General features: G+C 40.2%; 7 protein-coding genes across 13 annotated transcripts; 3 read left to right on the top strand and 4 right to left on the bottom strand.

The window, feature by feature from the left end:
* Nucleotides 1-1,204: 1,204 nt before the first annotated feature.
* On the bottom strand, nt 1,205-3,673 carry LOC129767681 (probable tyrosyl-DNA phosphodiesterase). 2 transcript variants are annotated; one of them, XM_055768810.1, is made up of 5 exons: nt 3,478-3,673; nt 3,309-3,389; nt 2,087-3,248; nt 1,439-2,024; nt 1,205-1,374 (listed from the first exon to the last, which is right to left on the bottom strand). In XM_055768810.1, the coding sequence occupies exons 1-5, from the start codon at nt 3,506-3,508 to the stop codon at nt 1,246-1,248; spliced, it is 1,989 nt and encodes a 662-aa protein (XP_055624785.1). In that variant the 5' UTR covers nt 3,509-3,673; the 3' UTR covers nt 1,205-1,245. The 2 variants fall into 2 exon arrangements, with proteins under 2 accessions (XP_055624785.1, XP_055624786.1); XM_055768811.1 differs by having other exon boundaries at nt 2,087-3,245; nt 3,478-3,670.
* A 3,210-nt stretch (nt 3,674-6,883) lies between these two features.
* LOC129768166 (inactive peptidyl-prolyl cis-trans isomerase shutdown) lies at nt 6,884-8,568 on the bottom strand. Its single transcript, XM_055769624.1, has 2 exons — nt 8,398-8,568; nt 6,884-8,331 (listed from the first exon to the last, which is right to left on the bottom strand). The coding sequence occupies exons 1-2, from the start codon at nt 8,433-8,435 to the stop codon at nt 7,053-7,055; spliced, it is 1,317 nt and encodes a 438-aa protein (XP_055625599.1). The 5' UTR covers nt 8,436-8,568; the 3' UTR covers nt 6,884-7,052.
* Nucleotides 8,569-16,936: 8,368 nt separating this feature from the next.
* Nucleotides 16,937-26,823, top strand: LOC129764845 (uncharacterized). 4 transcript variants are annotated; one of them, XR_008741260.1, is made up of 4 exons: nt 16,937-17,214; nt 17,275-24,037; nt 24,103-24,186; nt 24,272-26,823. XR_008741260.1 is itself a non-coding variant. In XM_055764372.1 (2 exons), the coding sequence occupies exons 1-2, from the start codon at nt 17,189-17,191 to the stop codon at nt 19,367-19,369; spliced, it is 2,121 nt and encodes a 706-aa protein (XP_055620347.1). In that variant the 5' UTR covers nt 16,937-17,188; the 3' UTR covers nt 19,370-26,823. The 4 variants fall into 4 exon arrangements, 1 of the variants encoding a protein (XP_055620347.1); XR_008741259.1 differs by having other exon boundaries at nt 24,103-26,823; XR_008741261.1 differs by having other exon boundaries at nt 17,275-24,480; nt 24,554-26,823.
* Nucleotides 19,328-26,549, bottom strand: LOC129764848 (UPF0598 protein CG30010). 2 transcript variants are annotated; one of them, XM_055764374.1, is made up of 4 exons: nt 26,176-26,307; nt 25,928-26,094; nt 19,769-19,976; nt 19,328-19,707 (listed from the first exon to the last, which is right to left on the bottom strand). In XM_055764374.1, exons 2-4 carry the CDS (start codon nt 26,087-26,089, stop codon nt 19,409-19,411), a joined length of 669 nt encoding a protein of 222 aa, XP_055620349.1. In that variant the 5' UTR covers nt 26,090-26,094; nt 26,176-26,307; the 3' UTR covers nt 19,328-19,408. The 2 variants fall into 2 exon arrangements, with proteins under 2 accessions (XP_055620349.1, XP_055620351.1); XM_055764376.1 differs by lacking the exon at nt 25,928-26,094 and having other exon boundaries at nt 26,176-26,549.
* Nucleotides 26,824-27,459: 636 nt separating the features above from the next.
* Nucleotides 27,460-44,380, top strand: LOC129764849 (protein TEX261). 2 transcript variants are annotated; one of them, XM_055764377.1, is made up of 5 exons: nt 27,464-27,539; nt 27,615-27,728; nt 27,809-28,110; nt 28,182-28,293; nt 44,112-44,380. In XM_055764377.1, the coding sequence occupies exons 2-5, from the start codon at nt 27,659-27,661 to the stop codon at nt 44,222-44,224; spliced, it is 597 nt and encodes a 198-aa protein (XP_055620352.1). In that variant the 5' UTR covers nt 27,464-27,539; nt 27,615-27,658; the 3' UTR covers nt 44,225-44,380. The 2 variants fall into 2 exon arrangements, with proteins under 2 accessions (XP_055620353.1, XP_055620352.1); XM_055764378.1 differs by having other exon boundaries at nt 27,460-27,751.
* Nucleotides 44,274-45,636, bottom strand: LOC129764847 (ribose-5-phosphate isomerase). The gene is made up of 2 exons (XM_055764373.1): nt 44,847-45,636; nt 44,274-44,781 (listed from the first exon to the last, which is right to left on the bottom strand). Exons 1-2 carry the CDS (start codon nt 45,279-45,281, stop codon nt 44,392-44,394), a joined length of 825 nt encoding a protein of 274 aa, XP_055620348.1. The 5' UTR covers nt 45,282-45,636; the 3' UTR covers nt 44,274-44,391.
* A 4,935-nt stretch (nt 45,637-50,571) lies between these two features.
* On the top strand, nt 50,572-52,909 carry LOC129767785 (THO complex subunit 5 homolog). Its single transcript, XM_055768970.1, has 3 exons — nt 50,572-50,777; nt 50,853-52,562; nt 52,618-52,909. Exons 1-3 carry the CDS (start codon nt 50,667-50,669, stop codon nt 52,855-52,857), a joined length of 2,061 nt encoding a protein of 686 aa, XP_055624945.1. The 5' UTR covers nt 50,572-50,666; the 3' UTR covers nt 52,858-52,909.
* The last annotated feature ends 250 nt before the right edge of the window (nt 52,910-53,159 follow it).

Genomic DNA, 53,159 nt, shown 5'->3' with positions numbered 1-53,159 from the left:
AGAAATATTCCCTATCAATTGATGCAAACATCTCTCCGATCCAGTAAGAAATGTTCGAGTTATAAGCATTCGAAATCTTGCATTTTTTCCTGCATGTTGTGTGTTTAGGTTTTCATTTTACCCCCCGTATATTCCGGTTAGACGTAGTCCCACGTCAAAACTTGCTGTACCAGATGGCATGGATGTCCTCGGACTCGGACCTCGGCCAGTGGAGAGGAAACCGTGGCGTTGAAGATGCCGAAGTGTTGTTATTCCCCTTCATCGTGAAGGGGAAGGAACAAGGATCTTCTTGACTGATCCCTTGTTCAGACGCTAGATCTTGAAAAAAAGTTCGGCATCTTTTAGGTAGCAGAAAAGTGCTGCTACTCTTGCTGAATCGTCCCTCAAGATGACAGGATTAGTTGTTCTCTCATTCCTTTTACATCATCAAACCTGACAATCATGCCCTTGGCTTTTCTGAGGAACTGCCCTCTCTCTGCGAACCACCTTTCGGTCCAAAAGGTGCGGAAAGAGTTGGTGGTCCACAACTACATGGTGGTCCAATGTACATCCTGATGGCCTGTACCCATGGATGTTTGGACCTGGTCGCACCGATGGCTTGTAGTTGCCTCGAAGATGCCGGCCACTTCGGCCGAGAAAACCTGGTAGATGTCCGCGAGTTTCTTGCTGGAAATCAGACTATTATTACTATCCCCAAATCCAACTCCTGATGGTCCTTTTGAGCCGTCCGAGTGTCTGATCTCGTGGAGACGGTATTCTTCTGCTATGATGGATCGAAAGTGGATCGAAAGTTGTTCCTAATAGCGTTCTCGACGAGAACAGTTGGGAACCTCCAGTCGCTCGCGCCAAACCAGAATTGTTTTGCCACCGGTGGGAGGTTGGAATGCGCCTTATACCACTCATAAACACGTGTTTTCGACATATCACAATCACCAAATGTATTCTGCACCATTTTCAACGTTTCGGTACAAGAAACTTCGTTTACAAAGTCTCGGTATTTATTTGACAGAATGTAAAACTCAGACGGAAATTCATTATTTACTTTTTCCAAATTTGTTTATTTTTACAGGTTTGAAGAGTCCATTACTGTCCTATAACAAACCCCGAAAAACTCTTGGATGATTGAACTTTATCCGAATGAATTATGATTGAAAACAAAAAACAATACGATTTAACTTTTCGATTTTTTATTGATCAAAGCACAATATTCAGTTATAAAAACAGCGGATCACAAAAGTTACAAAATTATCCTCTGAGATAATCCATGAAGAATGGGGTATCTTCGGGAGCATAAGGAATGATTAGTTCGTCATAGGGCATTGGGAACTGGGGATGTTGTTGTCCGATTGTCATCGGGAAAAGCTTATCGCCAATCTGAAGCAAACGAATTGTAAATTTCACTTCAAACAATTATTGTGTTGAATAACAAGAATCTTACCACAAATTTGGGCAAAAATAGCACACCCGCCTCGTAGCTATTGATCCTCAAGGGAGCTTCGAATTTCGCCGATTTATTGTAAACACCCCATGCAGCCTTGGATAGATTCGCGGAGGTTAGCAAAAACCAGTACAACCCTCGATGAGACCACCGACAGTACGTCTTGATGTGTGGCACAGCTTTCGTTCTGTTGCGCGCTTCACTTCTCCACTGGTGCAGATAAGATCTGAGCCATAGTTGCTTATCGTGAGTCGCCTTCATGTATGGCAGACAACCCCCTCCTAGCAGGTGGTCGTGACTGTTGCGGACATTAGAAAAACTTGGAAATATCATTTTGAATCCTGGCACTTTCCGTAACCCGATCGGAGCGGAGTCCTTCCTGAAACTGGCCATTAGTTCAGAAAGGATCCAAGAGCTGGGAGTTGGACCTAGACTTCCTATACTGGAACTTTGTGCAACAAGGGGGCAGCCATCGTCTATTGGGGCAGAATGTTTCCCCAACAAGTAACCAAGACGAGGATGTCCCCAAAGTGGACCCTTAGGTGTATTCAAATGGCCTCCAGGAACTGATGCTACCAGGAAGACACTTCAAAAACATTATAACTAATTTGAGCGTGAACTTAATTCAGAACATGATATGATACTCACTTGACTGCTTTGAAATCCGTACTTCTTATCCTTGTCACCCAGGGAAGCAACTGAGACAATTTGTAGGCGTTTAGATAAGTTATGAGACTTTCCCGAAAGCCGGTTCCACTCTCACCAAACCCTGTATCGGCATCCTCAGGAACAGGTGGTAATTTCGGACTAACCCACAGTCCCTGCGTACGATTGTGCCAATCGTCTTCGTACAAGTTAGCAGTAGAAATAACCACTCGCATCGATCCGTCCGTATAGCCATACAGTCCCATCTTGGTGTGATGTACACCAAAGGGTGTCGCGATATGAACCTTCACAGCCGTCACGTTCGGTTTCTTAGAGGACACCATTTTCAGCTCAGGTGTCTCATCACCATACAGTATCAGCAAGGGACGATCTTCATACCCCGCGAAATAATAGTGTCCGAGAAGCCATCCAATATCGACCATGAAATTCATTTGGACGGAACACTCCAATTCACCGAGACTGGCATCAAGTAGTTCCTGGAAAGTGATGGATAGCGGTTCCCGATGAGTCACTTTCGCATCGGTAATGGTAGTCAGAAAGTAATTGTAAGGCGCAGCTGCCTCTAGCTTTTTTGCCATTTGACCTTTTGGCGCCACGACGGGATAGTAATCATGAATATTCCGTGGGATAACTTTCTTGAGCGAAATCCCCGTCGGATTAGGGGGCACCTTCGGCTCATGTTTGGACTGTAAACTAGTTGACTGTTGCGGTTCGTTCTTTTTCTGTTCTTCTCGTTGTTTAGCGATTCTCGCTCTACGTTCCGCAAATAGATCAGCGACAGCATTCCCTTTACTGCTCGATGATTGACTACCTGTTGCGGCGTTCGAATTATCATTCGTGCTGATACTTGGTTTTGGTGATGCTTTCACTGCTGCATCATTGGATGATGACGAACTGAAATTATCTCTTGACGAACTGGGTTTCAATGTTCCCATACTCGGCATGCTCTCGTTAGAAGTCGACTGCCGGCCCTGCGCTGCATTATTCTTAGCTATTTTTGCCGGAGTAGAATTATTGTTCAAAAGCTCGGGATAGATTTGTGACAGGATTTTCAGTTGCTCTACAACTACCTCTCGACTCATGTGCAACTCATCTGGGATGCGATATTTGTCTTTGACTTCGGCTTCCGCCAGTATTGATTCTACTGCAAGAAACGAAATTATTGAGAAAGTAAAACAGTTGAAATGTAACAAACAAGCCGTACAGTGCGGATGAGAGAACTCCTTAAAATGAACCGGATTTTTGCGATAGCAGTTTGATCCGTATTGGCATACTTTATCTGGAACTGTGCATGTGAAAGAGAATAAAGTATCAGTAACAACCACTGTGACCTTGGAAAACGCATTGAGCACCATCATTAACACTTCCGTTACCTTTATCCATTGTCTTCCTTTTAGAGTCCATAACAAGTCGCAGGTCTTCTCGATGGAAACATAAACGCTAATTGGTCATAAATAGTAGCGTAAAAGAAAGCTCGATCCCGGTTCGATTCCGTTGAAAACATCACCTGCTACAAATCAAAACAAAAACAGTAGATGCCCACTAATGCGATTTGTTTGCGTCTTTCTCCATCGCAGTGCTGTTCAAAAGAATTTGTCAAAATAATTGTTATGCACGAACAGCATTTGCGTTTGTCAATTCTGGGTCTTGTTGCATAATCAGTTTAATATTGGTTAAAAGTTATAAGCCACAAGTCTAGAAACTGCAAGTGATATTTTGCGTTGCATAATAGGGCCCTATTCTAGAAGACGAAACGAGAAGACGAGTGCTCGACTCATTTGTTTTCATATTCCAGAAGCCGAGCTCGACTTGAAACAGACGAGTAGCTCGTCTAATTCGACCGTTCGGCGCGGGCGCTGATGAATCAGTCGAGTCGTCGTCTAATTTGTTTAGGGTGGGTCATTTCCATTTTAGGTTGTTCGAAAAATTTCTCCACTTTTTCCCAAAAATCCCTTTTTTCAAAAATTTTTAATTTTCAAACCATTGAATCGATTTAGACATATTAAATTGAAGCCAATGAACTAGTCTTTTATTAATATTGAACTCACAAAAAAATTGATTTTATTTTTGTAATTATTGATTGTAGTCGTTTTTTTTATTGTTTTCGTGGCTTTGGACTAGAGGGTGCTATATATTTTTTATATTTTTTCTTGAAAGCTGAGGATTTCTTAACATATCTCAATATCAGAGAGGCTTATTTCGTTTTTGGGATGTAATTTTTTAAAGTTAACCGATGGCTCGAAAAAATGAATTTCCCCATTTTTTCCATTACTTTTTTTATAACTTTTGAACTACTGAACCGATTCAGATGACTTTTGTTGGATTGGATTTTCGTTTTTGTAATTATTGATTGGGTAAGTTTTTCATAGTTTTCACGGTTAAAGATAGAGAGCGCTTTTTTATATTTTTTTGGAAAGCTGAGGTTACATAATATTAGGCTGTCAAAAAAGTCCTGCGGTATTTTTTTTTTGAATTTTCATTTGTTCATACAATTAGTTACAATCATCTGTTTTAAGTCAAATATGCGCTGTTTTGTTCGATGACTTGTTCCCAACGAGATGCCAACTTCATAATACCCCTGTTATAGAAACTCGCTTCCTTATTGACAAAAAACTCGGATAGCCAATTTTCACAGGCCTCTCGTGTGACTAACTTATGACTACCTAGCTCGTTCGCCATGGTCAGGTGGTAGTCACTTGATGCAAGGTCCGGACTATACGGCGGATGCAAAAGAACCTCCCATCCGAGCTCCCGGAGCTTCTGGCGCGTCACCAAAGAAGTGTGTGGCCTGGCGTTGTCCTGATGGAAGACAATGCGGCCTCTGTTTATCAAAGATGGCCTCTTCTTCATGAGTGCTACCTTCAAGCGGTCCAGTTGTTTGCAGTACAGGTCCGAATTGAGCGTTTGGCCATAGGGAAGCAGCTCATAATAGATTATTCCTTGACAATCCCACCAAACACACAGCAGAACCTTCCTGGCCGTTAATGAGGGCTTGGCCACCGTCTGAGCCGCTTCAGCGGGCTTCGACCACGACCGTTTGCGCTTCACGTTGTCGTAAGTGACCCACTTTTCATCGCCAGTCACCATCCGCTTCAGAAACGGGTCGATTTTGTTGCGATTCAGCAGCGATTCACATGCGTCGATACAGTCAAAGATGTTTTTTTGCGTCAACGTGTGTGGCACCCATACATCGAGCTTCTTTGTGAATCCAAGCTTTTTCAAATGGTTAATAACGGTTTGATGACTTATCCCCAGCTCTTGGCCGATGCTACGGCTGCTACTATGCCAGTCTTTCTCGGCTAATTCAGCGATTTTGTCGCAATTTTCGACGACAGGCCTTCCGGAGCGTGGCGCATCTTCGACGACCTCTACACCAGAACGAAAACGTTGAAACCATCGTTGTGCGGTAGAAATGGAAACTGTATCGGGTCCATAAACTGCACAAATTTTATTGGCAGCTTGAGATGCATTTTTGCCTTTGTCATAGTAGTACTGTAAAATATGTCGGATTTTCGCTTAATTTTGCTCCATATTTGCGACACTATAACTCACGAACGACTTAACCAAACAAAACACTGTCAAGGACTATATTATAGCGCAAAAATACCTTTCCAACAAGCTATAGTATGACTCGATACAATGAATACAACTAGAACTACGCGCTTACAACGACACCTCGACGAAATACCGCAGGACTTTTTTGACAGCCTAATATATCCGAAAATCAAAGAGATATTAGTTTTCGTTTTTGAGTTATTATTTTGCAAAGTTAACAGGTTTTATGTCTTCGTTCAATATTCCTATGTGACTAGACGAGACCTATGCAACTAGAATCCATTATCTTACGGTGGGTGATATTTTTTTAAATAAGGTTAACTTATTAGCTTCAATTTAATATGTCGATCACCTAAATCGGCTCAGAAGTTCAAATATTATGATTTTTTGCAAAAAGTCATTTTTGGAGAAAGGGAAAAAATGGTTTTTCGGACCACCGGTAAACTTTGAAAGGGCATATCCCAATAACGAAAAGAAAGCCTGTATGATATGGAGATATGTGTGCGTGGGTGCCAGCCCACGAGTTTAGATCAGTTTCCGATTAAATATTCCAGGAGTTTGTGTCTTCAATAGATTCCACAAGAAGACGGATGATCGGTGGGCGTAAAAGTTTTCTAGAGGACACCCATTAGGTTCTATTGCCGATGACTCACGTGATCAAAGCGGCTCAGTACATAAATGTATCTTACACAGCAATTTAGTGCGACACGTAGCAGGTCTGAACTAAATATTTTAACAAAATGTTTTATCATTTTAACAAAATATACTGGGTTTCATCTGCAATCTCAAAGTCGATATCAGCAGACGATGGACGCCGATATCAGGACCAAGGCGCCTAGAAGTATATCCTAAGGTGGATCAACTTGCTAAAAACATTTTTTAGCCATCTTGGTCTACTGTGTTTTGTTTGTAAAAAAAACACAATACGCTAGTGCCGAAGCTCGCTCCCGATCAGTCTGTCTCTTCCACGCTTCAAGCAAATAATTCCCCTTCTACTTTCTTCCGTACTGTTTTCATATACCGCTCCCCTAACCAACTTAGTGACGAAACGGCCTCACCTTAGGATATACTTCTAGGCGCCTTGATCAGGACTAGACTTCTATGAAGACAATTCACTCGGTGAAGCATGTATGGAGCCGTAGGAGGTATGTAACCGTCAATGGTTCTCAAGTGACTGTCTTGGTGAATGATAAAAGATAAAAAAAGGTCAAATTATTAGGAATATATTTCAAAATCATCTGAGGTGAAAGTTCATCTTTCCATAAAAAAAATTACATGGTCGATCTATTAGTTAAATAATGTTACTGTTTAATGTGTTCACATTGATTACACAGGCGGACACTGGAATATATCTCCTGTACGCTCACGTCGCACATAGTATTCCCCTCGCACACTATTCTACTGTCGGTTTCTTTTCCAACCTGTAGAAGCCTTTGTTGTTGTCCTTGTAAAGGCTCAGCTTCAAATTAAACTCATCTGTCAGTTGTTGTACGGATATAATCTCTTTGCTGGTCAATCCTTCCGGAAGCGTTAATTGCTTACTCTTATCATCCTCCATGAAAGCCTGCAATGTGGTCCGCATAGTATCGGTGAATCTTATCTGTTCATCCGTGCGTTGTTCATCCTTCCGTTCTTTCAACCCGAATGCCCGAGCACAAATGGATTTCTCTTCCTGGCGATGCTTCTCCCAGCGTTCATTGAGTATTTTCATTTCTTTAATGATGTCTTTGTTGGTCGGTTCCAGCTGCTGTGCCTTCAAGAGACTACTTCTAGCCCTTCCATAATCCCCAAGACTCATCAGAGCACGCCCTTCATGGAATAGTGCTCGGGACATTTTGTCTATATTCCCAAGACGACGAATCTCGTTTATCATCGAGCAGGCACGGCGAGGATTGTCTTTTTTATTGTAGCATACTGCAAGGCTAGTATACAGTTGAATCAGGGTCTCGGTCTGCTCGTCTTCTTCCTCTTTGTTCTTAATATTACATCGCTCCAGGGAAGATACAGCTTTGTGGTAATCTCCTATGGCATTTGTAATCATATTCCTTTTGAAAAAATCCTTGGCGTGGTTCCTGATATCAGTAACTTTCTGCTTGACAAACGCGTAAGACATTTGCTCTTCCTGTGAGAGATTATCCAACGCCTCTGCATCGCCAGGATCCGTGTACCCAACCAATCTTATAATAAACAATGCATCTGCTTTCGGTTTAATACGGGGCTTACATCCCAGCTCTCCGAACAGCACCTGATATCCAATCACAAATTGTGCCTCTTCGCTGGGTTTCATAGATTTTACCGCTTCCTCTAAACCGACCAAAACTTCTGCTTTTCCAATGGTGAATATCTTTACTTCTCCACGCATGGAAGTTGAATCGAATGCGTAGGCTTCCCCCTCAAAATATGCATTGTAATCAACTGTTACCCGAGCACGATCTGGGACCGTATCGCTACCCACGCCCTCCTTTGTTATTTTCTTGTAAACATCGTCCGAAACTAAAAACATTTGTGCCCGTAACTCATCGAAACTTTTATCCCATGGATTCATAATCTTCCGATGAGCATCCTCGTCCTCATCTGCGCTTCCATAGTCATCTTCCATGAAAAATTCCTCACCATGGTCGTTGTATTTGGTGCTCATCTGGAAGTGAGCTCCTTCTTCGCTGAGCAGATCGCTGGAAGTAAATACCATGCAATGAATGCGCGCTGCAATGCAGGTGATGGATTAAAATCGCACGTACCTTATTTTTAGCGCTTCCTTCAGTACCATTCCATCCATTTTATAACAAATAAGGAAGTAAAACCAATCCAAGCTAAATGTATCCAAATATCGTTAAATCAATGAACTGTATTGTTTAGCGTGTGTTTCCGAGAAATGTATATTCTGATGAACAATCTTTTTCCGCGGCTTATACACGGTGAAAGCAAGATATTAAGTATTAGGCAAATTATACCCAAAACCGAGATGCAGAGCTATTCCTACACTGAGGAATTATTTTTATAGTTTCGACCCTGAAATGCTCAGTAGCTGAGACTTCATTTGAACGGTTTGAACCAGAGTTCTGGCAACCCTATACCAACCAACACAAACTGAGCATAGGCAGCATAAAGCAGGGCTCGCTCTCAGGCCACATACATGTTTAACGTTTGATCTCGATTTACTTTGGCAAACGATGTTTGGATACCCATCCGGAAGCTTTATTTGGCGATTTGCAATTAAATTTTTTGCTGCATAATCACACGGAGCACTTCATTTTTAATTTTAGGTTATGATTTCTATGCTGGTCACAAAACTCTGTCCGAAGGTCAAATATTTGAAACTTTTTGACAGATAATGATTGGTTTGATATTTGTACAAATACTACCTTGTTTGCCACTCTTCAATTTTCAACAGTGACAAATATTGTCAAATCGAACATGAAAAAAAAATCGACTGAAATATTTAAGGTAACCTAACCACGTACCGACAGTTTCAAAGAACAGGCCGAAAAAATATTTTAGGAATCCAATATTTGAATATTTGCTTATAGTTTTGTGGATCGAATATATTCAATCAGTACACGCCCAGCAAACATTAAATCGTATAATTTTGCACATGATAAGTCACATATAATTTCGTATCAAATCACAATCGCATAAAATATCAATCAAAATATCGATCATATATATCTAAAATCGCATAAAATGCAAAAACACGATTTTCCATGTCATCGATGGATTGAGTGGTAACGTTGTCGTATCAAATCGCATATCAGTCCAAAAAGCATCGCATATCGTTATATACGGCTTTATATGCGTACAAAATATGGCATATACGTATATCGCCTCCACTTTTGTGTGTATATGCTAGTTATCTGCATCATATATCATACAAATGTGTCTTGGTTGTATGTATATCGCCTCCAATTATAGCTATTCATACGACTTAATGTTTGCTGGGCGTTGATCAAGTTTTATCTGCCAAAAAGAGTCAAATTTTTGGCTTCGGTTCAACAGTGTAAAAACACCCTAAAATTTTTTACAAAATTTTACAATACATGATATTAATGGGATACCCAATTTGCATTATGAAATCCAATAGAGTCAAATCAAATCGGGTAGTGCGAATGTAGGAATCCTGTCACGCAATTGGACATTGACGATATTGAGATTCGTATACATTTCTTCGAAAATTATGATTATGGTTGTGGATGGAAAGAACACGCTTTTGAAGTTAAAAATTATCAATGAAAAAACAAGTTTATCACAAGTTTTGAGCGTTAATCACTATTATTCTTGTTAACTTTCGTTCGAATGGCTTGATTCGAACAAAACCGAAAAATATTTTCCTGTTTTCGTACGAATCCATCCGAACGTGACCTTTTTCGAACGTAAAAATGTCGAAGTAATTAGATCCAAGATTTCTCGAATCACTCAAATTTCATGCTATTAAATAATTATTCCCTTCATTAGTAATTTCGAAGAACTAAAAAATTAAACTTACGGTATCTTACTGCCATGTGAAAATCCGCTATAAGATTTTATCGACATCTACAACCAGTGTGGATTCGGATAAATCTTTTGCAAGTTCGTTTTGACGTAGGACTATGTCTTTCAATTCTATACCGGTAAAATCAAAGTTTCGAAAACGAAAGCGTTACGCCGGAGGCCGAGATTTGAGCGTTAATAGCTCCTAAACAACTGGACGAAATGATATGATTAACACTTCATTCGAAAGATAAAATATCTACGCGTTATATACTTGTTACTTTTTCATCCAAAAACTTGTTTCAATAGCCTTAAAATTGCTTTCAAAACAGACTATTCATATCACCAGTCGGTATAGAAGCGAGCGCCGCTCGGAAACCCACTCAGTTATAATTGAACAGCGATTGGAGCATGTTGTCGCTGTTGTGGTGAAGCTAACTTCGTTTATCATTAAAGCGCTGATGAACGATGTCACCAAGAGCCTGTTTGTGCACCTTAGGCCAGAAGGGAATCCATCAGGAGGAGAGTGATGCCACGGTTCCGCTTAAAACATCGGAACAGCCGCCACACACACATACACGCGCGGAACTCTCGTTGCTATCATCGTTGCTGAAAAATAATCTGCCAGTTCCTCTGGGAATTGAAAAATGCATTCATGCGAAAGAGTTTATTTTAATGTTTTCTATCCATGAAACACTGCAACCAAATACATTTGGTTTTGTGATTTTTCAATCAATCGCAATTAACAGGAAAGCTTCTGAATATTATTCTTCCCCATCAGTAGAAAATTTTCGTATCCAATATTGGATGCATAACACGAAAAACGGAAAATGTTTCACATCGCGAAAATCATGTAATTTTCGAGCGATTATTTGCTTCCTACTCATATGATGCTGCGACCAAATACATTTCGTTTTGGATTTTTCAATCAAGTGCGATCAACGTAAGACCACGTCTTGCGGCAATTTATTAGAGGTGCAATGAATCTTAAGGAATTCCCGCTCTACGCGCACTGGCAAACGATGTTTACTCAAAAATTTCTCAAACGAGAAATGGGTGTTGTGAGAAAGGATTAGCGAACGCTGAAACGACAAACAGGAGAAAAGGATGTTTGAAGGTTGAAGTAAATTGGCAGAAAACATCTTCATTTTATCTTTCGATGTGACGCGTTTTGTGTGGCTTAGCACACAAATTGGTATCTTCGAACAGGCCGACTAAATTAGTAACTATGCGATTAATGCGATTGATTAGTAACTATCAATCGTATTTATTCAACATGCACAAAATGTTATGGCTGCGGTATGATATTGAATGTAATGCAAAGTGTCTGGATCAAAAAGCGTTCGGATTCAAATACATTACTGTATACTTACTTCGATGTTATTCTTTTCTCTCTCAGGCTAAGCTACGAACATAATAAAAGGGGTGGGATTTACATTTCATACTGTTATGGTTTATAGTATGAAGCTTCCTTTGCTTTCGTTCATTTCTTACTCTACTCTCGCACCGTGAAGACTCGTTTCATCGGGACCAAGAAGCCACATCGATACCATCTCTTTGCTCAGAAGTCGACCGAAATGCTGATCCGCAAGCTACCTTTGCAGCGTTGGTTCGTGGAATTACCCAGGACTTTAAACCGACTGGCGCTTCCAAAGTTCCGCGGTTATGGCACTGCAGGAGGCCTATTCGAAGATACCAATTTGTGCTGTCTACGCAAAACGCGTCACATCCAGCTAGCCCATCGTATCCGAGGAGAGCGTGCTATTACCTTATATAACCCATTAGAGTTTAGGAAAGTTTTTGCAGGCCGAACTGAGAAAATGGTGGTGGTGTCGATGATAATTCGATACGGATGGGTGCCATTGACTATGGATTTGATAATGAAAAATGCGAAATTTGTGATAGTTTGTGATATAAAATTATTTGTGTACGAATGCCGCAATCGATAGTCGATTCTAATTTGCGGTGGATATTTTCTCGGAGGACTCGATTCCTCATTTGAGCATTAATAACCTCTTTCTGGCAAAACGAAGTTGTATGATAATCACATTATTCGAATGATAAAATTCTGAAGTTTTCTGTCAATATCCTTTCAACTTCCAACATCTCTTTCTCCCGTTTGTCGCTTTTCAATTCCATTTCTCTTCTGCAGTCGGACCTAACGGAGCATATAGAGAAAGCCGAGGTATCGATGGGTTCCATTGACTATGGATTTTATAGTGAAGAACACGATATGATATGGTGTAGTGGATACTATATTACATATCAATATTTGTTTACGAATGCTGCAATCGATCGTCGTTATTGGGAAGTTGGAGATGTTGGGAAGGAGGCCTTATTTTTACTGTGTAATTTCTAGGAGGAATCCATTCCTTCTCAAGTGTTAATAATCCTGCTCCGGATCAATGATTATTCCAGTCGTCGGGGCTTGGGGAGTGGGTACTATTTGCGCTGCGCATTTCCGAGGAGGAATCGACGCCCCCTTTGAGCGTTAATAATTCTTTTCCGGCTAAACGAAGTGGTATGTCTAAGAGATAAAATGTCTGAGATTCATATGCTTGTTACTTATTTTTTCCTAAGTCAACGTTAGTCGTACATCCACTTTGCGGTTATATCAAAGATATAACCCATAACTTTGATATAACCGTATATATAGTTTTTTGTTATGGTCCCGAGTGGATGCACTGTGGCACTCGTAATAGAAAACTAGAAAATAGCTTGATTTTTTATTAGTGTCTAACGATAGTGGATCAGAAAGGAAATAAATAAAAATCTCATCATTTTATTAGTATGAATAGAAACCTATTTTTACTTTTTCAAACCACCTACATAGCATGCCGTTTCAATGAATTTTATCCACTTTTATCACACACTTCACACTAAACGGAATGCTCGAAAGAAATCATGTGAACAAAAACAAAGAAAATTAATTGACAGATACTTGAATGAACACCGAGTCGGTAGTAATTCATCCTTTCGCTCAACTATAAATGAACCTCTCACCCGCCTTCAAGAATAGAGTAGGTGACTACGACCTGACTATGAACATCCCAGCCGTATGGCACCCGCCATGTTTTTGGTGCCAACATCTTACACGTCAGAAGTATTTGTTTTCTTCAAAACAGCGATCCGCATTGACGGCAGTGAGCTTCGTTTACTAGTTTAGGGGAGCGTCAAAGAACAGCTGATTTTCAGTCGGAGTGAACGTTTTCAAAATTAAAATTATGAATGAAAATTAGCTGTTCCATATCAAATTAGTATTCTGTTTAATTAACCCTCCTGTACTCGCGTGCAAAATCATAACACGTATACTCGCGCACGGTGTCACAGACCGAAAATTGAACTTCTCTGTAATGTTGCCATTGTGTATTTTTCAGGTTTTATTGGCATTTATTTGAAGAAGAGGGTATGATTAAATGAAAAAACTTCAAAAAATATGTTTTCATCGTCTTTATTATGTTTTAATAGTCATATAATTCAGCCTCCTCAAAATAGAGTAATTTTTGATACTCCAACACAAATAACGAATTTCGAATTTTTCACTGTTATTAATTAAAAGTAAGCAACTGAATATAATTCATGGAATTATAAAGAGCTATAAAATAACATAAAAACGTATCAATCGATTGTGGTTTCATTGGAGTAAGAATAAGAACATAGCATAACTGAATGCTCGAAACAAACATATTTTTTCACACTTTATGCAGTTGTTGTGTGTTTTTCGGGTCTTTTATCGAAGAGAAGAATGTATGACAACCTTCTAGATAATTACTAGATGATAAAGGTTCTAGAATATAAAGTTTTCATATTTCTAATATTCTTTGTCTTTGTTTACTCGGTAAACTAAGAATTAATGCCTTTTTATAGATAGGGCATAAAAAGATGATATAAAAGGATTTCTAGGAACTTCCTTTTCTTTCTCTTGTTTTTTTGTTGATATTTTTCACTATAAAAAAAAATCCCCGAACCTGTAACTGTTAAAAATTACCATAAACTACCGATCTGTTTATAGTTTACTGTTTACAATTCTTCCACAAGTGAAATTCTATCACAAGTGTGTATATGTATGACCATTATATTTAGCGAATAACTATACGAAAGTCAAACATATATTTTGCACTTGAACGTATGAATCTAACGACGAATATATCGACGAATAGTTAATATATGGACCCGTTCAATCCAGTTACAAAAGGGACCGAATTAAATAAGAATAGTCCTGTAATGATATTATGCATTATATTCAATAAATATTCCACGCTACTAACATTATTTTATTCATTTCTTTCAACAATATTCTAGAATATGAAAAAAGGCACTTGTCCAGAAAAGTTACTCCTATACTCGCGTCGGTGTGTCAGACCGAAAGTGTTAAAGAAGTGGCACACGTCCCCTTTGTACCAACACATGCGATACGCTAAACGATGACGAATAACGAAGCTAGAGAGAATCGCAAAGTCGTAGTGTTGATATTTTCTGAGAAATGAACGAATTATTGATTTCTCGGTCTGACAGACCAATGCGCGAGTATAGGAGTAACTTTTCTGGACAAGTGCCTTTTTTCATATTCTAGAATATTGTTGAAAGAAATGAATAAAATAATGTTAGTAGCGTGGAATATTTATTGAATATAATGCATAATATCATTACAGGACTATTCTTATTTGATTTCAGTCCCTTTTGTAACTGGATTGAACGGGTCCATATATTAACTATTCGTCGTTAGATTCATACGTTCAAGTGCAAAATATATGTTTGACTTTCGTATAGTTATTCGCTAATTATAATGGTCATACATATACACACTTGTGATAGAATTTCACTTGTGGAAGAATTGTAAACAGTAAACTATAAACAGATCGGTAGTTTATGGTAATTTTTAACAGTTACAGGTTCGGGGATTTTTTTTATAGTGAAAAATATCAACAAAAAAACAAGAGAAAGAAAAGGAAGTTCCTAGAAATCCTTTTATATCATCTTTTTATGCTCTATCTATAAAAAGGCATTAATTCTTAGTTTACCGAGTAAACAAAGACAAAAAATATTAGAAATATGAAAACTTTATATTCTAGAACCTTTATCATCTAGTAATTATCTAGAAGGTTGTCATACATTCTTCTCTTCGATAAAAGACCCGAAAAACACACAACAACTGCATAAAGTGTGAAAAAATATGTTTGTTTCGAGCATAGGAGTGTTAAAAACATTTTTGTTTGCAGGTGGGGAAAAAGTCTCATACGAAAATTGTTTATGAAGACAACTTTATATTATAGAGAAAAAAATCAACACCAATGTTGGAATTGTATGACCATATGGATGAATGAAAGTCAGAAATACGTGTTTCTAATAATTAAATAACATAATGTGAAAACTTTCATTCAAATTTTAAAATTTGAAAACCGGCTCCGTGTCTTCTAATATGGTAGAGATTACACTAACGATTTTGGGACCCAAATTATGGCTCTAATTTGAAGTCGCCACCAGACGTCGACGTCATCGCGAATTACCAATTTACCACCATCTGACATATCGTGATGTCGATGATGAACTTTTACAGCAGAGGGATAGTGAGATAGGCGGTGACGGTAGGTAGAGTTAGATACCGATAATCGTGTTATACACCTAGAACATCCCACGTCATTCACGGTGTAGAATAAAGGGGACTGTAACCACCAACTTATGAAAATTTATGATTTAATATAACTAAAATAAAGAGCTTGGAATGAATATACCTTCGAAAAACTGCAGCAGCTCTGCTGGAAGCTTGAGAATTTCGAGAGTAAAGGCTGATTTAGACAATGCCAGTCAGCGCTCTAGTTGAAGTTTCCAGTGAATAGAGAACAGACACTCTGTTCAAGTTAGAGGCCAATTACTTGTTCGATACTGGCACAAGTAACTTGGACAGAGTGTCTGTTCTCTGTTCACTGAATACCTCAACGAGAGCGCTGACTGGCATCGTCTAAATCAGCCTTAAGTTCAGAGAGTGATATTGTTTCCGTTTGTTGTTCTGCCATCTTTAATCACGAATTGTTGTCAACACGGACAAACACACTGAGAGTCTATTTTAAGCAAAAATTAGTTGTATATAGAAACCATTTATATTCCATAACATCGCATATAAAAATAATTTACATTGTCATTGAATTTAGTGGATATCAATTAGCATCATTCGGGTATAATTATGTGCTGCACATAAATTGAGTCAAAATACTGGAGAATCGCCTTTATCTGGTTACCGCACATTAAATCTATATGAAAATTAATTTCAGTGTACGATTTGAGGATTCTGCCATTCTCTCGACTCAGGCACACATTTATTGATGTTGAAAATTGTTGACATTATTGGCAACACTGATATTTTCACAGTTTTTGCAGTTCCTTTTTGTGTCAACAAATCAACAGCTGATGTGACTTGATAAAAGTTGGTCTGGAATTAGTGATCCCCGATTTTTGAAATTAATCGTTCATCCACTAATCGAATACTTTTAAGCAGTTTCTTATTCGATACGATTAATCGATCCAAATAATCGATTAATCGATTAATCGTCACACTGAGAGAAATAATTAGTTAGACTAATATTTCTCATTTGTTAGAAAGCCATCTGGAATCAAAAAAGTGTTCATTACGTCTGAAAATCAATTATTACCTTTTACGCTCCCCTAAACTCGTAAACGAAGCTCATCTCGCATCGACGGCATTGAGCTTCTTTTAGGAGTTTAGGAGAGCGTCAAAGATAATTATTGATTTTCAGGATAAAACTGCAGCGGCTGTACGGTTTTTTTTGCTCTGGGTTTGAATCGATTAATCGATGTAAATTATTCGTTCGCTTCGATTATTGGTTGTGCAGTATTCGTTCGATTAATAATCGATTTCTGTAGGAAGTATTCGATTAATCGATTAATCGAACGATTATCGGGGATCACTATCTGGAATCAACCCATGATTCTGCCGTTTATTCAAAGGCAGGTATAATATGGTCGGAATCATTTGGCTTTCATAGCATAATCCTTTCAGTAAACAGTGGAACTCTCAGAATAGGGAAAGATCAAAATTCAGATTCCACGATGGACGCCTACATGCGTCTGAACTGGTAAGATGCACAAAATAGCAACCCGAAAGGAGTATCCCAACCGTCAAATCTTCCCTCTAGGTCCAAACAAAATCGCCGTAGCGAGCAGCGCTTACTCGAACAATTTGCAATTGACTTCTCTCGCTATGAGGAGGACATATTCAATCTGCACATAAACGAAATAGATCCCATTCATCAACTGGGCGATGTATATGACGATGACCAGACTCCACTGCAGTACCCAATTGATCCCCGTACAGGCCTCGAAATGCGTCGCTTAGTGATCGATACCACTAAGCCGTTCCGGATGTTCGAACAGTTTCCCACCGGTTCGAAGTTGGGTCGTGCCGAACATCAGCATTGTCTAACTGTGCTGAATAGGCTAAACTTGCGGTTGGGATTTGATTCGCCAGAAGAGAAAGAAGCCCTTGGAAAGTATAAGACCCTGATGAAGAAATTAGGAAAGGAACAGTGTTTATTCGATAGTTTCGTGAAAAAATATTTTAATACTCACCTAGTCGGTAGAAAGAAGATCATCGATCACGAACTGAACCAGCTAGTCATCGCTATTTGGAAAAGCAAAGTACAGAGAATGCTGCAAGGGATTTCGGATAGCAAGTTCTACCTGTCCACTGCCGTGATGTGGATGAAGTATGGAGTAAATGAACAAAATGTTACATTTGAACTCGCCTCGGAAAATGTGTTGGAATTGGGAGTGGTTAAAAATATTTTCACCGAAAATTTACTCCACTGTAACACTTTGAAGCGCAACAAACGGATACTGGATCAATTTTGCAGTGATGAGGCTCACTTTGTAAGCGTAGATGATGCCCTCCAAATAGAGACGATTTTGAGACAGGATGAAAGTATAAGATTTGTAATAAGTTCGGGAGCACTTAACTATTTGTTGAACAGTGCCACTAATCTGCAACAGCGTTGGATGATACCAATCCAAATCAGAACCATTGGAGATCGAAATGTTATAATATTTGGGAAGAAATTGCAACCAACAAAAATGTTGTCCCACGATAGAAATATTAAAGCTCATAAATATCTGGTAAGGAGTTTCATGACGATAACTAAGAAGGTACGGGAAAACAACGCAAAGGAATCGAAGCCGGTGACCACACCGGAATACATTCCGGTTCATTTCGATGAGTATTTGCACTCATTGCAAAAAAGAAGACAGTCTATGCCCCAATCTGAACAGAATGTGCGCCTTGGGCTGTGGAAACTTTCTGATGGGGACAATCAGTGTAAATTCCTCGTGAGATCTCGAATGGACTGTTATGAATCTCTACGCAAAATGAAATTCTACATAAATATATCCATCAAGTTGGAATACCAAGCGGAATTTGGTGCCGAACAGATGACTAGCAGTGAATTGTTGCGAGAATGGATACGTCAATTTTTGAGGCCCAATTCGAAAACTCTTCGACTTCGCATCGATGCCCTTACCCATGCTATACTTTCTCACCACTATCTGGAACTGAAGGATATTGAAGAAGAACTTAAACGGAAGTACAACATCGAGCCCATGAATCTGTTCACTAATCTGTGGCAAACACTCAAACTGCTGCTGAACTTTCCACCCGGTGAGCATCTTATGCAACATGACATCAAAAACCCCGAAACCGTGATGATTCTTACGCGTGACCCCAAGGCGCTCAATGCTAGTTCCAGCATAGATCTAAATGATATCTACAACAATGTAGAATATGAACAGTGCGCCCTGGAAGAGTATGAATGGGTACCCATCGACAGAACTGTAATAACGAAAATGCACAGAGAGCACACTCTGCTTCCGTGTACTTTCCCACATTGGCACAACGTTCAGCGCATTGTACGCAGAGAAAAAATTGAACCCAAACGACCACCACCACCGCCAAAGGTGGAAGGAAAACCCAAAAAGAAGAAATCAAAAGGTAATCGGGTCCGACGCAAACAGAAACTACGCGAGAAAAAGATCCAACAACAAAAGCAACAGGCAATCGTATCACAATTGCAGCAATCTCTGGATCAGTTTGCACCATACGAAGGCCCAGTAAGGACTAGCAAAACTAATGTGGTCCCATCTCCAATGAGTGCGACGAAACCAGCATCCCCTTCAACGAATTTGACGAAAAAAGAAACGTTTGATTATCAATCATATGTTAACCAGGCGAACATAAACTAGGAACTGTGATTTAAAAATGTAAATACAACAACGTGAATATCACTCCAAGCTATCCCGTCTCGTACTTATGTAAGTACTTTTCCACCAGCCTTTATCCAGCTCATTTTCGATGGAGTTCCAGGTAAAATGGGTTGGGGGCCGTTCCTCGCCGTTGAGAAATGTGAAGTTTTTACTCAACTCGATAGCCAGTCTGGATCTAATAAGCCCAATTGAACCGTATTGCTCGGGGGCTGGGTGGTAGACACGTCCACTCGTGGGAAACATACAGATCCGATTGGGTTCCCAGGGCACGCTCAAAAGGTCTCCAGCGTGTGCGTACGCGAGTCGTTCGATACCCTCTGTCAAGATAAAACATTGAAAATACTGATGTTTATTGAAAAGTGATTGGATTAAGCTTACCGGAGTCTTTATAAATATCCGTGAAAACTATTGGAACGTCGTCGCAGCGAATGTAGTTTCGTTCACGTCCACATAACGAAACAAAAGGGAAGTCCTCGCGGTACCGATCGCCGTTGTTCAGTCGGATGCGTTTGAAAAAGAACTCTAGAAATTTTTTCTCCTTGAAGCACGAGGTGAAGTTCTTTATCCGAGCGTCGTCCAGGAATAGCTGAAAAGTAAACAAATCTGTATGAAAATTTAATGGATATTTATGGTATATAATATGTACTTTGTTATTCTAGAATTCAGAATAATCTTCTATACAGGCAAATTTTTTTATGTGCGAGCAAAACTTCAGCAGTAGCTTTTTTTGAAAATGAATTAGAAATTCGCGATACTTTTTGAACAGATCTGGTACAGCCGTTCCATGCAAACCGTTATGGTGGTTCTCCGATTTTCATCAAAATTGGTAATTTTGTTCCTTATCGCAAAATATTAGATCCGTATTTTTTATTTTTTCATTTGGGTGACCATTTCAATATTAGTGTCATCCGAAAAATCTTTTTTTTTCCACTTTTTCAAAAAATCATAACTTTTGAACTACTGGACCGATTCAGATGATCGAAATATCAAATCAAGCCAGTTATATAATCTTTTATGTAAAAATATTATACTTGCGCAAAAGACAAAAAATAATTTTAAAAATCATAATTCAAAAACGAAAAAAACATATCTGATTTTTGAACATGTTATGTGAAAAATTCTCAGCTTTCAAGGAAAAAAAAAAAAAAAAATAGCGCCCTTGGTCCCGAGACCATGAAAACTATAAAAAATAAATATAATCAATAACCACGAAAACAAAATTAAAATTTTTTTTATTTTTATTTTTATTTTTTTACAAGTACAGTATTTTTTTTTCAAAAAAGGCCATCTGGCTTCAATTTGACATGTCGATCATCCAGTAGTTCAAAAGTTATAAATTTTTGAAAAAAGTCATTTTTGGAAAAAAGAGGATAAATTACATTTTTCGAACCACCCTGAAGTAGAAGTGGGCACCCTAATGAAAAAATACGGGTTTAATATGGGTCTAAGGAACAAAACTACCACTTTCCATTAAAATTGGAAAACCACTATCGGTTCGGTATGGAATAACTGTGTAGCAAAACCTGTCTTTGTGCGAGTTTTGTTATGTGATCGCACAAAAAAATGCATCAAAATTTTTTTTTGCGTGGTATTTGAAAACAATGGAGTCATCGATCATTTATTTTGTTTTTTCTATCTTTGAAATGTATTTCATCGCTCTACATAGGGACTGTGTCAGCAAATTTTCATTCTCATGTTGTTTTGTTTGTTTTATGGTGTCAGTAGGAGCTTATTGAAAGGAGCAAAGAGTTGATTTTATGATCTGCGCAAGTGAGTAGGCCGCTTATCAAAGCGGAAAAAGGAAATCGAATGATGATCATGAATGGAATCATTAGGATTTGGGTTATTTTCTTAAGGAAACCTTGAGGTCCCCGTCCACCGTATAAAAAATGTTCTCAAATTGTGTAGCGAACACTATTTTTTAAAGCTACTGGTGAAGTTTAGTACGATTTTTTATGCGATTTTTTTTGTGCGGATCCTATTACCCGCACCAAAACAGGTTTGCCTGTGTATATAAATGGAGTTCTGTCTGTCCGTCTTTCTGTCTGTCTGATTCATATGAACTTGGAAATTACTGAACTGATCGGTGTAAAAATTTTTTTGTAGGGGTTTTTGGGGCCGGGGAAGGTTCTTATGATGGTTCGAGACTTCTCCCCCCTCTCTTTTTGCATAACTCGAGAACTAATCAAGCAAATGAAACCAAATTTGGCATGTAAAGGTTTCAGGGGGTAAGAAAATTGGAAAAGGTCAATACGGTGAACGATATAATGAGATGTTATAGACAATAGATTTTGGAGTTTGGGTCCCAAACTCGATGTTTACAAAAATGCCCAATAAGAGGTGAAAATGTTCAATTATTCGTGTCGCATTGCAGGTCTGTCCAATTAGCCAGATGTTGAATTAGATGTAACTTACTGTACTACTGATAAAAATTACGCAAGTAATACTACGTTGAGAAGGAAAAAGTTTCACAGGACCGTTAGTGCCACCCAAGGAGAAGATAGTGGGCCTGATCACGATCGTCACTTCACGGTGAAAACGAAGTGAATTATATACAACGTTATTACGGCTGCCACCGTCTGTGATGAACTCGGTGTGATTATGAATATCACGATACTGTCACGTCACGGGGAAAAACAAGTATATTTGTCACTTGTGTTCTAGATGGTGAAAACTAGTCACGAGGAATGGAGTAAATTAATTTTGGTTTTATTTAGCTTTTTTGCTAACATTTTGAATCGTGTCTTGCTTTTTAAGAAAGAAAAGATAAACAAACAGCAATTTGCCCGCTTGGTGGCATTTTTAGAACGAAATCCTGACGTATCCAGAGGACATAAATTTGTTTATTTGGATTCGATAAATGCACTATGGGATGTGATTGAGGACTAAAAATGTAGCTCCCGTAGACCAATTGACACATGGCGAAAGGTCTAATTTCGATTGTCCAAAATGAATAGAAATTTTTTGCTTCTATTTGAAGTATTAGACTAACAGAGAGTTGCAACCCCATAAAATGGCAATGAGATGGATAAATTCGGGTTTATTCTGAGATATAGAAGATATTATTATTCATCAAAATTGTAGAAACGGTTCTTAAAAAATGATTTCAACGTTGACATATACTAAGTACTTCTCACTATTCAAACGAATAAGACAGAGCTGAGTACAAGAGTATGCGAGATATCGATTATTAAACTCATGATAGTCATGCTTTATCTCTAGAGTAATTTATAGAAAGAGGAAATAAAATTACATTCCCATATGTTCAACAACTACATCATTCAAGAGCAACCAAGTATTCCTCATCATTTTTGAACCAGCGTTCGATTCAGTAAACTAACGCACCAAGCAAATGATTCATGGAATGAGTCCGAATAGTTGGCATTGAAATTCCGAATCATCGAGGTATAATCGCAAACTTGTTATTCTAAAACATACGTTCAATTAATTGCAATATTATCTTATTAATTTTACCTATGTGGTGCCCGACTACCGATCATAGAAAAACTATTAGTACAAAGAGCACAAGCATAGGACAACACACATCATGTAAACTATGGTAGGACAGAAATGATAAAAAGCCATTCAATAAATACACGAATAACCGACAGTACATAAGTGATTATTATTCCCGACCACCGAAACAGTGGACTTCCCTGGGGTTCCACAACCTACATAACGTTCAAACGTCCGAAATTATGCAACCGACATAACGTTCAAACGCCCGAAATTATGCAACTGACATGTCTTTTATAAACGGGAATGAACTCTTTCACTTCACGGAGTTTATTTTTACACGCAACTGTCCGTGACAATGATGATAGACACAAAAAAAATTAAGTGAAGTGCAAGTGACGTGGAAGCGTTTGTGACAGTGATGTTCGTGATCAGCCCCAGTATATAAATAAATTGGAAGAAAATCTTTTTTCAAAGATCGAGTCGGTAAACATCGATACTTCGGTACCGATTTAATCAGTGAATCGATCCCTATGCCTTTTAGAAAATCGAATATTCGTGATCGATCTTTTTATTCAGATCGCTCGATCCTAGTGTATATACTGGACACAGAACAACTATCGGAGAAGTTGTAGCACGGTACTGAGATTCGGATCCAACACAATCTCATCTGTGTGGATCTGGGATTCTCTCTTCTTTCCATGTATTGGATGTTTGGCAACGCGAGTGCCGCTCCCGATTTTAGATCTGAGCAACTAGCCATAATGGGTGCTGGGTGTGACTGGGCGGCTGTTTTAGCCAAGACACCCACATACCAACACTCCGAAAGACTAATGCTTCCCTTTTTTTTGCTATTTTTTCATTTGGATATTTCCCCCAAATAGCAGAGTCTTTCGGCGGGGTTGTCTTGTTCTTCAAATTACAAAACCCGGCGAGCGCTTCGACTTGAACTCTGATCGGGAGGTTAAAGGGTATCGTCCGCGAATGCTTGAATGAGCGACCAATGAAAGCGCAGGATAATTTCGGTGTGAATACGGAATAGTAAACATCGTTAACTATTACGTAATTCCCGTTCCAGTGGATGTCTCGCTGATCTGAGAATCTTGAGATATGCTTGCCCATTCTGACTTCGACAGTGAAAAAAGCAGGAGCGGATAAGTTTGTTCTTCATCGCGAGTGGACGGTAAGAAGGTACCGTAGGTGAAAGGCTACACGTGCTAGTCAGTGTACTAAAGTTTTTTTTGTTTTATGTTTAGTTTAAAATTAAAGTAGTCATAGTTTCTCCAAGAAATCGGGTTAAACTAATTTCCCGCTTGTGTCTCTCTTAATCGAAATCAAAGGTAAGCTTCGATATTCAAGGCATGTGGCAGATAATAAATTAATTGTGGCATATGTGTGGTGTTTTCTATTCTTTGTTGTGTGTAGAAAGGAGCCGTTTTCTGACCCCACGATAGAGGCTTGGAGTGGACCATGATACTTTTGTAGATCCACGTGGCCGCGCGGAACGCAAACTATCACGTCAGGGGAAGGCGCAGCACGGCACAGCTATCCGTCGTGCGCGCACTCAACGTCAACGTCGCATCGCCCACACCTACGGACTCATTAATCATCACTTACCGTGGGACTGTGATAAGGTAGATCCACGTTAAACCTAGGTAGTGTGAGTACGGAACCTATTTTTAACCTTAAGTTAACATGCGCATGTAGGGTTCAATAAGCAAAGCTAAAAACCCACACAAATTAACAACGCCACATAACAATGCCACACAATAACGAAGCGTAGAGAATGAGCGACAGCGCGCACATGCTGATCGGTTGTAGGAGAGGTACACTCAAGATGGAGATCTCTGGACTTGAATTCATGGGTCCGATGTTCAAACCCCACAATTATTTTTCGTTAAATGTAGACTTGTTTTAAGTGATGTTGAGATGGAGAATATAAATTTGTAAGAAGAGTGCTCAGTAAAATAATATTTATGTTCATCAATTGAATAAATGTTGCATTATTAGTGTAATTTGAAGTAGAAAAACCGTGCATTTACTGGCTAGCGGTACAGCCTAAACACCCGAAACAATTTTTCAGATAGGTAACGAGCGCCTCTGTTGCTTGAATTGTGGAACGCGGACAAACGGTGTCGCGGGTCCTTCTTAGCGCAGGTGCAAGTCGCGGAACAAACCGTGGTTTGGAAACAAAGGACAAACCCGCCCGGTGTTGGGTGTCTCATTGCCGGGCAAAGCAAGAACACGGCGGTTGGTCTCCCTCGCGGGAGTGGCACTTAAGCCAACCGCTTACCTGCGGAAAACCATCCGGTCGCGACAAACTCGCGCGCTTTTCCGGCGTTGCGGGTTACAAAGTGGAAAATGGGGTGATCTGCCCCATCTATAAAAAAAGTGACAAGCTGAATGATGCTGAATAAAATCATGTCTCAGATATTTTTTCGCCGTCTATCGTAAAATACTAAGCAGATTTGTGGGGAATTATCAGACCGTATTCATGCCCGGTTGCTCGACGACGGACCAGATTTTTACACAGCGGCAGATCACGATTTTACTTCGAAAGCTGACATGATTGATTCAGGCAACGATGAATGGTTTGCCGTGCAGTGTGCGGTCTTTCGGAATTATTTGAGATCTACATGTGTCTACGACAAGGCGATGGACTCTGCTGTCAGCTCTCCAGCGTGACGCTGGAAAGTGATATGGGGAGAACTGGTTTCAACATACAGGGCAAAATTTTCAACAAGTCTCGTCAGTTTATCTGCTTCGTCGGTAATGTAGACATAACCGGAAGGACACATGCGGCGGTAGCGGACTTGAGTACTCGACTGAAACACGAAACATAGCTGATTGGGCTTGAAATCAATGCATCTATAACTAAATACGTGCTAGCAGAAGGGGCTGGTCGTAACACAATTCTTCTTTGTAGAGATCGATGGCTCGAGGCGGTCGAGCAATTCGTATACCATGACTCGTTTATAACAACCGACACAGCCGTGAATTTAGAAGATGCATGGTCAACTGAACTCGTGCCTACTATAGACCCCACAAATCTGTAAGGTCCAACAAGTTTCGACTCCGTACAAAGTGTATCAAATATCTTATATGACCGGTAGTCTTCCAACGGCACGAAGCACAGAGTACTCGCATGCACTTGTTGTTTTCGAACGCCAAGTTCTGGAACAATATACGGCGATGTACGAACAATGTATTGTGGTGTAGAATGTATTTTCTGCATGTGCACATCAGATCTGGAAAACGGTTCAATGTCTTTATTTTATCCCAAAACTGGATTATCTCACCCGCCTCATTACTAAACACTATCAGCTCACCATTCCTTCGTGATCGATGTAATAGAAATACTCCCGAAGTTTTGGCGCCGGCGATTGACCCTGCACGTACTGAACTGTCGAAGGAAAGCCTTTCCGTGCCGACAGAAAGAGCAATCGCTTGAAAATCATTGTCTTTTCTTAGAAAACGCAACTGATATCTCAGAATCTCTGCTCAATAATATTACGCGACACTTTACATATAAACAGAAAACAGGTGATTCTGTACGGCTAATCGCGTTGACGGCATTGAGCTTCGTGTTCCGATGTGTGAAGCGCAAATGATAATGCATTTCTTGGTAGAGAAAACATACTTTTAGAATAAAAACTATGAATGAGAGTTAACTTTTTCGTATCAAATATCTATTTTGTGTAACTAATTTATTCACAATAGGTGAAAAAACAAAAGCAAAAAATGTTTCTGATAGTGATTCTATATTATATTAATGAGCTTTTGGTGGAAATATCAGAAAAATTTCTAAAAAAATGTTAAATAAGGCCCAGAACTACGTATCTAAAGTAGTCAAATAATGTCACGTAAAAAGTTTCATTCAAATTTTATCAATTCAAAACATCATTTGAGCATGCTTATCTGATAGAAAATAATCTGTCTCACAAACAAAAATGTTGCCACCAGATGTCGACTATGTATATTCGGGTGACCGGAATAAATCGCCACAGTAAACAACTGCAACAGAAACAACCGCTTAGAAAAAGTGTAGTAGGCTAGAAATATTTGGCGCGGGAAAAACATCATGTGCCTCACATTTCTATTATAAATTTATTCTCTTGTTCTCGTTTTTCGAAATTTATTCTGAGGACAATGTAATGGGGACGAAGTCCCCATTTGGCGAGGATAAGGAATCGAGGCGGCCCATGCCGCCAAGATGACGCAATCCGAGTCCACCGCCGACCCGCCGTCGGAAGCGGCGGTGTCTCGCACGCAAACCTGGGATCCACTGATTGCCCGGTTAGTTTGAAACATAGGATACGATCCTTTAGCAATGTCCGACCGAGCTCTAGCGAGCGTCGGACGGTATACGTCTGCCCGGGGCGTTACGTTTGCCTGGGGCGATACGTTTGCCCGGTTAATTCTTGTTTTGAAATACAATACCGCGCCACAATATTTATAGCCTACTACACATTTTATAAGCGGTGGTTTCTGTTGCAGTCGTTTTCTGTGGCGATTTATTCCGGGAACCGTATATTCGCTATCGCGGATGCTGTAAACAAAAATGACAAAAACAGCTGATAACGCGTTTCCAAAGGGTAGCGCGTTGCATCTGTCACAGCCGTACGAGGAATCGCGATTGTCTTCCCTCTATTCCTCTACGACTGTGCAGCTTAGTTCCACATCGCATTGTTTAGTATGCATAACAAATGATACAAGAGTTGATTCTTCTGTGAAAATGAATTCAATTTAATTGTGATCTATCTTATAGTTTTGAAAAACTCGTGCTAAGACTGAACCGGGAAGCCAGCAACAATGAGCTTTCTGGGCCTCCTCAGCTATGTCTCATTCATGGTGCAGATCTGCGTTGTGACGGTGTCGATCGGTTTGTTTTGGTTTCTATGATTGGTGGATAATCGGACTTATCTCATCGGGTTATGACATGTATATTTTTCTATTTCACAGCTGCCGGTCTTTATTACCTGGCGGAGTTGGTGGAGGAATACACAGTTATAGCGAAAAAGATCATATCCTGGATGGTTGTAGTGTCTGTCCTGCTGTATGTCGTATTTATATTCACCGAACGATTTTCCTGGACTATGCTGGTGTGTGGGCTAGGAGCGCAAGTGTTACATGCCGTTATTCTTAAAAATTTTCCTTTCGTGAAATTTTTGTCACCATCTTTTCTGGGCGCAGTAGCGCTTCTGCTAGTGAACCACTATCTGGCGTTCGTTTACTTCCAGTGGCAATATCATCCCTTTTCGGAGGTTGTTGAGCTGATAGAATTCAACGGGTTTGAGATACTAATATATGCTTTTTCTTTTGTTCCTAACTGCAGGTGATGGCTTACTTTACGCTCTGCTTATGGTTAGTACCATTCGCACTTTTCGTGTCGTTGTCGGCTAACGATAATGTTTTGCCAACGAGTAACGAGAGGACACCCTTATTGGGTAGGTAGATAAATTGTTCAGTAATTAAAACAACAATTAAATTGCTCACATTTGTGAAGATAAGATCAATACAAAGCACATTATGTTAATTTATGTTGATAAATCCGAGTAGCTGTTATAAGAGTAAAGTTGATCATAAACACACAGATGTTAATTAACAACTTAACATCTGTGTGTTTATGTAGAACTTGAATGCGTGAAGTGATTTTAGCCATCAGTTTAAAATTGTTTGAAACTGGCTCAATGCCTAACTCCAACAAAATCTGCCGCGTAATCTACGCTTTTCATCATTGGTAAAAAATCATATTAAAAAAAGTGCCGAAGCTTGTTTGAGTATTCATCTATGCGATGTCCGGAAAGAGCGAAAAGTTGATGAAAAAACTTCAGAGGGCCACTCACAATAATTCAAAGCTACGCATCAATCAACGCTGCCGAGGCGCAGGAGAAGGAGAACTACTGCAGCCAGCTAAATGCCGCAAGACTCCAAAGGGTGTCATCAAGATCCTGATGGGTGACTTCAACGCTATGATAGGTTCCGACAACACGGACTACGAGTGCGTCATGAGATGCCACGATCTAGGCGAGATGAGCGAAAACGGTAAAATGCTTGCAGAGTTTCGTGGCAACAAGGACATAGTGATTGGAGCCATGCTTTTTCCACATCTACCAGCACACAAAGTCATGTGGGTCCCATGTAACGGTTACACTGAGAACAGAATTAACCACATCGGCATCAGTAGAATGTTTAGACGAAGTCTGCTTGACGTGCGGAATGCCGACATCGCTTTCGACCACCATCGAAGAAATACGCGTGGCACGAAGAAGATAGAAGATCGAAGGATCGCCAATATCGCGATAGAGCGACAAAGAAACGGGATGGGAAAAGATAAAGCCTGTCATCGGTATTGTGCCCTCGACCTGGAATTAAAACACTCGTGTCGATGGGATAAACGAACGTGGACTGACTCTCTTGCTAACGAAGAGGAGAAAACCGCCGTAATCGGTAACCTTCGCCTCCTCTACGATGTATCACGACGCCTGAACGGAATAAAGATGTATACCAAGATGCATTTGAAACACGCGACTTTTCAATTGATAACCGACCCCACTGATTAGCTGAAACGCTGGTTCGAACACTTCTGCGAACAACCAGCCACAAACACCCCAGTGCCGCCAGTGAGACGAAATTCCCGCGTCAACAGAGAGGCGCCGTAATCGCGAGGGATAGAAGCAGCAATCTTAAGTATGAAATCCAACAAGGCTCCGAGGGTCCAGGTACAGGTCGGACTCGATTATATATAATCGCAATTTCACTTTCAACGCTAATTTTCGAATCCAATACATAACCGAATCACAAAAAAATCTATTTTTCTATTAATGTTTGACATTCATACATTAATGAAAAAATTGTTTTCTTGAGATTCGATTATGTATAGGATTTGAAAATAATTGTTGGAAAAAAATGGTCGACTATATATAATCGAGTCCGACCTGTATATCAGCCGAGATGCTCAAACTGACCCGCAGCTGATCCGCAGAAATCTTGCATCATTTATTCGTGAACATCTGGGAAATCGCAACATTTCCGGCCGTCTGGATGCAGGGGATCCTTATCAAGGTCACAAAAAAGGGATCTAATTAAATGCGACAACTGGCGAGGCATCATGCAGCTGTGCGTAGTCCTTCAATAAATTCCAGGGACCCTTTACCTGGTGTTCAACGACTACGAGAAAGCTTTCGACCGGAGGGGGTTCCGGATGAACTAGTCAACCTAGTATCAAACGCGGTGTGGCCCTGATAATACGAGTCTGAGTCATTGAATATCTCACTACTCGCGCCAATTCCGCTACCATTCCCACGAGCATGGAATAGGAATACCATTTGGTCAGAGTTGAAAATCAGGACATTAGTCACAGCTACGATTATGAGAAAACCATTATTATTCTTTTGAGATACAAACAAATAAATACACGCTGCGGGTGGTTTGCACTTCAAGAGACCAAAATACTTAAATCGATTTATTTAACGTGTTTCTCCGACGATCCAAGCGGTGAAAATACTCCGGAGGTGATGGCTCCTGTTTTGTACGAAAACCGGAGATTTTTGGGCAGTTTCCGAGTCGTCAAACATCATACGCAATAGTGCCGGAGACAATCCATGGATTTGAAGCTTTTATGGTGTATGAAAAGCAAAAGTTCCTTCTGCAGCCCAATTCTTCTAATCAATATGATTTTTAAACCACATCCAGCATAGATTTGGATATCCTTTTCCAAATAAGAATTCGCCTGTAATGGTTCATTGTGGATTCCAAACTTCTGTTACAGCAAAATGATAAAACGCAATACCTCTGTTGACCACTAACATTTATAAAAGTTCGTCAGTAAAATGACCCTTCCGATTAGACATTTAAAAATTTAAGCAACAAAAAAAATATACATGAGGGATGTGTCCGAGAATTGACCGCATATGACGCAAGATTACGTTAAGCTATTATTGCAAATTAATTCTGGATATGTTTAAAAAATTCCATTTTTAAACTCTTTCGATGGTCCTGAAAAGGAGTGTTTAGTTTGATTGTTGAGTATTGTTTGTTCATTCCACTAGTGATACAATGGAACGATGATGGAAAAAGGATAGTGATTGGTCGTTGGATGGTGCACGATAAAAGATGCCGAAGGAGAGTAAGATGATAACGTGGGATTCACCGCACCAGAAAATAAAACCAAACCCATAATTCATTGCACAGTCTCGTATGTGTATGAATAAGCAACTGGAAGAGCTCACATTGCTTGTGCCAATTGACCAATAAGAACGCCGGATTTTCTTGTGGAAATGTTTGAAATTTTTCAATCGTTCAATGGTTAGTTTCATGAAATATAGATTTTCTTCATTGTATTAAATTATTAGGAAATGACTGAATCGATTGATGCAAATAGCTCAAAAATCCATCAGCTAATGACTCAACAATAAGTGCTTGAAATTGGACAATTTTCGCGATGCGGCAGATTTTTCGGTTTTTAATTTGTACCCCAATATTTTCCCGATAGACGTAATATCACGCTAAAAAATTTTTACTCAAAAACAAAATACAAAAAAGACTAAATGAATTATGATCAAGACTTGGCAATTTCGAAACAAAAAGATGAAAATGTTTTTTGTTATTATTTCTTTCTCTTCAGTCAGAATTAAATTCGATTGTGAGTATTTTCTACTTACATTAAAACATCGATTCTTCAATTTCGTTCATTTCTGCTGTCTTTTTTCCTTTAATTTTGGAAAAAACGCTACCACTGGAATTCATTATCATTTGAATGGGGTATATGGGGCTATAACTGACTCCCAAGATAATATCGTACATTTTAGCAGTCCTAAAAAAATTGGAGTATTACTGTAGAAGTCTTTGGTCAAGCAAAATATTGAAATAATATTCCAAGTGTTGCAAAAAAATACTTTACAATGAAGCATAAATTTCTGCATAACTCAAGAATTAATCAAGAAAACGGAATCAAAAATTATAGGAGGTTGTACCCAAGATACGACCGCATTGTTGACGTAGAACTACGCTGTTATTTTATATAAGTCGCTTGTTTATACCTTCGGATATTATTCTATAATGCTGTGAAATTTTCGAAACAACTGCTTAGTAGAATAATCTTTGAAATTGTTTTTCATTGTAGAATCATTTGACGATAATTGATTGATGATTCATTCTTGCCCTCGCAAAACAATACACTAGCTGATCGTATGTCGCAATTTATTTCATGTCAATGCATTGAAAATTTACCTCGAATGCTATTCCGGTGGCCTTTTTTTGCAATAGACATAGACTCGGCTACAGTCGATTATATATAGTTACACCAGCACCATTATTCCACATCTCATAACTACATCAATATATCTTTGGCATCGAATGGAAACAACAACAATGACAACACTTGCAAGTATAAAATATCATGTTACATATTATTTAGTAATGCCTCGAAGCAATCGCACCTCTAGGCATCGTTCGTACAACGTAAACCAAGCGCCAAACAAGCGTTTGCTATAGCATGCATACAGAACCATACATTAGTGGCTTGAAGCTACTAGGAATACAAATACTTCTCATCATTCTGCGCTATTCTGAAAAGAAACGCTTTTGTCAATATTACTGGCCTCAAAAAAAAGTTGCATTACTTTCTCATGCTCGAGAGAAGCGCAGCTGTCACCCTTAGTGGAGGAATTTTTGCTACTGGTAAGCGAAACCTAATCACATACAAAACTCCAGAACGACATTTACTTTCTTGGCGACTAAACAAGCGAAATAAACTCTTTTGACGTAGGATTACGTCTTCCGGGAACATATTGGGGTACAAATTGAAAATAGAAAATCGAGCTCATCATGAAAATTGTCCAATTTCAAACGCTTATTTCTCAGTCATTTCATGATGGATTGATGAAATTTTTGCGTCAATCGATTTCAGTACTCCATAACAATTTTTTATATTGATGAAAATAATATATGTCATGAAACTAACTATTGAACAATTGAAAAATCTCAACCCCTATCCTAACGGAAATACCCAATTCTGATTGGTCGAAATTGACGACACATGCGGCGGGTCCCTAACAGAGACATCAACACCAAGCTCCCTGGGGGAAATCGACATTGCAAATACATGAAAGTAGGGGGAGCTTTTGTTCCAATCGAAATATGTTCCCTAACAGAGACATCAAAACCATGCTGCCTGAGGGAAATTGGCATTGCAAATATGTGCAAGTCGGGGACATTTTTATATTGCAAGAAAGGTGAGTGATACGGTTAATTCTAGTAAATAAAATTTAAAATTGGAAGGTTGCTTGGTTGATTGTAAAATTGTATATGGAAGCAGTTGTGTTAAAAATGAATCGATTTTTTTTTTTTTTTTTATTAAATCGTTTATTTTTACAGGCTCAGTTACATAAGTTTAAAGGAGCCAAACTCCTATCTGTACAGTTACAAGTATATATAAACATTTTTTATTAATGCTAATGTTAATGAAGTAGAGAACCGATTACTCGCGGCTTGCTCGAGTTTAGAAGGGTGACATTTTGTTTCAGGAAAAGGATGGGATATAAGGATATGTTGACAATGTTCACACTCACATTCGCACTCACATTCATCATACTCAATTCTTAAGCCTATCTTATATCTAACATGTATTTACATTTCACCTTATTCTATTGTTAGTAAGAAGGGATTTGATTTCTCGCGAAGGAAAAGAAAAAGGAGAATATAAGGATATAAGGACAATCACACACGAAGATCGATAGCTTTTAGGAAGACATATATTTGGGACATGTAATCAAGGTCTAACCGAGCCAACACATCTCTCACCGGCACATTGGGCTGCCTTCCTCTAGCCCGAAGAGAGTTTTCTAAATTCGATCTGGCAACAAGATACTCCTCGCACGACCAAACAACGTGTTCGATGTCGTGGTAACCTTGGCCACAAGCACAGATATTGCCATCGGCAAGATTAAAACGAAAGAGTAGCGCGTCTAACGAACAGTGATTGGACATGAGTCGGGAGAAGGTGCGAATAAAGTCCCGACTCAAGTCCAGACTTTTGAACCATGGTTTGAGGCTAACCTTAGGGATAATCGAGTGAAACCACCGGCCCAATTCATCTTCGTTCCATTTACGTTGCCAGTTAGCGATGGTATTTTTACGGACTAAAGAATAAAATTCATTGAAAGCGATTTGACGCTGATAAATATCGCCTTCTATTGCACCTACCTTTGCCAATGAGTCAGCCCTCTCGTTACCCGAAATTGAGCAATGTGAAGGGACCCAGACAAAGGTAATGACATAACAGCGTCTGGATAAAGCACTCAAAATTTATCGTATTCTCTCAAGGAAGTACGGCGAGTGCTTTTCCGGCCTCACTGAACGGATAGCTTCGACAGAGCTAAGACTATCCGTTACAATGTAATAGTGTTCAACAGGTCGTGAGGCGACGCTGTCCAGCGCCCAGTGTATCGCTGCCAATTCAGCAATATACACTGAGCAAGGATTCTGAAGACTGTGGGAGGTGCTAAAAATTTCGTTGAACACTCCAAATCCTGTGGACTCATTCATAGAGGACCCATCAGTAAAGTACATATTATCACAATTGACACGCCCATACTTTGCATTGAAGATCGTAGGAACGATCCCCGATCGATGATAATCTGGAATTCCATGGATTTTCTCCTTCATGAACAGATCAAAATGTACAGAGGAATTGATGTAGTCAGGAAAACAAACACGGTTGGGAGTATACGAAGAAGGATCAACCTGCATGGAGATGAATTCATGATATGAGCTCATGAATCCTGAATGAAAATTTAGCTCGGTAAGCTGCTCAAAATTTCCGATCACCAATGGGTTCATAACCTTACACCGGATGAGGAACCGAAGAGATAATAAATTGAAGCGATCTTTTAGTGGGAGTACGCCTGCCAAAACCTCGAGACTCATGGTATGCGTTGAGGGCATACATCCCAACGCAATACGGAGACAAAGATACTGAATTCGCTCGAGTTTAATGAGATGTGTTTTGGCAGCTGATTGAAAACAGAAACTGCCATACTCCATCACTGAGAGAATAGTTGTTCGATACAACATTATAAGATCTTCGGGATGGGCTCCCCACCAGGTGCCGGTAATTGTACGGAGAAAGTTTATTCTTTGTTGGCATTTTTTACTCAGATACCTAATATGGGCCCCCCAAGTACATTTGGAGTCGAACCAGACCCCAAGATACTTGAATGACATAGCATGAGTGATCGGTTTACCCAAAAGTTGAAGCTTTGGTTTTGCTGGTCTATGCTTCCTAGAAAAAACCACCATCTCTGTTTTCTCCGTGGAGAATTCGATCCCTAGCCCAATGGCCCAGGTTGAAAAATTGTTCAAAGTATCTTGTAAGGATTCTTGCAGGTCGGATTCGTTTGATCCTACGACAGACACCACTCCATCATCTGCAAGTTGTCTTAGGCTGCAATTTTGTGTAAGACAATTGTCGATGTCGTTTACATAGAAGTTGTACAAAAGGGGGCTTAAACATGAGCCCTGGGGGAGGCCCATGTAGGAGACCCGATTTACTGTCGAATCCCCGTGAGAAAAATTCAACTGTTTCTCACAAAGCAAGTTATATAACATATTATTCAACAGAGGCGGCAGACCCCGAGAATGTAATTTGTCTGACAAAACCTCTATTGAAACTGAATCAAAGGCCCCCTTTATGTCCAAGAATACTGAAGCCATTTGTTTTTTTTCGGCGTAAGCCATTTGAATTTCTGAAGAAAGCAACGCAAGACAATCATTCGTCCCCTTGCCCCTGCGGAACCCATATTGTGTATCTGAGAGGAGGCCATTCGTTTCAACCCATTGATCAAGGCGAAACAAGATCATTTTCTCCAACAATTTCCGTATACAAGACAGCATTGCTATTGGGCGGTACGAATTGAAGTCGGACGCGGGTTTTCCGGGTTTTTGAATAGCTATAATTCGCACTTGTCTCCAATCATCTGGAACAATATTATGCTCCAGAAACCGATTGAATAAATTCAACAAGCGATGTTTCGCCACATCAGGGAGGTTTTTTAATAGGTTGAACTTAATTCTATCCGTTCCTGGAGCAGAATTGTTACAAGAAAGGAGAGCAAGAGAGAATTCTACCATCGAGAACTCGGAATCAAGATCGCACCTATCTTGTGGTATATCTCGAACAATTTTTTGCACAGGAGCGGAATCAGGACAAACCTTCCGTGCAAAATTAAAAATCCATCGATGTGAATATTCTTCGCTTTCATTCGATGAAGAGCGATTTCTCATGTTTCGAGCCACTTTCCATAATTTTTTCATTGACGTTTCTCGTGACAAACCTCCCACGAAATTTCGCCAATAAGCACGTTTTTTCCCTTTGATCAAGTTTTTAAATTGATTTTCAAGGTCCAAATACGTTTGAAAATTCTCAATGGTTCCACGTTTCCGAAAAGCTTTAAATGCGTTCGATTTATCCTGATAAAGCTTGGAACATTGGCTATCCCACCATGGATTGGGAGGCCTTCGACGAATAGTGGAACCTGGGGTGGGTTTCGTTTGAGCGCGAACCGCGCTGTCATATATCAAACGAGAAAGGAAGTTATACTCCTCCAATGGAGGTAAACCATCTCTGGAATTGATGGCTAGAGTAATCGCGTCCGCATATTTTTTCCAGTCAATGTGTCTTGTGAGGTCATATGCCAAATTTATAGATTCAGAAGAATTCGACCCAATGGTGATGGAAATTTTGATTGGCAAGTGATCACTACCGTTGGGGTCCTGGATTACATTCCACTTGCAATCTAACGATAGTGAATTCGAGCAAAGCGAGAGGTCAAGAGCACTTGGGTTAGCAGGAGGTTTAGGTACACGTGTTGTTTCCCCAGTGTTCAAAACGGTCATATTGAAGCTGTTACAAAGGTCATATATCAACAATGAACGATTGTCGTCGTACTGTTCCCCCCAGGCAGTTCCGTGAGAGTTGAAGTCTCCCAAGATCAATCGTGGCTCAGGAAGGAGTGAGCACATGTCAACAAGTTGATTGCGGCTAACCGCAGCTCTCGGAGGCCAATACAAGCTGACAATACAGAGGTCTTTGCCTCTGATGTTTGCATGACAAGCAACAGCTTCGATCCCTCCAATAGGTGGAAGGTCAATTCGAAAAAATGAGTGGCACTTATTGATACCCAATAGCACCCCTCCGTATCTGTCATCACGGTCCAAGCGTATGATATTAAAATCGTGGAAAGAGAGATCATCTCGCGAAGAAAGCCAAGTTTCGGACAGAGCAAAAACATCACAATTGAAGTTATGAATTAAAAATTTGAATGTATCCAATTTAGGGATAAGACTACGACAATTCCACTGTAAAACAGTGATGTCTCCGACCTCTCTATTTAAATTAGACATCAAGAGAGATAATCATTGCAAGGAGGGGCCATGTTTGCATCAATTGCTGCAAAATTGTCTTTAGTACTGGAAGCATTGCGGTGACAATGGTTCTGATGGAGTCGGAAACATTAAAACACTTGAAGATTTGGTCCAAAAGGTCAGACAACTTTATAAATCCCGATTGGGAAGTTGAACTGGACGGAAAAACAGGGACAGTTGGGGTTTTTGATGTCCCCTCGAGTGCTGGGCCATTCGAAGGTGAATTATTCCCACGGAATCCAGGAGGAACCTGATTTTGCTTGTCCGCTGCACTCGATTTTTTAGGCATGCTAACAGGGGGTATCACCGGAGGGGCTTGTCCTTGAACTTTGGGAGTGGTCACATTTTTGCGCCGGGGATTCCCTTGGAAAATGAACGGTGTGCCCCCGTTAGCTGTGTCCGCTTCCATTTCGTCAACGGGCAACGTGGCGAAGACATTTTGTGTGTTGATTGGTTGTTGTTGTTGGGCCAGTGGCGAAGCGCCCTTTAAAATATCCGCAAAAGTGCGTTTCGAGCGTTCCTTCAAAGAGCGCTTCTGTTTCTCCCAGCGACTCTTGTAAGTTTCACAAACTGAGAGCTCGTGTGGGGATCCCCCGCAATATGGACATTTATGCTCAGTCGCACTGCAGGATTTCCCCTCATGTTGCTCTCCGCAAGTGGCACAGCGCTCCTTGTTGGCACAATAATCTGAAGTGTGACCAACTGACTTGCATTTTTGGCAAGTCATGGGCTTTGGCACGAAGAGTCGCACAGGCAATCTCAATTTGCCCACCATGACGTAGTCAGGTAGAGCGGAACCAGCAAAAGTTACTCGAAACGAGTCTGACGGCGTGAATTTAGTTTTTCCCTCTTCCTGGGATACTTTTCCTAGTTGGCGGCTGTCCAAAATTTTAACACCTACCAACGGGAGTCTTTTAAATTTACCAACTCCTTCTTTTATCATTTCGCACGTCAGACCAGTTTCAGTTACCACCCCCGAGATTTCTACGTCATGGGAGGGCACGTAGACGCGATACTCTAGGGAGAATCTCTCGTCGATCACAATTGCATTCGCGTGTTTCCGATCACTCACGACAACACGCAGTTTGTTCGGTCTAACCTTAGAGATTTCGACCACGGAGGAATATAATCTTGCCAGATCTTTCGAAACCTGAATGACATTAATTGACTTTCCTTTTGGTTTAGGCCGGAAAAAAACAACCCATGGACCAGCTCCAAGTGCATCGTCTGGATAGACCTTGACACGAGGAGAGGAAACAACTGAGGGGGAGGACGAGGTCGATTGTTGAACGGGAGCGGGATCAGTAGGGCTGGGAGGCAAGTTCGGTAGTAGAGCGGAAGCGGGAGCGGGAGATTGAGGGGGCGAGGAGGAAAAGTTTGCCAATTTTCTTGAGGGGGGCTTGTTAAGGTAGATTACCTCTTTCTCTGAAGAAACATCTTCTGAGGGGGGAACGCGTTTAAGCGACTTCCCAGCCCCCGTTGTAGCTAGTGAGGAGGAAACAGTAGTTTCAATCTCCATGTCAACATGACATTCTGCCATTACGGCAGTTATAAAATAATATAATTTTTATTTTTTTTTGTATTTCTAAACCTAATATATATTATACCTAAATCGCACACCAATGCGAATGAATTGAAACGGTGTCCTAATCGAACCGCGTGGCAATCGCTCGGCACAGATGCAACGGTATATCGCACCAAAACACGATGATGGAATCGATGACGATGCTAAAGCACACACAGCGATGATACGGCACACGCACCGCGTCCGCCGTGGAGGACTTCTTCCTCACGCTGGTAGTGATTGCTGCTCTCCTCACTCGCGCAATAAAGAGAACCCCGTTAGGGCGAAATAACTTCACCAGCCACGAACTGATAACGGTATAATCTCCACTCTATAATAGACGCGAACAAATTTGCGACCGATGTCTTCGGACTGCGCGAGCTGAATGAAAAAAAAAATGAATCGATGTATGAAACGATTTATTTCAAATTTCATAAATGAAAACCAAGGTGTGTTCCCGCTCGAGAATGGGTCGTTCGGTTCAAGCTGTCTGTTTTGTTGTGTTCATTTTCATCCAAGGAAAGTTCATGCAGCGAGAAAAAAATGGAAAAGTGAAGAAATATTCGAAAAAGTGATTTCCCATATGCTCTACATATAGCAATAGGTGTTGTTAGTCTAATTAAAATTCGCATTGGGTTGAAAAAAAACAAAGTAAAGAAAGTAAAAAATTATAAAACAAAATTACCTTTTCCAATTCAAATATGTTTTCTATATATTAAAATAACATGTTTTTACTGATGAGAAAAATTGATAATTGTATTCGGTATTGGTAATTATCTTACATTACATTGGTGAGTTTTTTTTTCTTTATTTCATCCATACATAACACAGGAGGCATCTCGTCTAGTCGTCGCCTCAGAGGGCGGTTTTCATCATTTCTCATTCCACTTCGGCATCTTCTATCTGATACGCATCACCCAACGACTGTTTAGCATACTTCTGTCATCATCACTCGGTAAACACTGGTGGAGTGAGTAAACAATACCCTACAACCAAACAAAACGTTCCTTTTCAAGGGCATCAAAGCGTTATCAAAGAGTTTCACGAATTCTTCAAACATATCCAAAATCAACAGATAGACTAACGGAATCCTACGTCAAATATGCAGTCGTGTCTCGGACACAACTCTCCTCTGCCTTTTTGTTAATATCAACAACTTCGAAAACAGTACCAATGTTTTATTATGACCAATATTAGCGCAAATGTAATCCTAGTTGAAGACAGTTTTGCGACCGGCATGCGAACCTAAATAACTTATAACATTCCAGTAAGACATTCAAGATGCTTGGTATTCCCGAAATATTTTTTGGAGCATAACCTTAACGCCTGCTTCGCCATAACGTTAGTTTAATGCATTGATGCATTCTCAAAAGCACCAAAGAAGCCGTTTACATTTTCGACCGACGTTCTACGTCAAAAAAAAAAATTAAATCTGCTACTTGCTGCCGTACGCTATCGTAAAGCTCGGGATTCCGAGCTAAACGCTTTTCAAGGCATCTGAAACGTCGTTCCGCCATCGCTCGACTGTCAGGAAACTCAATATAGTCATACTTCCACAGTAGTCCGATCTCGAATTTCCCACTACTGGTTCGACGCGTAGTTTCTTCCAAATCCTTGTATGCTCGTTCTCCTTCGGTTCCTTTCACAGCTGGCACCAAAGCTACGCCCAGACTCTCGACGTCAAAGAAATGCTTCGACTGGTCATGAGCGTCTACGACCCCTTGGGGCTGGTAGCATCATTCGTCATCCACGGAAAAATCCTCATCCAAGAAGTTTGGCGAACTGACACGGATTGGGACACCGAGATTCCTGTGGAGATAGCTACACGCTGGTTTGTATGGTTAGCGGTGTTGAAAAACATAACCGGATTGCGTATTCCGCGGTGTTACTTCCCAGGATACAATCCAGAAAGCATGAAAAATCTTGAGCTGCATGTGTTCGTGGATGCGAGCGCTCAGGCTTATGCGGCGGTAGCTTGTTTCCGCATTATAGATCGAGGACAGATCAGTGTTGCCCTCGTATCATCCAAAACGAAGGTCGCGCCACTCCGAGGACTTTCGATTCCACAATTAGAGCTGATGGCAGCTTTGATTGGAGCACGCTTGCGGAGAACGATTGAAGAGAACCATACTCTAAAAATAAAGAGAACTTTTTTCTGGAGTGATTCATCGACAATTTGCTCGTGGATTAAGTCGGACACCCGACGATATCGACAGTTCGTCGCGTTCAGGGTCGACGAAATATTAAGTCTAACGAACATCAATGAATGACATTGGGTTCCGACGAAGGTTAACGTTGCAGATGAAGCTACCAAATGGGGAAAGGGCCCGTCATGCAAGGTAGATGGCCGTTGGTTCCAGGGACCTGATGCCATTCATTGATGTTCGTTAGACTTAATATTTCGTCGACCCTGAACGCGACGAACTGTCGATATCGTCGGGTGTCCGACTTAATCCACGAGCAAATTGTCGATGAATCACTCCAGAAAAAAGTTCTCTTAATTTTTAGAGTATGGTTCTCTTCAATCGTTCTCCGCAAGCGTGCTCCAATCAAAGCTGCCATCAGCTCTAATCGTGGAATCGAAAGTCCTCGGAGTGGCGCGACCTTCGTTTTGGATGATACGAGGGCAACACTGATCTGTCCTCGATCTATAATGCGGAAACAAGCTACCGCCGCATAAGCCTGAGCGCTCGCATCCACGAACACATGCAGCTCAAGATTTTTCATGCTTTCTGGATTGTATCCTGGGAAGTAACACCGCGGAATACGCAATCCGGTTATGTTTTTCAACACCGCTAACCATTCAAACCAGCGTGTAGCTATCTCCACAGGAATCTCGGTGTCCCAATCCGTGTCAGTTCGCAAAACTTCTTGGATGAGGATTTTTCCGTGGATGACGAATGATGCTACCAGCCCCAAGGGGTCGTAGACGCTCATGACCAGTCGAAGCATTTCTTTGACGTCGAGAGTCTGGGCGTAGCTGTGGTGCCAGCTGTAAAAGGAATTGAAGAAGAACGAGCATACAAGGATTTGGAAGAAACTACGCGTCGAACTAGTAGTGGGAAATTCGAGATCGGACTACTGTGGAAGTATGTCTATATTGAGTTTCCTGACAGTCGAGCGATGGCGGAACGTTTCAGATGCCTTGAGAAGCGTTTAGCTCGGAATCCCGAGCTTTACGATAGCGTACGGCAGCAAGTAGCAGATTTTAAAGCGAAGTGGTGGTACACGAAGCGACTACAGAAGAAATTGACGGTTTCGATCTGCGACGTACTTGGTACCTGCCAATAGGCGTCGTAGTTAGTGATAAGAAGCCAGGGAAGGTTCGAGTTATTTGAGACGCGGCGGCAAAGGTCGATGGAGTGTCGTTGAACTCCATGTTGCTCAAAGGTCCAGATCTTCTGACGCCATTGTTATCTGTGCTGTTTTCATACCGGGAGCGTGAAGTGGCTGTATCAGCAGATGTGAAAGAAATGTTTCTGCAAATGCTGGTTCGGGCTCAAGATTGCTGTGCTTTATTATTTCCTTATAGAGATTCTCCAGAGCTGCCAATGAGTACAATGGTATCCGATGTAGCGATATTTGGAGCTGCCTGTTCCCCCGCACATTCACAATATGTAAAAAAACATAAACGCAACCGAACAAGAAACAGATTTTCCACGAGGAGCAGCGGCAGTGAAGAAACTACACTACGTTGATGATTACCTCGATAGTTTTGACACAGCAGATAATTGTGTCCGAGAATAATCTGAATAATCTGGCATTCGAGGTGGCACAAGAAGTAATCGAAGTGCATAAGCGAGCGGGACTCCATATCATATACACGGTTGATTGATTTTTTTCTGGAAGAACTCCCATCGATTCTATCACAACATGGAGGTTTTATGGGGCGAGAAACATTTCTAAGGTGGGGCTGCTATAGAAATGAAACAAATTTCTGCATAACTCGAGAACTAATCAAGCAAATGGAATCAAACTTGCCATATAGAGGTTTTGGGGATCGATAAACGTTTCTATGATGGTTCGACATTCTTTGCCTCTCTCTAAAGGAAGGCTGCCATACCAATGAAACACAAATTTCTGCTTGAATCGAGAACTAATAAAGCAAATGAAGTCAATTTGGGGATGTGATGGATTTTGGGTACGAGAGATATATTTCTATGATGGTATGATACCCCTTCCTTCTCTGGAATGGAGAGGAAGTTCCATAAAAATAATACACATATTCCAACCAAACATGTTATCAAAAATTTTCAATTCGCGTGTGTTCTACAATAACATATTGACAAGCGTTGTTAGTCCATTTGATGTTTGCGGACACGAAATTGATGTTCGTTCGAAAGTGGAAATGAATTTTAATGTGATAAAATGCGCTCCTATATCGTCTTATATCCATATAAATAAAAATGGATCGCCAAATGTGTTGATAAGAGCAAAACTCGTGAAAGGAATTGTCCGATTAAGGGCTGTATTCTATCATATTTTCTGCATCAAACATTTATTCCATATAACGGAGAAACATGTTATTTTCAGGTGGTTGAAAAATATTGAATAATTGTAAATATTGAAGAATTGTGTCCGAGAATAATCTGATATTATAATGACGAGTTTTGGTAGAAGTGCTAGGAATTTTATAGCGAAAGGTTATGTTTAAAGGGTAGATTAGAAGATCAATCAATTAACAGTTCTGCGATTGGATCCATGAACGATCGCTTAGTAAGAAAACGTGAATGTAATAACGAAAATTAAATTTTGGGCGGAACGTAGTTTGCCGAGTCAGCTAGTTACTTATAAAAATCAGGAAATATGCTAGAATATGAAAAATAAATCAGTACGCCCCCAAAGTTATTGAAATGCGAGGCTAGTTCAAGAATGGCTGATAAAAAGAGAGTAAGAACCTGAATGTGTGCTGTTTGATTGACGGTGGGCCATTTATTAATCAATTACCCAAAATATGAAGAAAAATGGAAAAACCGGAGATGGAGATAAGTATGAAAGAACAAAAGCAGACAGAAAGTAAATTTTCAAATTGGATCATGTTTACAGCATTTGAATTTCGTTTTATTCTTATTAAAAGAATTTTTGTTATTAGAAGGGGCGAATGGCGAATAAATTAAAGTTTCGCTAATAAAACAATTAAACACACGATGCGAAATGCCAATACAGTACCACGGTATTATTGCGTGCAAAAGTATTGTTGCACTAGGATAATTATGATTCATACTATGATCAAACTTTAGAGAACATGCGTACTATATAAAATCCGTATACTTCCAGGCGACGACATCGTGACGAACTACTTCTCTAGTAGGAAAAAACTTGGACTGCTCTCGTTGTTCAACTATGCGAAAGAATCGCTCCTGCCCGAGCGCAATAAGAAATCATTTTAAGTGAACGATCTCCAATACCAATAGAATCGAAACATATTGTTTAAATTGAAGCTGCGTTATCATTGACTCGGATTTGGGTTTTGCTCTTTTGTTATTTATTTATTGAACGAAGCAAAATATCAATAGTAGCAAATGGAATAAATTGAGTGAGAATAATATCATCCGCTTCAGGCACTCCTTTCGATGACAGATCCATCCGCCAGGCCGAAATACGCTTTCGAAGCCATTTTCACAAACAAACCCGTCTCAACGACACCGGGAATCATCATAATGTCCTGGTTAACGGCATCCCAGTCGAATTCACCACTCTCAGGGAAATGCCAATCGAGAATGAAGTTTCCGTTGTCGGTCACTACAGGACCAGCTTTCGCTACGGCCATTCTCAGGGCCAGCTTACCACCGTACTTGGCGGAAATTTTGTCCCGAATCGGTACGTATGCCATTGGTACAACCTCAATCGGGATACCCTTTTTGTACTGCTCGCCAAGCCTTTTTGAGTTTTTCGTATAGTCGGCAATAACTACCAGCTTATCGGCACAGGAAGCAACAATCTTCTCCTGAAAAGAAAAAAAAATAGATAACGATATTTGAATACGATTGTTCCGGAATACCCTTCACTTACTTGCAGCAAGCAACCGCCACCCCCTTTGATCAGCACCATGTCAGCGTCAACTTCATCCGCTCCATCGATGGCACAATCAATCTTCGGATTCTGCTCTAAGTCACCCAAAACGAGTCCACTCTCAATTATCAACTGGCGCGCCTGAAAGCTCGTTGGAATGCATACTAATTTCAGACCTTCACTTTTGACCCGCTCAGCGAGTCGTTGAACCGCGTACACCACGGTCGATCCACTACCGACTCCCACAACTGTGTTGTCTTTCACGTATTCGTCGACCGCTTTGAACGCGGCAATTTTCTTCGCTTGTTCCAGACTCATTTTGGAAGCTATTGCCGAGAATTCACGGATGCCACAAGTTAAAGAACTTTTACCAGCGCCGAGCGAGTGAATTATATAACGTTTAACCAGACCGGTTCGGGCAAAACGTTGGAACATGGAAATGCGTGGCTTGTTGAGAGAACCGACTCGTTTGTTGATAAAGCAACGAAAGAGTTATAACATGACACCATGTGCTACCCGCTCGATGATTTGATTAGTTCTTATCGATGATTGTTTACGTGGAATGAACTCGTATTCATTCAAAATTGAATGTCCACGATTTTGAAATTACAATTTTTTCCTGATGAAATTCAAACGAGCGCAAAGGTCGAATACACACGTTATTAAAAATAAAAGTTTTTGCTGTTTTTATACTACAATATAACTTATTAACCAAGCTAAAATATACAGTTAGGTGAATATACCTTGCTTATCGATATAACAGACCGCCAATTGATAGGACGAGTGTCACAGCAGCCGAACCGGGAAGAGGAGAACGCGTATTCAAAGAAACGCTATTCAAGTATACGCTTCGTAATTCGTTTAAGTGTTGTGCTTAGTACGATTTACGTCATGTATTTTCACTTCGTGCATAATATTCAGCTGATTTGAGTTTTGAGTTGTGTAATATTTTTAATCCATCGTGTCCAAATTTGTCGTGCTGTCCGTGGCGCTCTTTTTCATATGTATATAAACCGTTTATTTGTACAGGCTCAGTTACATAAGTTTAAAAGACCCAAATTCTATATCTCATTTTATTTCTAAAGCATATTTACAATTATGCTTATTCTACGGCTAATAGGATGGGGATCCGATTAGTGGAGCTCTTTTTCTAATAGGAGTACCGGTAAGTTTCTTCGTTTTTTTTTAAATTAATGCTTTATTCTGTAAAAATGGTTTCAAATTTAATATTCAAAAGTATTGTCCATCGCTAGTCACAACTTTTTCCCATCTTTCTGGCAATCCACGGATCCCTTTGCTGTAAAAAATCGGTCGGTTAGTCGGTTTATCCACGAATCGATCCAATTTTTGACTTCATCAAAATTGGAGAAGTGCTGGTCAAACAGGTCATGTAGTATCGATCGAAAAAGGTAGTAATCGGACGGAGCAATGTCTGGAGAATACGGCGCGTGTGATAGGACCTCCCATTTCAGCGTTTCCACGTATGTTTTGACCGGTTTCGGGACATGCGGCCGAGCATTATCGTGCTGCAAAATAACTTTATCGTGTCTTTGCTCGTATTGTGAATATTCCACGCGGCCGTCGATGTTGATCCATACGGTCGGGTATCCATACGTTGCCCGACATTCAGGATTGTCGTAATGGATCCACTGGCGATGGAACCAGTAACGATTCGATGCAAAAAATACATTCTTTTATGCCGTTGGAGCAGTTGTTCGCACGTGAAAAAACGGCGTTCGACGTCTCGTGGCTTCAATTCACACGGCACCCAATGTCCTTCCACCAAAATGCGATGACTTTCCGCAGCTTTTTCCTTCATATTGAAGTAATGAAGTAACACTCCCCGCAAAAGCACTCGTTGGTACAAAATTCGACATATTCGAAGTGGCAAAACATTTTTTTTCTGATAAACAGATAATATATAAATATTGCAGACGAGTTGAAAAAATGTATTAAATTGAAAATTTACAGCTTTGCCGAAAATCAAATTTAATTGCATGAATTAAATCAATTCTAATTTTAAACTCAAAAATTAAAATTGAGCATACATTAGCACGTAGAGCCCCGAATCGTTCTCGCTACGCTTCCAGCTCCCAAAGATACTGATTACATAAATTGAAAATAGCCAGAAATTCAACTAGAAACTCACATTATGTAAAACATCCAAAAACAAACCGTTTATACTTTTGTTTGTAACTGTCAGTCTCAGTCAGTCAGCGCTTTCCTACCAAAAAGCTCAATGTCGGCCCCTAAAGACCGATGTAGGGCTCAACGTGTTAACAAAATAAACCGCGAGTTATATGCATTTTGCCAGTGAATGACAATATCGTTATCTTTTTTAGCTTTCCCCAAGCGTTTCCGTTTCGCCCAAGGCAATCCGATTTCCACATGCATATGCGTATCATTCGTTCTCAAACAATTCGCTCGCAATCAGTTCGTTTCGAATCAGTTCGTACCTGTTTCTTCATGGAGTCTATCGGCCGAATTCTATGCAAACATGTTGTTTGTTTCTCTTCATCGCAAAAGCAGTGAGCAAAATCTAAAAAAAACATACCTACTTTATTTGTTAAATTGTTCACTTATAAAGCATGTATCACAATCAGTATTGCCACATTTTAAACTGTACCAGAGAGGTTAAAAATCTCTCTAATCTGTTCTTTTTTTTTCAAAAATCTGTACCAAAAATCTGCACCATCGAAAATATTCGTTGTAGAGGAAAAACTAATTTATTAGCATGAAAAAAATACTCATTTATGTACTACAAATATTACATTAACATTTGCAAGTCATTCATTTGTTTGATGATGCTTATACGAGGTCTGTTCAAAAAGTATCGCGACTTCGAATATACGCGGGTCACGTATATTCGATTCTAGATTTTTTGTGGCATAATGAATTTGGAATGTTCAGTTGATTTTTGACAGCTGCTTTTCTTACACGTGTTTTGGTTCATCTTCGATTGTTGCCTATTGCATAAATGGATCAAAGAATCTGTATAAAATTTTGTGTGGAAAACAAAATTAGGGCGCGAACACATTCCGAATGTTGTTTGTGACATCTGATGAACCTACCTTGGAGCGAAACAATGTTTATCGGAGTTCGAAAAACTGTTCTCGGAGGATCGAAATAATGTATGGGAAATGGGGGGAATTTGGACCCCCTAAGCAAATTGCCTAATATTTTCAAACATTGTTCACAATCACATTGTTCACTTAGATACACTTGTTTTCTCTCAATCAATAATGTTCAATCATTATATCAAGCTTCAAACCACCAGATATATCATAAAATAAAAGAGATGATTTTTGGACATTAAAATTTGATGCGGGGTGATTTGGACCGTCTGTGGGTGATTTGGTCCAGTGTGTGTTTCATCGAAAAAAATATAATCATGTTTATGTAAAGTAATACAAGATAATATTACAGTCAGTAACAATGTTCTGGGATCGATACCAGGTGTCTTGGCCAGATTCCTGAGAAATGGCATTTCGAATTCTGCATGGATCTTTTCACTGTTGTTCGAGCATTTTCAAACACTTTCGATGCTTGCTCAAAGAAAATCCGTCCTTGATGATCTGCGTTGCTCTTTCAAGCTCATCCTTCTTCCAACGTTGTCTAACCATTATTTTTTTGTAATTCAGTGGCATCTGGAATCAATTAGACCAAAGAAAAGCTTCAAATCTGTAGGACCAATTCACCCCTCAGAAACGTGTCCATGTCACCCCACACAACATGCAAAAATTAAAATGCAATTAATTTCATTTATTGCTATCAAACTTACTGTTTCGCTGCATTGAATTGTTCCTCTTCTGTAGGCGAACAGAACTTTACTGCACAATACACGAAAAGTTTGTTTAATCAGCGGAAAAAAAACCTTAAAACCACGATCGAAAAACTCACATTTTCTTACAACCAAAGTGCTTGATGTGCTCATGCAACCGTTTTCCTTCGCCTGTTAAATTTTACCAAAGTTTTTTTTACTTTAGGTACCTACGGTTCAACAATAGAAAGAGATGACAGAAATCCCACATGAGCCGTACTTTTCGAGATAAAGGGGTGGTCCAAATCACCCCGCATGTCCAACACATCCGGTGTTACCCTAAACGACGCAAAGAGTGCCGGAAACCCGAGCACGTCAACAACTGAAATCGAATATAGGTAATTCGTGGGTATACAAAAATCGTGATACTTTTAGAACAGCTCTTGTAGTTAGAGTCCTCTCTATCCCAGTCCATCAAGCATTTCCATGGCCATAGTCAATTTTTCTCCAGCGCTACGAAGGAATTTCTATAGAGATAGAGCCACTTTTTAAATGAACTTCGAATTTAATACCATTGGACATTGAAACAACGTAAGATTCCTCGCCGATATTAGTGAGAATGTTCAAATAAATATCTATCAGCTCTTCATGTAGCATCGTGAATTCAAGGGTGGCATTACGCATTTCGAAACGAGTGACTCGTTTCGAGAAAATTCAAACTAAAATCGAATTGGTTTTAGTATTATGTATCTTTTTTAAGTTAATATTTTCAGTATAATAGAATTAGAGCAAAATTTGCCTGGTAGAAAAATGTAAAATTTTTGGGTTCGTAAACAAAGCTAAGTCAAAGTGGTCGAAACGAATAAAAATCACTCTTTTCGAAATGCACAATGTCACCCCAGATTTTTCAGCCTGGAACAAACGATTCACTCTGGGGAAAAACATATATCGCACTGTCCGACGCGAATTATTCCAGACGATCCTTGTAAAGAATTCCGTCCATATGAAACAGATCAATCATTGCATTGTAAATGCTTTTATGATCAGCAGCACCAAACGACACTGCGGCGTAAAGGTAGTTATGTTCCTTAATGTTGATTTGTTCAAATGTAAGAAATTTCTCACATGGAAAAAATCTGTACCAATCTGTATTTTTTGACGAAAATCTGTACTCTGTATCGTACAGAATCTGTACCAAAAATAACGAAAGAATCTTTACCATTCCAGATAAATCTGTATGTGTGACAACACTGATCACAATATTGAATTTGCGTAATATGCATTTAAAATCTTTTAATTTTTCGTTACATTTCTCGTAGAGTGACCCCCCTATATAGAAATCAAAAATTATGTTTTGAAATGAAATCGAGAATGTTCATCCATCTATTTTTTTTAACGGAAATTCTTTTCTTTAATTCTACCGATCATTTTTCGACAAACCAATTTGCGATCTAACGCAAAACGTAAACGATCGGTGAGACATCTGGATTTTGTTTTTGAACTAAGAAAATGATGCTAATGTAACCTAATACTCAAAAACAAATCACGTATATTTTACTTCTGAGCTTTCCAAGGTAGTTCTCACATGCAGGAATCGTGCATTTTTCTGCTTGTGTTTGATTGTGCTCTCGAATTTCCTTCTTTAATTCAACCATTGTCAACATTTTCATAGTTTTCACTACTGGAAAAGGTAAATGAATAATATGTTATATATAGAATTGCGCAGAATTAAATTTCTTACAAACTCATCGCAATCAAATAATCTTTTATGATTATAACATTGTAATTTATGGAAAGAACTACAAACCTTCCATAAGCTCACATGGCAAAATTTAAAACCATCATCACTTTCACCGCAGCGCCGCCTAGGTAGATTTGTACGTTAGATCGCCAATACATTTCGAAGTGTTATATTGTCCTCACCTACCAAACGAGTTCTTGCCTTTTTGACATTGGATTTGGAAAGGAACCTCAATAATAGTTCGCTTCGCATCGAATCGGTTTGTTTTCAATTCTCGTGCAAATCATTTGGGAGTTTTTCCTTGTAATAATTCGCTAAAATGGTCAATAAAGTCGACCTGAGTGATCGGGACGTTAGCGATAAAAAGCGCAGAAAGACGACCACCATAGAAGCCCCGCCGGCAAAGCTCACAAAGGAGGATTTGTACGTGGTAAGTGCATGTTTCGTGTTAGTGGCGCATAACCAGAGGTTGTTTACATTTTTTTTGTTCTCGTTTATCCAACAGAATACGATAGCGTTCGAAGAACAGGAAGCTAGCAAACGTTCGCCTGAGAAGGATGCCCAGTTGTTTCACAGCACCTGCGATGAACTGCGGAAGCTTTTCGATGAAATTGCCGCCCTGAAGAAAGAAAATTCGGAGGAGGCGCGATTGAAAATTGCCGACAAAAGGATCGATGGTTCGTTGGCTTTTGTGGCATTGAAGAAGCTGAATCGGTTGGATAAGGTGCGGATCAGGGACGGGAAGGAAGCCCTTCACAAGGAGAAGCTTCGTGTCGATAGTAATCGATTGCAGTTGCAGAATCTGCTGTATGAAGCGGACCATCTAAGGAAGGAAGTACAGAGGTGCTATCTGTTCAAGAGCCAGGACGAAGAAATTGAGCTGGTACCGGTGGAGGAATTTTACGCGAATGCCCCATCATCTATTGCGCGTCCGGAGAAGACCAAGAACGATGAACATGCTAGACGGATTGCTAGATTGGAGTGGGAATTACAGCAGCGCAAGGAGCTGGATGCACTTTGCAAAGAACTGCACTCATCGAAAGCGAAGGTAGCGGAAGAGATCGTGTCGAAAACGGAGCGGCTGGATTCGTTGGCACCCAGGTTGAAGGACTTACTGGCAGCCACCAGACCACTCCAGGAAGCATTGGATATGCCGATTGAGAAGGGCTGGGAGGTTCAGAAGACGATTCGATTGTTGGTGCAACCGCTTTACATGCTATATGCCAACGTTACGGCTTACGGAGAGGCGTGCGATTCGTCGCTATCGACTACCGTTCAAGGCGATGAGGATGAAGCTCGTCAGATTGAATTCACAGGTAGTTTGGATTGTGATTCGGATGATGATGGTGGCAATGAGCGAGAAGCTAGGGGAAGCTATAATCGTCGTAAAACCAGCAAGCACCAGGATCCGGCGAGACAGAAACGCAAGGCTCTGGCTAAACCACATCCACTGAGTGTAACGATCGCGATCAAGAGCAAGGAGGGCAAGGAATCATTGGCGCTCACATTTCATTACGTACCGAATGCAGGATTCGTTACGGTTAAATGTGCTCTGGTGGATTTTGAGATCTCCGGCGTAGCTGCTGGGGACGTTATGTCAAAGGAGAACATTTTGAATGAACTTTTTCCGAATGACAACGGAGAAGGCAGTCCGAATCCAAAGACTAAATTTCAGCTGCAGGAAATCGGTGTCAGTATGGAAAAATTCGGTTCAATGATGAAGGAGCGTGATCTGGGGAAGCCGTACAAGTGGGCTCAGGAGCTGTGTGGGGTCGAATTTGTAAATTCGGGAGAGAAATTTCTGGCCGCAAGCGATAAATGGCAGAACACTATCCCTGTCGTCATCAAGGCGATTCGCACTCGATGGGAAGCCCGCATTAAATTGTATCAGCAAATTCATGAGCTAGAAATCGGTACCGTGGACACTTCCATTAACATGGAGCACAACAATCCGGTTCGCATTTCCAGCACGCTAGTCCAGTGGACTGCGCTTTCTTACGCGGAATATGTGGGTTCAAATGTTACGGAGAAATTCGTCGATCAGTGCTCTTCTAGTCCTAATGACCTATATTTCCGGGCCATTGTTACCCGAGGATCGGCTAAGCTCGAATGCTACATCTGTGTGCCGTGTGACTTCCCGGAAAGTACCGCACTGTGGTCATTTTCGCTCAATTGGAACGGAAAACATTCTGCTGCCGATAATGCCGCCGTGAGGGTAAGTGTGAACATTTTTTCGATTCCGCTTGAATAAACCATTTTTCCCGTCTCAGGACATGGAATACTGGACCAACAGCTTGCAATCATCGAAGCATCAGAAGTCGCTGCTTTCGTTACAACTGAAGCGAGCGATGTCGTGCTTGGATATCTACTTGGAAACCGAAGGGTGCTTCAACACACCGCCAGAGTTCACCCAGGATAAAACGTATCTCAAACCGTTCCGGGGACGGGCTCGCGCTCGCCCTTTCCGTCTCGTGTCCAGCGGTAGCAGCTCTGTTTTCACACAAATATAGTAGAAACAAATTATCTTTCGATGCATATTTTTAGTGAATTCAAATATAAATTCACATGGAATATCAATAACTTTGTTTGATTTCTCTATAATTTATGTTTTCGCATGTGTTCATTTCATGTGGAATGGAACATCAGAACGATTATCAGTTCACTTGACTCATATCGATACACACCTTTCCCGATACAACAGGTTCTCTGTTAACCCATTTTATGCCAAGCGTTCGAAAAATCAAACAGCAACTCGGATAATTTTTCATTGCTTTGGAAAACAACCATACGGTAAGGTTTTTGCATCAATTGA

The sequence above is a fragment of the Toxorhynchites rutilus genome, chromosome 2 (assembly GCF_029784135.1).
Source record: "Toxorhynchites rutilus septentrionalis strain SRP chromosome 2, ASM2978413v1, whole genome shotgun sequence".
NCBI lineage: Eukaryota > Metazoa > Arthropoda > Insecta > Diptera > Culicidae > Toxorhynchites > Toxorhynchites rutilus.
The sequence above is the reverse complement of the archived record's forward strand: the minus strand, read 5'-3'. Positions and strand labels throughout refer to the sequence as shown.

Excerpts from the sequence above, each read along its gene's own strand:
- LOC129767681 (XM_055768810.1), bottom strand. The coding sequence starts at position 3,508 with ATGGACTCTAAAAGGAAGACAATGGATAAAG. Across the intron at positions 3,390-3,477 it reads AAGGAAGACAATGGATAAAG|TTCCAGATAAAGTATGCCAA; the intron begins GTAACGGAAGTG and ends TCACATGCACAG. Across the intron at positions 2,025-2,086 it reads ACGGATTTCAAAGCAGTCAA|TGTCTTCCTGGTAGCATCAG; the intron begins GTGAGTATCATA and ends ATGTTTTTGAAG.
- LOC129768166 (XM_055769624.1), bottom strand. The coding sequence starts at position 8,435 with ATGGATGGAATGGTACTGAAGGAAGCGCTAAAAATAAG. Across the intron at positions 8,332-8,397 it reads AAGGAAGCGCTAAAAATAAG|CGATCTGCTCAGCGAAGAAG; the intron begins GTACGTGCGATT and ends ATTTACTTCCAG.
- LOC129764845 (XM_055764372.1), top strand. The coding sequence starts at position 17,189 with ATGGACGCCTACATGCGTCTGAACTG. Across the intron at positions 17,215-17,274 it reads GCCTACATGCGTCTGAACTG|GTCCAAACAAAATCGCCGTA; the intron begins GTAAGATGCACA and ends TCTTCCCTCTAG.
- LOC129764848 (XM_055764374.1), bottom strand. The coding sequence starts at position 26,089 with ATGTGCACATGCAGAAAATACATTCTACACCACAATACATTGTTCGTA. Across the intron at positions 19,977-25,927 it reads TAAGATATTTGATACACTTT|CTATTCCTGGACGACGCTCG; the intron begins GTACGGAGTCGA and ends TTTACTTTTCAG. Across the intron at positions 19,708-19,768 it reads GGATATTTATAAAGACTCCG|AGGGTATCGAACGACTCGCG; the intron begins GTAAGCTTAATC and ends TTATCTTGACAG.
- LOC129764849 (XM_055764377.1), top strand. The coding sequence starts at position 27,659 with ATGAGCTTTCTGGGCCTCCTCAGCTATGTCTCATTCATGGTGCAGATC. Across the intron at positions 27,729-27,808 it reads CGTTGTGACGGTGTCGATCG|CTGCCGGTCTTTATTACCTG; the intron begins GTTTGTTTTGGT and ends TCTATTTCACAG. Across the intron at positions 28,294-44,111 it reads CGAGAGGACACCCTTATTGG|GCGACGACATCGTGACGAAC; the intron begins GTAGGTAGATAA and ends GTATACTTCCAG.
- LOC129764847 (XM_055764373.1), bottom strand. The coding sequence starts at position 45,281 with ATGTTCCAACGTTTTGCCCGAACCGGTCTGGTTAAACGTTATATAATT. Across the intron at positions 44,782-44,846 it reads GTGGCGGTTGCTTGCTGCAA|GAGAAGATTGTTGCTTCCTG; the intron begins GTAAGTGAAGGG and ends TTTTCTTTTCAG.
- LOC129767785 (XM_055768970.1), top strand. The coding sequence starts at position 50,667 with ATGGTCAATAAAGTCGACCTGAGTGATCGGGACGTTAGCGATAAAAAG. Across the intron at positions 50,778-50,852 it reads CAAAGGAGGATTTGTACGTG|AATACGATAGCGTTCGAAGA; the intron begins GTAAGTGCATGT and ends TTTATCCAACAG. Across the intron at positions 52,563-52,617 it reads CCGATAATGCCGCCGTGAGG|GACATGGAATACTGGACCAA; the intron begins GTAAGTGTGAAC and ends TTCCCGTCTCAG.